The sequence below is a fragment of the Alnus glutinosa genome, chromosome 5, assembly GCF_958979055.1.
Source record: "Alnus glutinosa chromosome 5, dhAlnGlut1.1, whole genome shotgun sequence".
Lineage (NCBI taxonomy): Eukaryota > Viridiplantae > Streptophyta > Magnoliopsida > Fagales > Betulaceae > Alnus > Alnus glutinosa.
In genome coordinates, this window is record NC_084890.1 from 9,406,396 (window position 1) to 9,478,484 (window position 72,089).

The following is a 72,089-nucleotide window of genomic DNA, read 5'->3' on the forward strand; positions in this document are numbered from 1 at the left end:
TTTTTGCATACATTGATGACTGAATGTCTTATTCTATATATGGACAACAAGAGTAAAATGGAAAGGTCCGAATTTTATGTTTGTATTACATCAGTACGGTGAGATAGTAGTGTAATAGAGTAATGTTATATATCACCTCACTATCCCCATCCCCCATCCGAGATCCAGGATAATGTAAGTGATGCATAGCATTATTCAAAATTCTCCAAATGCCGCTCCCATAATTTGTTGCATACTAAAATGTCGTAAAAAAAGATGAGTATGGGCCTCTATAGGTATGGCCAAAAAATGGCATTCATTGCAGCTTGGAAGGTGGATGGTGTGTTGCATTGCGCGAAGGGCATCACTGGATACTAGTAGTGGCCACTATGCATGCGAACGGCGGTTTTATAGACAACATCCAGATGTACTCTAATTTGATGATATCCCGCTCTCAAATCCAACTTGGAGAAAACCTTGGCTCCATGTAGTTCGTCCAACATACTATCTACCGTGGATATTGGAAACCTATCATTGATGATGGCTTTGTTAAGAGCACGATAATCCATGCAAAATCTCCCATGTTCCATCCATTTTAACAAGAAGTACCCGATGAAAATGGACTTCGGCTTGCCCTAATGATGCCTCATTCCATCGTCTGTCACATTTATCTCAATTTCAATTTTTTTTTGGAAGTAAACATATCTATATGGTCGAAAATTGATTGGCATTGTTCCTAGCTAACTTTCAAAGGAATTCTATGAACAAAATCCCTCTCAGGTGGCAGACCGGCCTTGGGGCTCCTTTAAAACATCTCCAAACTTCTGTAGCAATCTGGTCAAGTCTTTGGGTAGGTCAGTAAATTAAAATTTGCTTCCTTTCCTTCAGATCCTTCTTCTTTCACATAGACAAAAAAGATCTAATTTCCTCCATACAGTTCCTTTATCGTGTAATGCACTTCCACCGCTTGAGCTGGAGCTGTCGTATGCCCCATAATCAAACACCCTTATTTCATTCCAGATGATCAACTCCATTGTTTGTTTCTTCCAATCACACAAGACGGGGCTCAACAATTCTAATATTGCTAGACGCCAATTTCCACGAAGACCTTATTCGTATCATTCCTTATACAATAGCTTTTCATCGTCTGGTTTCCATACCTCAAACTCCTCATATTTAGCTATTGGAAGTCGAAGCCTCTTGGCAATGGATTTATTGATAAAATTGTGGGTAGACCCACATTTAATAGAGCCATCACCCATTGCCTTCCTATTCGTGCCACCACTCTCAGTGTTCAAGTTCCCCAAGCATCTCACAAGACTAGAGCATGCAGCGATATCTCTAGGCTTTCTTGTTCTCCCATCACTCTTTCATTTTCCTCCGTGTGCCAATAGCCACCTCCACTATACCTTTAGATTCCCAGGATGGTGGTCCTTCAATGCCTTCAACTTCGCATGATCAAGATAAATCACAAAGATTCGATGTGTAATAGTCTTCGCAAATGGAATGCACAATTTCATTACCGACTGCAAACTATCCATAAGTTTAAAACTACAAGGATTATGAAATAAGATCTTATGTGATAACTCTTTATTCACACTATAGACCATATTCAATATAATCAAAGAGCATTTTATATACAAAATATACATAGAACAATATTAAGCATGTAAAATAACATATGCCATATACTCAAAAATAGATAAGTGAATAACAACTTTATTCATAATAAACTTATGTGTCAACAATACATTGAGATTTAGGGCATAAACCCTAACATCAGTGTCCTCGCTGATGACTCTCGTGGGATCACCCCATTCTTGGCGTTCTAGCGAGTGCTCACTAACGATCCTCATAGGCTTGTATATACTCCCCCATGTCAAACTGAGCAATGACGCTGATACCATTTGTAACAACCCACTCCCAACGATACAATATTTTTAGCTTTTGGCTCTCTTGAACCAGATTTTCCAGGAGGTTACCCATCCTATTACTTTTCCAGCATAAGCATGCTTAACTATGAAATTTTGATAGATTTATGGTCATCACAGCTTTAAAACGCGTTATGTTAAGAAGGGTGCGAATATACATATAAACACATATGATTCCCATACTCCGGCGATATGAGATGTCACCCCAATGACCTAATATTGTTCGCTTTTGGTTTTCTTGAACCATACTTCTCAGAAAGTCACAATCCTGATAGTACTCTTGCATAAACACGCTTAACTGCGGAGTTTTGATAAGTTTCAAGAGCATCACTGCTTTGAAATGTATTTGATAAAATATGTTAGATAGTGCTTTTTCCTTTTTGATTGTGATGTAATATAAAAGAGAAAGTTGTGAGTGTTATATTTTGAGTTATATGTTAATGTTTTTATTTTTTTTAGCTAAAAAGAAAAGAAACTATCCTAAAAAGCGCTTGCCAAACAATTAAGTACAATGCACTACAATACAAAACTTTTTCACTTTTTCATACAAATTCTTTTTACTTTATATCACATCTATCACTTTTTCCTATTATCTTAAAAAAAATTTTAACTCACACTCACTTGCCAAACATACCCGTAGTCACACACACGGTGGAGAGAGAGCGAGAGATAAAGACAGCACTTGTGGATAATGATCACGTGAAGCCAAAACTCGGCAACAGATCATGGAGAACAACTTGACAAAGTCCAAACCCTAATCCATACGTTAAAGTTTTAAATTCCTAAAGCTTAATGCCTAAGCTTTGTGTTGCGTGGCTTCTCTGAGAAGCTCAATGACGACATGTCGGCTGGAACAAGAAAGATATATGGGGACGTCTTGTCTACATTCATGTTCTTTTTAACACTTGCAACTGCCAGCTTTCCAACAATACGGGTAGGACATCTCACAAATATATATATAGCCTGAATCTAGGCGATGCAAGCTAAGAATGACAAAAAAAATAAAAAAAAAATGCTTTTAAGAAAAATATACATATTCCTTCCAACCATCATTTAACTATCAACGTCCCTCTAAACTATAAAATGTGTCAATATCCCCATGAAACTATCAAAAAATGTCAATATCTCCTTAAAGGCCAATAAAAAGACAAAAATGACTCCATTTTTTTTTTTTTTTTTTTTTTTTAAAAAAAAAAAGAAGATAAAAATGTCTTTATGAATTCGAAAAAAAACTAAAAACTAAAACTAAAAAAAATTAAAACATAAAAACTAAAAAAAAAATATTTTTAAAAAACAAAGAAAAAATTAAAGTAAAATCGAAAAAAAAAAGTTAAAAAAGAAAATTAATAAAAATATTTTTTTAAAAAAAAAAACTGAAAATTATAAAATAAAAATTATAAAAGCAAACGAAAAAAAATCAAAATTAGTTTTTATTTTTTGTATAAATTTTGTTATTTTATATTTTGTTAATTTTAATAATTTTATGAAGGGTATTTTTGTCATTAGGGAGAACATTGACATTTTTTTTTTTTTTTTTTTTTTTTTGTAGTTTAAATGAGGACATTGACATAATTAGTAATTTGAGAAAGACATTAACAATTGAATGATAGTTTAAGAAAAGAATAATGATTCAATACCACCTAAATATACAATTTTTCACCACCTTACCTATGTGGCAAGGTGGGCCCCCACTACTTTTTGAGTTTTTTTTATTTTTTAAAAATAAATTAAAGTGGGGGACCACCTTGCCACATAAACAAGGTGGTGGAAAGTTGTATATTTAGGTGGTAGTGAATCATTACTCTTAAGAAAAATATGTATATTTAAGGCTAATGCTTAGGAGAAGTATTTCTTCCGGATTTCATCCGGAAAAAATGCTTTTCCATGGCATTATTGTAATTAAAAGTGGCATTACTGTAATATTTTAATTACAATAATGCCATGGAGAACCATTTTTCCCGGATGAAATCCGGAAAAAATGCTTCTCCTAAGCATTGCTCTATATTTAATTTTCGGTTTGGCTCAGTCCAATCTCATTTGAAACTCATAACTAGAATTAGATCCGTAGGATTTGGCCCTATTAAATCCTTTATTTTCTTGCCGTGATTTGAATAGTGTCATGCGATTCTTGCTCAACAAGGCTTATACTTCTTTATCAAGAAAAGAAAACTAGGATTTCAAAGTGCCACGTTAATTCACAAATTTACTCTTTGAGAACGCCCAGACGATAATTCTTCCAACTATATTAATTTGGATAGCAAGTTCGCTTAATTAAGGAATGTTTGGGACATTTACTTAAAACTAATAAAAAAAAGAAAAAAGAAAATGTATGGGACATTTTATATTTTGTTATAAAATTAGTAAAAACTAAACAACGTTTGATATTGTCACTCATCCTCATGGATTTAATATCTGGGAATTAAATTTGATATCATCATAAATTAATATTTGCCGAAAAAAGAAAAAGACAATAGAGAAGATATCATCATAAATAGCGAAGACTAGCCGACCCCTTAAAAATGAGTTTCTAACTCCGTCCCTAATCTTTAACATCATTTGTTTAGTATTCATGCTGCTCGGCTAAATGGAACATGACTATACCATTATCTTTAAATAGATAAAATTATTGTCTAAAACTTTTTGAAGAAAGCTTTTTGCTTTTTAGTTGTGATATGTGATATAAAGATAAAAGTAGTTTGTGAGTAATTTATGTTTTAAATTGTTTGTTAATGTTTTCGATATATATATATATATATATTTTTTTCCTAATTAGATGACATGAAAGTGTTGTCCTAGACATTCAATATTAACATTTAAAGAGATCACAAAAAATATGCAACAATCGGAATATATTTCACATATTTAAAATTTTAAATGGCGTGATATCATGTATATGGTTAGATGCAATAAAATAAAATTCTAACTAAAAAAATAAATTCTCCTTATTTTAAGTGAAATTGAGAGGATCTTGATCCACAATAAGCAATATAATGCATTAATTATGTAATAATTTTAATTAAGATTTTATTATTGTTGTGTTCATCAAGATTTTCAAACCAATAGAAATATTTGATGATGTGTTTTGAGTGTTGGTGCGTGCATGACATAAGATGTGAAAAATGGAGGAGTATTCGTGGGATTAGGTCCTCTTGTCTATCATAAATAATGCCATGGAAATTATCATCAGTCAAAAAGTTGAAGTGTCGTAAGTACACGGCAAATTTCACTGTAAACTCCAGCCAAAAACACGAGCACTGATCTGGGAGAGAGAGAGAGAGAGATGATTCCTTGCTTGGCATGAGAAGTCTACGTGAAGAAAGGGATTCTCAAGAATATATATATATATACATGGGTTGTTGTAATATTGCCTTGCTATTTTCATATTCGTTTGTTCGTATGTACATGTCTGAATTTTACAACAGCTTTAAAGGTACTCTAGGTTGACGCTGCAGCCGAAGACCCCAACAATCTCTCTATCTCTATCTCTCTCAAGAGGTGAAACGTCGTCACCCGAAGAATCAGGTTGCCTCATCTCCACTCTAACTAGCCTCTTGCACAATGGTAGGTTTAACTTTAATAGTTAATTAAGCTTTTTAAATAGGCGTAACATTCTTTAGACACGTGGTAAAAACAACAGAAAAGTAAAAAAGGAGAAAGAAAACGAACCAACACTGCATTTATTCTCTTCTGTACAAGCGTATATACGCAAGGATACCCAATTAAACTTGACGTTCAAGCAACCTTTAACTATTTCTAGATATCTTATTCTTTTTTCCCTTCTTCTTTTATAGCCTTTGCTATATCTTCTTGCTAGCTCTCTCTCTCTCTCTCTCTCTCTCGATCTCCCCCGCAGAGGAAGCCTCCCAAGAGCTAAGAAGAACACAGATCAATCATTGAAAGAGCGAAGAAAAAAAGCGTGGAAGAACTAGATTCCTTCTCTAACATCAAAAACAAGAAGGTGGTTTAAGGAAAACGTGCTTAAAAAGTGACAACCCCCTTGCTTAGCTTGCTTTAGTACTTCATGTTCTTAATTGTTCGATCTTTCTTTCTTTTTATTTTTTATTTTTTCTGGGTGTTTAATTTTCTCCATATTTATTAATTAAATTTCCTATGTGGATATACATGTTGGTAGTTTTCTCTATGTTTTGGAGAAGTGGAGGGAACAATAGGGCAAATCCAGTTTTGGGATGGGCATGAGAGCAAAACCAAAGAAATGACATGGTGCAATGACTCAGACGACGAGAGGGGCCTTCACATAATCACTCCCACTCCTAAAGAAAATAGTGATCTGATCGCTGCGAGAACCGATGAAATTCGGACCATAACATGCCCATCATGTGGCCATAACATAGAATTCCAAGATCAGGCAAGTATTTATTTTATAATATATTATATGTTTAAAATTTTGAGATTCTAAATATTTAATTTGTTTATTTTTTAACGTTTGTTGTGAATAATTAGGCGGGAATTCATGACTTGCCGGGGCTACCAGCCGGAGTGAAGTTTGATCCAACGGACAACGAAATTCTTGAACATTTAGAGGCAAAGGTAGTGTCTGACGAGCGTAAGCTTCATCCTCTTATTGATGAATTCATCCCGACGCTTGAAGGAGAGAATGGGATTTGCTATACTCACCCTGAAAAGCTGCCAGGTGATTCTTTAATTTTGGTACCCTACCTATTAATTACCATGTACATGCTTCTTTCATCTCTTAAATCACAATCAATAGTTATTAAGAATTGGTTCTAGCAATGAGAAGAGGCTAATAGTGAAATGAATTAATTAGGAGGAAAGTTACGTACGTAGTACTTGAGAGTGATTGCCATGATTTTTTTAATTTTTTTTTTTTTTTGCAAGAAGATTGCCAATATATCTTTTAGTATATATCATAGGAGAACAATTTAGGCACATAAATTCAAATAAAAATATAAAATATTTATGGATGCGTCTGTCTCCATTCATAGATGTCGTTTTTAGAGAAACGCAAAAACATGCACATATCTTAACGAAGACATTTATGTATGTTATAAGTAAATACCTTAAGTTGGCTATGATTGCTGACACGATCACTTGTCCTTAGAGAGTCCGTTTCTCATTTAATACCTAATTAAGAAGCGAGAGAAATCCATGTTACTTTCATGTACTTTTCACCACCACCTATACAACTATATTTTACTTCAATTCATTGGATCCGTGAGCATTTTATTCGCTAGATCTACAACTATTTTACAACTCTTTGAGGCAGCAGTGCGACATGACACTAGCTACCAACGTCAGCTCAAAAAAAATTGTCCAACCTCTCTTAAGGGGCAGTTGGCCACCCTGATTAAACCTCAAGAGAAATATTGTTCCCCTGAAGCTCTTTGGGGTGATTGTGACCACTAGATCGGATGGTCCAAGTGTCCAACCACCCCCATGTGGTGATTGGGGGTGGCACCGACTAGAAAGAGGGTGGCACAAAATTGTTTTCCCCTAACGGGGCATTGAGTTGTAAAACAGTTGTAAGTGTAGCATGATAAAACTACATACAGACCAAGGAGATCGAGCCATGGCCTTCCTTAGGTTTTCAAGTTTCTTTTAAAAAAAAATTATTAAGTTATATATATATAATATATGAATTTTTAGGATTAAAAATTAAGCTTGTCCCTTATCAAAATTAAATTTGATCTATCATTTACATTTTAGCCCATCTGAATGAAAAATCTTGGTTCTGTCCCTCAATAGAATTACTCTTCATTCTAATCTTCCAATTTTTCAATTGAAAAGTAATACTGATGCTTGTTGTTGTGACTGGTAACAAATACCTCAAACAATAACAAATAGAACCCCAAAATAATCCCCTAAAAAGAAGAAGGCCTAATAGGAAGCCAACACCAGCAACAAATAATATTCCTTGTAAGGAATTCACTTTCTTCCTTACCAATATATATACATTATCTTAGAAACTGTTAAATTATTTCAGGAAAATAAGTTTTGCCTTCTATTTTCAATTTTCAATTTTCAATTTTCTCTTCATTTATATGTCTTTCAGCTTAATTAATTATCTCACATTAAAAAGCAAAAAAGATCAACTACTTTTACCGTTTTATAAAGAATTGTCTTTCAATTCACTAAGTCTAAATTAGCTTTAAACCAGGTTGCATACACTAAATAAAATCCTCCCATTTTCTACGAACCCCGAAAACTACTGCATGTATCCCACAAACTGGTAAATAATATCAATAACATGATTTCTGTTGCTTCATCGACAGCATTAAAAGAATTTTTTTTTTTTTTTTTAGAAAAAAAATGCTAGCTTGCATTGATGACACCAAATAACACTTTCACGACAGGCTTTCAACATCTAACCACAAACATTTATTCTTTAATATACAGAAAGACTAATCATGGCATTATCTAAAAGAAAACAGTTCACACATAACAAAGAGAGGATGACTTAAAAGATCTCATTCGCATGCTCTAACGTCAACGATGCAGAGCTGCAACTATTGTGCAGTGAAAAATGTTAGAAGTACTAAATTTTTTACTAAAAGATGGATATTAAGATGATGTGGAGCTTATTCATTGGTACCCGTAGCATTTCTTTTTATTAATTGTTTTGATTATCTCCAATGAATAAGCTTCATATCATCTTAGTATCTATCTCTTAGTAAAAGATTTAATCCCTCTAGCATTTCTCTTGTGTAGTTATCTCTATTGGGGGAGATAAACGGTTAGAGAGTTTTTACCTTCAGTACATTAATATACATGTTTGGACATTTTGTTGCCCAAAAGCCTAAGCTAATGGGTTTGGGTCCACCTAATTACGTATATTAATTACTTGTTTTTTTTTGTCATACTTTCTTAATGTGGGACTCAACACTCTCACAAATGTACTAACAATAATTTTCCTCTCACTTGTATGTCACTTCTATATTAACCAAATTTCACCTTACTTGTGAGTCTTTTTACATTTTCAAGAGTATTACGCGCACAATAGTTGCACCAGAGGGCCACAAAATGCAAATCCAAACCAGACGCATCCAAACACTTGTCCTAAGAAGCTAATCATGGCTCTGATACCAATTGTTGAGAAGATTTTACCTTGAATACATTAATATATATACATGCTTGGACACCACTCTAGCCCAAACAATTAAGCTAATGGGTTTTGGTCCACTTAGGTATATTAACTATTTTTTTTAATAAATAATTTTTTAATGTGAGACTTAACACTCACAAATTCACTCATAACTATCTCTGCAGTTTTACATGTATGCTTTCAAAATGACTAATTCTACATGTCATATAAACGTCCATCAAGTATTTATCAAATAATGAGGCGACTTTTAAAATCGTCATTAGGCATGTGATTGATCAAATGATGAATATGATCAAATGGTTTAAAAGCCACCTCATAAGTTGAAGGATACACGATAGATATTTATATGAAATGTAAAATTATTCTTTCAAGACTCAACTATGGTGCCAAACTTTTTCCTTTAAGCAAGCACAGCCATATTATCATGCATCATTCTCCTTTAACCTGTTGCTGTCCCCATTTTTCTCTTTATATAAAATTCTCGATTTGGTCAGTGGTCGCCTGTACTATGGTGTCTTTCTTTTCTGTAATTCTAAGTTATTCTAGATGCTGATTACTAACTCTCTTATCAAGTAACTTGAATCACAAGTATAACCCGTTTTCTACGCACATTTGCTGATGCAGGAGTTAGCAAAGACGGCCAAATCCGCCACTTCTTTCACCGGCCTTCAAAGGCATACACGACAGGAACCAGGAAACGAAGGAAGGTCCACACCGATGAAGATGGGAGCGAGACCAGATGGCACAAAACAGGCAAGACTAGGCCTGTCTTTGCCGGCGGGGCAGTGAAGGGGTTCAAAAAGATCTTGGTTCTCTACACCAACTATGGCAGGCAAAGAAAACCCGAGAAAACGAATTGGGTGATGCACCAATACCATCTTGGCGACAATGAAGAAGAGAAAGATGGAGAATTAGTGGTTTCAAAGGTTTTCTTCCAAACACAGCCTAGACAATGCGGTTCGAGTATTAAGGATTCGTTTGACAAACAATTGATGGAGAACCAAAGCACGCATGATCATAATAATATTGCTATGCCTAAGAACGCAGCTCTTGTGGAGTATTACAATCCTTCTTTCATCAACAACTATGACCAGGGGGGGCATAATAGGGAAATCTCACCACAGCTAATTCCTAATTTGGTTGTTCAGGGTGATGGGTCGTCTTTCATTCGGTTAGCTTCAGATGCAAGCAAAGGAAAGTTCGAGAGAAAACAGTGATGGGGGAGCTGATCTGGTGGTTGCATTGTTATCGTTGCTGTGTAATAGTCAAAATAAGTTATATTGGATTGAGATTTTAATGAGGACAAGAGGGAAAAGGGAATATATAAGATGATAATACGGCTTAACTTTCCAAATTGGGTTTGGAAAAATTAGCCATAATTTAACACTGTTCTTGAAGTTTGTTTTTGTGCAGGCAAGGAGTATGTTGGGAAAGTGACGTTATATTTTAGGAGACTGTACAGAGGAGATTCCTACAAACATCCGTACGTTAGTATGATAGGCTTTAGTTTCATCATTATTATTTTGTTCCTCTCAGGAACTTTTGACTGGATTGATACCGCTATTATTCTACCTCTGCCAATTATACAATTGGCACTCCATGATTACACCTTTTTATAAGATGTGTATGGATTTTCGTTGTAGATTTCCTATAAAGATGATTCTTACTTAACTTTCTTGTTTGTTTGTAAGCTTTTGGTTTCAATTAATGATTTACTATGAGATTATTCTTATCATCTTAATTTCTTGTTTATGGGAAGGCTTTTTCTTGCATCATTAATAAATTAATTAAATATATAAGAAATGTTGAATCCAATCATTTAAATAAATAGTTTAACCATCTTTCTTATACGTAGGATCAAACTCTTCATCAATAAGTAAGGTCTAACGCGTGAAATATTCAATTGAAACGAGAGATCGATAAATTAAGAAAATTAGATTCAAACTCAAGATTTAATTATTATTTATACAAAATATTTAAGCTAATAAAAAATAAAAAAATTAATCATTTAATTAATATTATAATAATAACAATTAGGACAAAAAGTATACGACAAGTTGAAGAAAGAAGTATAAAAAACACAAATGGATTGAGATGGCCTAAATTCTGAATAACTTTACACTTAATATTCTTCTAACAAACTCTGCAATATTAATGCTTCGTTTGTTTTGACGTAAAATGTTTTCCGTCGTAAAATAATTTCAACGAAATCATTTTTTTAAAAAAATGATTTTATTGAAAATATTTTTCGATGTTTAGCTCGTACAAAAAAATCATTAACGGTGTAAAATAGAATCCGGCGATGTCCAGCCACTATCGCCGGATTCCGGTGAACCAAATTCAAGCTAGTTTTGCCGGAATTCGGCAAAATTTCCAAATTTCGGCCAAACTGAACGGAATCCGGCTGTAATGGCTGGATTCTGGCCGTACTAGTCAGATTCTAACATAAATTTCTAGATTTCGGCCAAACTGGCAGGAATCCGTACAATACGGCTAGAATCCAACTATACTGGCCAGATTCAAGTCGTACTAGTCAGATTCCGACGACCATCCCTGGAATCCGGCCAATGCCGCCGGATTCCGGCAATCAAATATCAAAATTCAGGGATTTTCGACGGTAGGGTTGAGCTGCCAACAAACTCCAATGTCTGGCGGTGGCAAATTCCCACAAACGTGCGTACAAGAATGAAAAGTTTAAATCCAGAAAACGATTTACAGTTTTCAAAACCTTAAATCGTTTTTCAAAAATTGAAGAGATTTTTACGGTCAAGCTGAAAATAATTTTCATTGACCATTATTTTTGCCCCCACCAAATGTCGAAAAATGCCAAACATTTTTCAGAAAACATTTTACGTCGAAACAAACGAAGCATAAAAGAAATTGAAGGTGTCAAACCCTGCACCCATTTCGACTCATCACATTCACACACCTTTCCACCGTCTTAGAATATTCACATGCAGCAGTTTTCTTAAGTTTAAATTTAATTTAATTTCTTAATTAAATTAAAAAAATTAAGTTACTATTTGCTTTTCTACTAAAATACATGCGCTACACAATAACTCTTCTTATTTTTTTCTGTATCATTTAAATATTAGGAAAAACTTCATTTAATTCCCTGAATTGCCGCCGCTTTTTGCAATTACCTCATAAACTTCAAAAACTCTCAATTTAATATATCCACCATTCAATTTTCAATTTTTTTTTTTTCAATTTCACCCATCCGTTAGGATTTTCCGTAAAATCCTATAAAAATTTCCAAAATACTTCTAGTTTTTTTTTTTTTTTTTTAAAAAAAATATTTATAAAAAAGTATCAAAAATTCAGGCGTGGGTATTTTTGCAAATTCCATTAAATCCTTACCAACGCCTAAACCCTTACAATGTTTTTTCCTTTTAAAAAAATGAGTATTTTGAAAATTTTAACACCCCTCTATTAGGATTTAACAAAAAATCCTAACGAATTGGTGAAATTAATATATATATATATATATATATATATAAATTGATACATTAAATTGATAGTTTTTAAAATTTAGGGGAATAATTATAAATATGATGAAAGTTTCTCCTATATATTATGTTTTTTATTCGATGGTAGAACACAGACTTGGACATTAGTTCTTTGTCTGTGTGTATTTGAGTCCCAAGTGTCGTTCTCTTGCGAAGCGGAGCGTGTGGTGGTGTTGGGGGTGCATGCACTAGGCATGGAAGAAGTGCAACTACGTACATTGGCTCCGACGACAATGCCATGTGGCCCTTGGCCATGCCCAATGAATTGGACGTGGTCCCATCTCCCACGTGTTTGTTGGCTAACACCTAAAACACAAATTTTTTTTCTTAATTCCTCTTCTTCTCTCATACTCACAGAGAGAGACAAACAAGAAGCATGGCTGGTCATCCATGGCAATTGAGACCATAAGCAAAGAGCAGCCTCGGAGCACCTCTACACCTCGCTTAGGTGAGGCCATTCACGCCCAAAACGCCCTTCAACAAGCTCTTGACCCTAGGATTTGATGTTGAGCCAAATCGATCTCCAAGCACATCCTCTTTTGTCAACTATCCGCCGCAAGGTGAAGCGGTTCGAAAAGAACCCATAAGAGATCTTGAAGATCAAGAAGATTCTAGAGGTTGAAAAGAAGGAACCAGAGGGTGGAAAGAGTGTTGTCGAAGAGGAAAGTAAGGATGGTAGTTGCAGACTTGGGAGTGGAAGAGAAAAGAAGATGAAGAGGGAAAATGTTGAATAAAAAATAGAAAGACAAGGGAGAGAGAAAGAAAACTCGTTGCCCTACATCTTCAAACGCAACATCACCATTTATCAAGATGTCAAAAACTCGTTGCCCTACATCAGTGACTGAAGAAACAATCTTCGCAAAATGTAATCAAATTGAGTAGTTTTTATATAGATCCATATCCATTGTATACGTTAAATAAAAGCTAAGTATTGCTACAAGTAAGTTCTAACTCATAAAGAGCTTCTGGATAAAAGTTTGGTAAAACTAAAGCATGCTTAATGATACTTTAACCAAACGTTGGTTTTGGCTCATTAGTTATAATGTTTTAACCACTTATCATACTATTGATTCTAACATTGGTGTTTAAACTTATGAAATCTTTATTTTATTTTTTTCTTCATTACAACACCATTTGACATGCGCATAAGTTATGGAGCTCGTGAAAATGTTTATACACCGTCAACCAATACACTTTGGTATAAGTATTTTGTATAAATAGGAGGAGTTCTTACAAACGCAACACATGTAAGCTACATAATTCCTCCTCTTAAAACACTTTTCCTTATCTAAACATCCTGAAAATTGCTACAACATTAATAATGTGTCAAAGGGACACTATTTTGTTAGGGTACTCTTTCGACTGGTTGCACAACCTAATTTTGACAACGAACCTCAATCTATTTGATGTTTTTACCGAAGACACTCAAATATATATGTTCTTTGTAGTTAGGTTGGACAGCCAAGATGACCATTTGCCATGCCAAAGGGACACTATTTTGTCAAGGTTTTCTTTGGGCTGGTTGCACAAACTAATTTTGTCAATGAACCTCTATTTGATGTTTTTGTCGAAGGCACTCAAATACATTTTTTACAGGCAGGTTGGAGTGACGAAGATGACCAAGCATTTGCTGAAGCCCTTGTTTTTCTTCCAAATCACACTGCCTCTATCTGTTTACATAGTACTGATCTTGGAGATCCAACAATTCTCTCCATTGATATTCCTCAAGTCGACGATAAGACATACTATTCTGGTACAATGTGGAGTCAAGGAACAACCCTTAGAATAACCAAAAGATTGAGTTTTGGTACAAGGAAGTCCAAGTTCGATGTAGAGTATAGTAGTAATCGCTGGGGTGGAGACAGATTTTTTGAAGCAATACAATTTTTCGATCAGAATTCAGCCACACCAAGATCTACTGAAAGTAGCATTAAGCAGGCTTCAGTTTCACCAAAATTTTATCCAAATGCTCTTTACAAGTCAATATTTATGAGTATCGATATTTGCTGAATTTAGCTTATACAATGGATGTAGAGACCAGTAGAAACTACTCAATTTGGTTACACTCTGCCGAGATTGTTTCTTCAGTCACTAATGCAGGAATCTAACATTAGTGGTTAAACTTGTGGAATCTTTTCTAAAACTACAGCGCCATTTGTCATGCCAATAAACTGTGGAGCTCATGAAAATGTTCATACACCGGCAACCAATAGACATTGTTAAAAAGATTTTGAATATATATAAGGAGTTCCTGCTAATGCAATAGTTACAATCTACATCACTCTTCTTAAAACACTTCGTTACTTTCTCCTATGTAGAGGTCCTAAAAATTCTACAATATTAGGAATGCGCCAAAGGGACACTATTTTGTCAAGGTTTTCTTTGGGGTAGTTGGACAGTCTAATTTTGTCAACGAATTTCTATTTGATGTTTCTGTCGAAGTGACTCAAACACGTTCTTTGCAGGCAGGTTGGAGTGGCGAAGATGACCAAGCATTTGCATAAGCCCTTGATTTTCTTCAAAATCATACTTCCTCTATCTGCTTAGATAGTGCTGATTATGGAGATCCAACAATTCTCTCCATTGAAATTCTTCAACTCGACGATAAGGCATAATATTCCGGTCCAATGTGGAGTCAAGGAACAACCCTTAGAACAACCAAAAGATTGAGTTTTCGCACAAAGGAAGTCCAAGATCGATGTAGAGTATAGTCATGATTGCTGGGGCAGAGATAGATTTTGGAAAGCCATACAATTTTTCGATCAGAATTCAGACACCCCAAGATCTACTGAAAGTAGCATTAAGCAGGCTTTAGTTTCGCCATACTTTTATAAATAAGCTCTTGACCAAGTCAGTGCTTTTGACGACCGATATTCAGCTGAATTTAACTTATACAATGGATATGGAGACGAATAAAAACTATTCAATTTGGTTACACTCTGCTGAGATTGTTTCTTCAGTCACTAATGCAGGAATCTAATATTGGTGTTTAAACTTGTGAAATCTTTTCTCAAACTACAACACCATTTGCCATGCCAATAAGCTGTGGAGCTCATGAAAATGTTCATACACCAGCAACCAATAGATATTGGTATAAGGATTTTGGATTTTGAATTTTGGATTTTGGATATACATAAAGAGTTCCTGCTAATGTAGTAGTTACAAGCTAAATCGCTCATCTCAAAAAACTTCGTTAATTTCCCCTATCTGGAGGTTCTGAAATTGCTACAACATTAACAATGTGTTAAAGGGACGTTATTTTGTCAAGGTTTTCTTTGAGCTGGTTGCACAGCCAAATTTTATCAACGAACCTCTATTTGATGTTTCTGTCGAAGGCACTCAAATACGTTCTTTGCAAACAGGTTGAAGTGGTGGATGACCAAGCATTTGGGGAAGCCCTTGTTTTTCTTCTAAATCACACTGCTTCTATTTGCTTACATAGTACTAATCTTGGAGATCCAACAATTCTCTCCATTGATATTTCTCAAGTTGACGATAAGGCATACTATTCTGGTACTATGTGGAGTCAAGGAACAACCCTTAGAACAACCAAAAGATTGAGTTTTGGTACAAGGAAGTCCAAGTTCAATGTAGAGTATAGTAGTGATCGCTAGGGTGGAGATAGATTTTTTGATGCAATACAATTTTTTGATCAAAATACAGCCACACCAAGATCTACTGAAACTAGCATTAAGCAGGCTTCAATTTCACCAAAATTTTATCCAAAAGCTCTTTACAAGTCTGTTTTTACGAGTAGCGATATTCTGCTGAATTTAACTTATACAATGGATGTAGAGACCAATAAAAACTACTCAATTTGGTTACACTCTACTAAGATTGTTTCTTCAGTCTCTGATGTAGGTATCTAACATTAGTGGTTAAACATGTAGAATCTTTTCTCAAACTACAACGCCATTTGTGAGGCGCACAAGCTGTGGAGCTCTTGAAAATATTCATACACCAGCAACCAATAGACATTTGTAAAAGGATTTTGGATATATATATATAAGGAGTTCCTGCTAATGCAATAGTTACAATCTACTTCACTCCTCTTAAAACACATCGTTACTTTCCCCTATGTGGAGGTCATGAAAATTGCTACAACATTCGGAATGTGCCAAAAGGACCCTATTTTGTCAAATTTTTTTTAGGGGCAGTTGCATAGCCTAATTTTGTAAATGAACCTCTATTTGATGTTTTTGTCAAAGTGACTCAAATACGTTCTTTGCAGGCAGGTTGGAGTGGCGAAGATGACCAAGCATTTGCTGAAGCCCCTGTTTTTCTTCAAAATCACACTTCCTCTACCTGCTTAGATGGTACTGATCAAGGAGATCCAACAATTCTCTCCATTGAAATTCTTCAAGTCGAAGACAAGGCATATTATTCCAGTACAATGTGGAGTCCAGGAACAACCCTTAGAACAACGAAAAGATTGAGTTTTGGTACAAGGAAGTCCAAGGTCGATATAGAGTATAGTAGTGATTGATGGGGTGGAGATAGATTTTGGGAAGCCATACAATTTTTCTATTATAATTCAGCCACACCAAGATCTACTGAAACTAGCATTAAGTAGGCTTTAGTTTTACCAAACTTTTGTCCAGAAGCTCTTTACAAGTCAGAACTTACAAGTACCGATATTCAGCTGAATTTAACTTATACAAGGGATGTGGAGACCAATAGAAACTACTCAAATTGGTTACACTCTGCTGACATTGTTTCTTCAGTCATTGATGTATGAATCTAACATTAGTGTTTAAACTTGTGGAATCTTTTCTCAAAGCGCCATTTACAATGTGCATAAGCTATAGAGCTCACGAAAATGTTCATACACCAGCAAGCAATAGATATTGGTATAAGGATTTTGGATATACATAAGGAGTTTTTGCAAATGCAGTTGTTACAAGCTACATCACTCCTCTTAAAACACCTCGTTACTTTCCCTTATCTGGAGGTCCTGAAAATTGCTACAACATTAGGAATGTGCCAAAGGGACGCTGTTTTGTCAAGGTTCTCTTTGGGCTGGTTGCACAGCCTGATTTTGTCAACGAACCTCTATTTGATGTTTTTGTCGAAGGCACTCAAATATGTTCTTTACATGCTGGTTGGAGTGACGAAGATGACCAAGCATTTGTTGAAGCCCTTGTTTTTCTTCCAAATCACATTGCCTCTATCTGCTTACATAGTACTGATAATTGATACCCAACAATTCTATCCATTGAAATTCTTAAAGTCGGTGAATAAGGCATATTATTCCGGTCTAATGTGGAGTCAAGGAACAACCCTTAGAACAACCAAAAGATTGAGTTTTCATACAAGGAAGTCCAAGTTCAATGTGGAGTATATTGGTGATTGCTGGGGTGTAGATAGATTTTGGAAAGCCATACAATTTTTCGATCATAATTCAGTCACACCAAGATATACTGAAAGTAGCATTAAGCAGGCTTCAATTTCACCATACTTTTATCCATAAGCTCTTCACACGTCAGTACTTTCGAGGACCGATATTCAACTGAATTTAACTTATACATGGGATATGGAGACCAATAGAAACTACTCAATTTGGTTACACTCTGCTGAGATTGTTTCTTCAATCACTGATGCAGGAATCTAACATTAATGTTTAAACATATGGAATCTTTTCTCAAACTACAGTGCCATTTGCCATGCCAATAAGCTGTGGAGATCATGAAAATGTCCATACACCGGCAACCAATAGACATTGGTAAAAAGATTTTGGATATATATAAGGATTTCCTTCTAATGCAATGATTACAATCTACATCACTCTTCTTAAAACACTTCGTTACTTTCCCATATGTGAATGTCCTGAAAATTGCTACAACATTAGAAATGTGCCAAAGGGACACTATTTTGTCAACGAACCTCTATTTGATGTTTCTATCGAAGTGACTCAAATACGTTTTTTGCAGGCAGGTTGGAGTGGCGAAGATGACCAAGCATTTGCTTAAGCGCTTAATTTTCTTCCAAATCACACTTCCTCTATCTTTTTAGATAGAACTGATCATGGAGATCCAACAATTCTCTCTATTGAAATTCTTCAAGTCGAGGATAAGGCATACTATTCTGGTACAATGTGGAGTCAAGGAACAACCCTTAGAACAACAAAAAGATTGAGTTTAATTTGGTACAAGGAAGTCCAAATTCGATGTAGAGTATAGTAGTGATAGCTGGGGTGGATATAGATTTTGGGAAGCCATAAAATTTTTTGATTAGAATTCAGGCACACTAAGATCTATTGAAAGTAGCATTAAGCAGGCTTCAGTTTCACCAAACTTTTATCCAGAAGCTCACAAGTCAATACTTACGAGTATCGATATTTAGCTGAATTTAACTTATACAATCGATGTGGAGACCAATAGAAACTACTCAATTTGGTTACACTCTGTTGAGATTGTTTCTTCAGTCACTAATGTAGGAATCTAACATTAGTATTTAAACTTGTAGAATATTTTCTCAAACTACAGCGCCATTTGCCATGTGTATAAGCTGTGGAGTTCATGAACATGTTCATACACCGGCAACCAATAGACATTGGTATAAGGATTTTGGATATACGTAAGGAGTTCCCGCTAATACAATAATTACAAGCTACATCACTCCTCTTAAAACACTTCGTTACTTTCCCTTATCTAGAGGTCCTGAAAATTGTTACAACTTCAAGAATGTGCCAAAGGGACGTTATTTTGTCAAGGTTTTCTTTGGGTTAGTTGCACAGCCTGATTTTGTCAACGAACCTCTATTTGATGTTTCAGTCGAAGGCACTCAAATACATTTTTTGTAGGCCGGTTGGAGTGGCAAAGATAACCAAGCATTTGCTGAAACCCTTTTTTTTTTCAAATCACACTGCCTCTATTTGCTTATATAGTACTGATCATGGAGATCCAACAATTCTCTCTATTGAAATTCTTCAAGTCGACAATAAGGCATACTATTTCAGTACAATGTGGAGTCAAGGAACAACCCTTAGAACAACCAAAAGATTGAGTTTTGGTACATGGAAGTCCAAGTTCGGTGTAGAGTATAGTGGCGATCGCTGGGGTAGAGATAGATTTTGGGAAGCCATACAATTTTGCATTCAAAATTCAGCCACACCAAGATCTACTGAAAGTAACATTAAGCAGACTTCAGTTTCACCAAACTTTTATTCAGAAGCTCTTTACAAGTCGGTAATTACGAGTACCGATATTTAGCTAAATTGAACTTATACAATAGATGTGGAGACCAATGGGAACTACTCAATTTGGTTACACTCTGCTAAGATTGTTTCTTCAGTCACTGATGTAGAATTCTAACATTAGTGTTTAAACTTGTTGAATCTTTTCTCAAACTACTGTGCCATTTGCCATGCGCATAAGCTGTGGAGCTCATGAAAATGTTCATACACCAGCAACTAATAGACATTTGTGTAAGGATTTTGGAGATACATAAGGAGTTCCTGTTAATGCAATAGTTACAAGCTACATCACTCCTCTTAAAACACTTTGTTACTTTCCCCTCTCTAGAGGTCTTGAAAATTGCTGCAACATTAGAAATGTGCCCAAGGACGCTATTTTGTCAAGGTCTAGAGAATGTAGAGAAAAGCTGTTGGAAGAAAATTTTGAAGAATCTTATCTAAATTTTAAAAAAGCAAATAGGATTTAAAGAAGTTACTGGAGTTGTCTTACGGTCATACTCAAGGAAGGAACTTGTCTAAAATTATGGAATGCCCGACATTTGGGATAGCATGGTCAAATGATAGCACGGAATGTTCTAGTGACATTTGGGATAGCATGGTCAAAGACGTGGGCTTCATGCACCACTGGATAATGCAATTAAAAATGAGGAATGAAATTCTTAAATGTTAGTTTGTAGTATATCTTGTAAATTTGAAAATAGATCGATCTATACCACAAAAATCATAAATTTAATCCAATTAAATTTTTATACAAATCTATTTCTCTGTTTAATATAAAATTTTAAAATAATTAAAATGATTGGAATGTTCCATTAAATATAAATGTAATTACGTCAAAAATTGCATATCAAACTCTTTTGTTATCTTTTTGTACCTTGTCCTCCAATTTTTTCCTACTGCACCAAAAATGAAAAAAAAAAAAAAAAAACCAACGGCCAATGGCATTGTAAGAGCATTTCAAGGACAAGCTCCTCTTTCAAGAGTTCAACTGAAGAAATTCGAGCATGTCAATGGAGTTAGGTGAGTTCAACTGCAGAAATTCGAGCATGTCAATAGAGTTTGGTGAGTTCAACTGAAGAAATTCGAGCATGTCAATAGAGTTAGGTGATTAAAAAGGTTCATCGCCAAAAACTTCGGAACGGAATGGAGTTCAACATTTTTTATTTTTTTTATTCGTACGTTAATATAATGTTTTGTGTAGCAGAATTTCTCGTTACCGAACCAGAAACACCCGTTATAGCTAATGGAACAGAATGGCTACTTGGAAACAATTAAAAATAAAAATAGCCACACTAAAAATTAAATCGAAGTTTAGTTAAACGATGCTGGCCCAACATCACTAGACCAACAAATGATACAAGAGGTATTATACCCATATCACCCATTTGGCACTTCCACCACACATCAGACTGACAAATATAAGTTCAATGGCAAGACCGTCATCACAAGCAAAGTCAAAAGACATGCATGCCCACGCTTAAAAAAGCACCCAAAAAAAAAGAGCATAAATTAGATCGACAAAGAACTAACTAACATATATCTAGCCTAAAAAATTTTGCACAAGTCGGGGCCCGATGATATTAAAGAAAAAAGCAACCTACCTAGTTATCCTAGATAAGCACGCTGAAAAGATTTGAGGACAACTTAACACCACTATGCCCTATTCTAATCTATCGAGTCAACTTCCTGTAGATTACATGCATCAACCCTTTACAATTCCTTTAGAATAGTCTGTCATGACTTCTGGAGGACACATTTCTCATAGAGAGCAAGGATGTCTTTCTTGTTGGGATTCCTCAACTGCAGCAGTTCAGCACCGAAGTTATGCTTTGTTAGTTCTTGCTTAAGTTTCTGGACAGTGAACTTTGTATAATCCTCCGGATTGCTATGCTGGCTATTGTTATCCTCATTGCCCCTGAACACCGAACCGCCATCCTCAGAGGGCATGGTCTTCAGTGGGCTAGTAGTGCTCTTGGTCTTCTTGTTTGCTCTCATGATCTTGTCAGTTGTGTCCATGTCTTGAACAGATTCCACACCCATTTCAAAGTCATCCACCCTTGGCCGTTTCCCATGGGAAGCAGTCTTAAGCTTACTATCCAATGCTGTTTCATTTAGTCGAACTTTGGTAAACTCTTGCTGAAGAATATCAATTTTTGCTTGTGCAGCTTGTAGCTGAAGAGATAGGGCGTCTGCCCTGTTATTAGCCTCCACATGTGCCGCACGTTCAGAGTCCAGAAGGCTCTGAAGGGCTTGTACAGTACTGGCCCTTTGTTCATTGTTCGATGCCAGTAGTGACTCTATTTCTTTCTCCCTTTCTTCAACTCTAGCTTCTAATAGAGCAACTTTCGAAAGGGCATCCATCTCTGATACACGTATTCTCTCCACTTCATTTGCTAAGTCATTCTTCTGTCTCTCCAAATTTTCAATTTGCCTCTCAGCTCTCTCAATTTGGGCAAATCTTTCCATTGCCAACCTCTGCATCTCACCCTTCTCCTTTTGAGCAATGCCTGATTCAGCCCGAGCTTTATCAGCTACTTCAGTTGCTCTCTTGGCTTCTCTTTCGGCAATTTTGCACCTTTCCTGTACTTCGTCAAACCGTTTGAACTCAGATACATACTTCTGCTCCAAATGGATTTTCTCCTGTTCCAGTATCCTTGCTTCTCTCTCAAATGATTTGGCCTTATCATTTACACTATCTAACTTCTCATTCAACTCTTTGATTTCAAGCCTCACTGACGATAATTCCGCATCATAACTCCTCACTTTTGACTCTGCAACCTGCAAAGGAATTGTCAGTCAAGCACGACCATTAATGTTATACATACACACAAATGTAGTAAGTTTCCTTTGCTTAATGAAAAAGATCAAAGACACTCACCTTCAACTCTAATTTTAGAGTACTCAAACACTGCTCAGCATACTCGAGCTTTGCTGCCTTGTCCTTCATTTCCTCTTCCTGCATATTTATTGATAAAGAAAATATAATCTATTATTCTCAGGCACAACATTAACAAATTGAAGTAAAAACATATTAAACATGTGTGCATGGACATGTGGTGTGTCGGTAGATGTCTGGGTGTGTGTGTGTGTGTGTGTGTGCAAGTGAGTGAGAGAGAGAGATTCACCTTTTCAGCCAAAGTGCAAGAGAATTCTTCCCTCAAAACATCTTCCCTCTGTTGTGTATGCTTAGTTGTGCGCTCTTGCACAACTGCTGCCTTCTCTAGGGCAGCTTTTGCTTCTCTCACGGCTATATCATATTTCCTTTTCCATTCCTCTGCCTCCTCTTGAGCAGACTGAGCTTGTTCCTGAGCAGCTGCAAGCCTTGCTTCAGCAGCACTGCTTCGAGATTTGAGAACTCCAATTTCTGAACTAGCTTGATCTTCCTCAGCTTTCTGCTTTGATAAGACCTGTTCATATTTTCTTTTCGTGTCTGAGGATTCTTGCTTGGTAGAATCCAAAGCTTTCAATAAGCTTGAACACCTTTCCTCCAGTGAACTGCAATTACCCTGTAAATTAGTTATGCGACTCATATATTCATCAGCAAGCTTCTTCTTGTCCTTGATAGCATCTTCATAACGCTTCAGATATTCAGACTTATACTTCTCACTAGCTTCCAGCTGCTTGTTAAGCAACCCCATCCTATCTTCAATGGAGCGGCATTTAAGCACGAGGGAACTCTTCTCTGTCCTGACTTGCTCAATTAACTTCTTGGCGAGATCGAGTACTTGACCTTCCAAACTGGGAAGTTTGATAGCATTAGATAGACACATGTCCAAGCAGAGAACCATATAACACCCCCAAGAAAGAAAGAAACAAAAAAAAAAAAAAAAAAAAAAGGAACACTAATACAAACCTCTGTTGCAAAAACACAGCCAGTTTCTGCCATTTTCCTGGACCGTGGGATGATGCCTCATACTCAGATAGAAGAGCATCAAGAACCTGCATGACATATTTACGACCAAATTCAACGGGAAAGGAATTTCCAGGAGAAATTTAATGCCATAAACCATTTATTCAGGTAATAAAGACAGCATGTAGAATGCAAAGGACAAGTGTTATTAGCTCTAGACCCTCCTGGACAAACTAATGGCCCGATTAAAAGAAAGGATGACAAATTAAGCAGTTAATGCAAAGAAGGTAAATATAAGGGAATCTCAAATAACTATCACATTCACAAACCAAAGAAAGTAAAGCTCAAAGTTCTAACCTGTAACAATAAATGCTTTATGTAGAGACAACTAGAGATGTTAACAGTCCTTACCCCAAAATTGGAAGATTTGTGCTAGTTTGTCTTCACATAAAAGAAACTAATTGTTTCAAATATATGCCTGCCATACAAATATGGCAATACTATAAATCAAAAAGGCATGCATTCCCTTAGACCAACCAAGCTGCTCATGACAATTCGAAATGAGGTTGGTCGAAAACCTATCAGATAAATTGCAAGCAGTCACAAAGATCTCCATGACCACCATCGATAGCCTTGAGAGGTTGTCAAGTTTCTCAGATCTTTAACGTTCACATCCAAGCAGACATGAAAGTTTCTCAAATTTGAGCCACCATCTACGTCCACAGACCAGAGTCTCAAACCTCGCATTTCCCTATAAATTAAAATAATATTTCTTACCTTTTAATTTCTTTCTTCTTCTTTTTTTACTTCATTCCAGAAGCATATTTTATTTTCTCTCAATTTCTCTCTCGTCAACGTCCCTGTTTTTGTCCCTTCCAACACCCCCTTCTTCATCTTCTTCTTCAACACAACACTGGCAACCCCTCTCCCATTTGTTTCACACTGGATCACGACCAAGATAGGAAGAAAGAGACGAAGGTTCAGAGAGAAATCGAGAGAGAGAGAGAGACGATGTTGGAGTGAGAATACCCCCTTCTTCATCTTCTTCTTCAACACAACACTGGCAACCCCTCTCCCATTTGTTTCACACTGGATCATGACCAAGATAGGAAGAAAGAGACGAAGGTTCAGAGAGAAATTGAGAGAGAGAGAGAGAGAGAGAGAGAGAGACGATGTTGGAGTGAGAATAGAGAGAGAGAGAGAGAGAGAGAGAGAGAGTTTGGCTCTGTGGTAGTTGAAGGGCGTGGCACCAGTCTAGAAATGGCGGTGATGTTGTGCAGTAGTCGAGCAACTGCAAACCCCCAACTACCTCCTCCCTGATCGCACAGCTCCCAACCATAATCCATTGGGTAGCTACAGTGCTAGCTAAGGGTTTAGGGAATCTAATGTGGGTGGTTTTTTATATTTGGGTGGTCGGCCAACCACACATGGCTTTTTTTTTTAAGTTTCCCTATATTTAGGGAAGTGAACCACCTATAGGGTATCTGTTGCTAGTACTCTTAGTAGCAACACCCTTAACTTGTGTTTGATAACAAAAGGATAGAATAGAAAACCCCTGCAAGAAAGAAAGTCTAGCAGGAAATCTCAATTACTCCGTTAGCTTCAGTTGTTTTGATTTTTATGTGAGCTTTCTTTTTTCTTTTTCTTTTTTTTTTTTTTTTTTTTTGGGGGGGGGGGGGGGGGGGGGTGTATAAAATCGTATAAAGGTCACTCATAATACATGTGAGTGGGGCTTTTTGCAAAGTTTATATAACATGCTTGTAACTTTTAACTATTCCCTATGAGATCTAGAAAATGGATGCTTACCTTCACAACATTATCTATGCTTGCATCAGAAGCATAGCAAGCTGCTCTCAGCCTCTTTTCCATGCTTTGTATAGCATTTGAAATTTGCAAGTCTGCCTCCATATATGCATTCCTTCTATAATCCTGCATGAATGACCCAATTTGCTTTAATAAAACCAGGAGCAAACATTGCCTTGTAGATGCATATGCACATTAATAACATCTGTACACATATAGATAAGCAATTAAGGGAGAAATTTTTACAAAACAAAATAACAAAAAAAAAAACAAAAACAAAAAAAAAGAAGTGACATTGTTAGGTTGGTCTCTTATCAGGTCTGGTCTCTCTTTTAACATGAAATGACCTATAACCAAGACCAAATAAGTACAAAAGTGAAATACAATATTTTTTTTTTATAAGTATATTTCAAAAATGGCAGAGGGACACAACCCATAGTATACAAGATGTATACATGATACCCCTAATTCAAAGAGAAAAGAGAGCACATACCTAGAAAATCAGAATAAGAACACTAAGACATAGATTGTATCTTCATTCTCCACATAAACAAGATTTGTATCACCAACTTCTTCAAGTTAATCAAACCAGTCTCACAATATGAAGAAATTAAAATTTTGGGTTTAAATTACCCTCCATACTGTTTCTTTCTCCTATTCTTTTGTCACCTCTTTTCTCTCTTTTCCAAACTATCTTATCCACAAATTCAGAAGAAAAGGAGAGGCCATAAGAACATCTTAAATAAATGGCATAAAATGCATTGGAATTGTTGGACATACAGACGAGGTCTAGGTCATAAACTAGTTAGATTAAGCATAGAGCAAATACATAAGATTCCAACCAATTTGGTCAGCCTGCAGTCAGTACCAATCACATAGTCAAAGATTCAACACTAATAGGGCCTTCGAACAATTTCATTGCCCTCCATGTACCTGACCTTTTTGGAAGTGGTAGGTTAATAAAATATTTATAATATTAAACCAAATCAGAAGTAAATTTAATTTCCTAGTTAATTAAAACCAGCATTCTTAAGACCAAATAGTTGGGCGGGAAAGGGGGTGGGGGGGAAGCTCTCCGTTCCTAGTTCTCCAGCTGCCACACATGAGATCCTGGTCGTTTTCCTCCCAGTGTTGTTGGCTGCTGGGGGAAGGAAAGTGGGCCTTCCTTCCAGGACCGGATAAGGTCAAACTCTGAGCGGACTTTTTTGTTTGTTTTACAATTCAAACGGACAGGGGCTGATCAATGCTGTGCTATTGTTAAGTGCTTTTAATTCATCCTGAAGTGTAATTTGCCCTGTTCTTATTCCTGCTGGGAGGATTTGTTTCTAGATGTCACCAACATATTTAAAGGTAAGGTCAGAAGAGCAGTCTATGTGCTGCTCCAAATACAAAACACTAATGAGACACTACCAGATATTTTCCAACATTGGAGATATTCTATCTAGATAGTTTCAAATCAAATAATGATAAACCATGAGAACTTAAGCTTATAATTCAAAGCTTACAACATAGACCTTTGTGTGCCCTGTGATATGACCCAGGCCTTTGTATTTGAAATCATTGTTTTAAGTCCTTTATAAGTGATTTCCCAAGTTTTCCACCAACAGGTTGCAAGCTAAAAAGAAAAGAAAAAAAACCCTAGCAATATAATGAGACAATTAAAAGAAAACATTAAAACACATATATATGAAAGATAAACACGTGTCTGAGCACATCTGCATGCATGCATTTGTAAATTTAGACATTTTTAATTCTAGAAACTTATGCTAAGCTACTCTACTGAGGTCCATATAATTGTCAAATCAAGTTTAATCGAAGTATTTTATAATGGCATTTTTTTAGCAAAAGGTTACCTCGAATTCTTTTCTGAAAAATTTCTGGAGAAGCCCCTCATATTTCTTCCTTGTGGAACCTACACCGACAGCACCAGCATCAAACGCAACCAGGGATTTTCGAACAGCTTCATCATGTGCTTCCCTTAATGCAACCTAAAACACTGGAATTAGAAAATAATGGAAATATCCAAGAACTAAGACATAAAACATCACTTACTTCCTCAGGCGGCCTTGAACGGTCAAAAGAAGACTTATAAACCTCAGTAGCAGAATCAAATGCTCTTCTACACTCGGTGTCTTCAACACTCTGTAAAACAATAATGTCAAAACTATATAAGAAAAAATTTTGTGTCATTTAATCATCTGACACTTTGGATTAATTTCTTTCAGAAGTTCTTTGAGGTTTACTTTAAGATTTACAAAAAGAAAAACCACACTTGAATTTTCAATGCTATATAACAGAATGAAAACATGTAAAATAAGTATTTTATATCACTTGAACTGCACTAAGGGAGAAAACTTTACATAGTTAAAAGCAAAATAGCTTTCTGGAAAAGAAAAAAGAAAAGAAAGAAAAGAGAACATTACATGAGTAAAGGCCACAGAGTGAAGAGGGCATTTTGAATTTCACATGTTGGTTTGCTTTAATGAAGGCATGGCTTATGGTCTAAATCCTCAGTTTTGAGAAAAATTTCAGTATTTCTTCAATGAATGAGATAGCAAAAGCACATCATCAAACATTTTCTAGTTTTGTTTTCTTCATAAATATTTGATACGATTTACTACATTTGACCTGCATGTGGTTTGCCTCAAGTTTGAGCTGCCGATTTATAGTTTAAAAAATTGCCCTTTACCCATCGCAGGTCGCACCTTTTAATTTTTTTCAGCTCCTAATTGTTAAATTTGAATGGATAATTATGCGCCTTGAAAAAAAAATAATTAGAAAACACATAAGAAACCTTATTACAATTTGAATACATTAAACCCATGAATCAAAAGCAAATATAACTTAATCTCAAGAGGGTAAAATGCAACTTCTTTAACCATAGGTTGAGAATTCAATCTCAACCTAAATCATTGGTGGATAGAGTGTAATTATACCAATTTGACACTGAAGTGTCGAGAGAGCTTATGCGTCCATTACATCATATATGGACAGATAAGCTGTTTAAATACAATGGCAACTTTTTATTTTTTGACAAGTAAAGCAAATAAATGCAATGGCAACTTTTTTGGTCCGAAAGAAATGATAATAAGCAATCCTTAAAAACGGGCTTGCTAACCCAGCTAGCCTAATCAGTGTCCGGTATGGATAAGTTGTTGGAGCTGGATGCAACTCTTTAAACATGGAAGAGAGACAATATCTTTCTTTGGCTCAAAGTGCTTATTTATAACTTGATAGCAAAGCATAATTTAAGATGACCCTCATGCAATAGTCAAAAGTTTTTTCTTCTCCGTAATATTGGAGTCTAGTCATGCCAAAGAAGCCCTTATCATAAATAGTCATCTTAATGACCATTTGAAAGTACCCATATGAGCAGTAAGTTCTACCATTCCTCATCTACTCCTGTCTCCAAAATTACTCACTTCCAATGATGCTGCAATGAAAAGGCTCCACCATTTTGTTTGTAATGGTTTTCTGGTTATGTAAACATAAACATGCACCTCTTTCAAAGGCTACATTCCGAATCTCATATTGTACAGGTTAATGACATTTAATGTAAGCCACATGCCTCTCTAATACCGTAATTGTTACCACCTCATATGATTGAAAACTTTACTCCAATCATTGTGAGAGTTTCATTTCTTTGAACTGCTATGAGGAATGTAAATTTTCTTACGACGCATGCAAATAAACAATTTGGAAAACATACCCAATACTTTTTTAAAAACTAAACAATTATAAAGCTTACAAGAGAATTTCAGAAATAATACTTACCTGCCATGAGGAGGATATTGTAGGCACTGCACCATTATTGAGAGCCTCTAGATAAGATTCTGTAATACCAACCAGTATGGGACCCGTCATTACAGTTGCACCGACTTGCTTTGGCCTTGTTCTCTCAAAAACAAACTTTGTGAATGCATCCAATCCGGATTTAAATTCAGGCCTTAGTTTGTCCAACTGCATGCAAAACAAAGTACTTAATTAAAAAATAATAATATACAAGAAAGAAAAGATAGCAAAGTTAGCATTAGACAAGAAGAAGAACAGGATATGTGAGAACCAAAAGGTACTAACCGAAATCTGGTCAAGTCTCTGCAGATCATTTTCATTGTTCAAAGGTCGCACAAGGGTGAAGCATTCTCTATCTGGAAAAAGAGCTCGGATGGAGTCTCGAATCTATGAACAACACAGTTACAAAATTAAAAAAAAATTAAATATGATTCAAAATCCACCACTCACCCACACAATTATTTGGAAGAGCCTATGATAGGTAATACTAAAACCATATATCGGAACAAATTACACCCAAAAACAAGATGAGCAAGAAATGGACAGTCCCAGTACATAAAATTCTTGAAAAGTTGGAGCAGCAAGGATGATACCTCTGATTCAAACAACTGCCATATCCTGGCACAGAATACCTCTGATTCAAAATAATTTATTTTCACTGGGTCCCATATTTTAAGTGTCTTCTGTGGGGTCCACAGAAGAAAATTATCTGGTAAACTTTTTTAGTGTTTATTGTTTTCAAAAAATTAAATACTAAAATGTTTATTTTGAAAAAACACTTTTTTCTTCAAGTGTGCAGGCGGAGGAGAGGGGTGGCCGCACGGCCACTTCCAATCTAGTTGGGGTAGGGTTGTACATGTGGACAGGTATTAACCGCAACTATTCGCTATTCGCGTAAGAGGAAGGTGATAGTAATTGAGTGGTGTTGTTTATGTAAGAAGAGTGGGGAGTCTATTGATCACTTGTTGCTTCACTGCGAGGTCGCCCAGGCTCTTTGGAGCTACGTCCTTATTTTATTTGGGGTTGAGTGGGTTATGTCACGTACGGTGTTGGAGTTGTTAAATAGTTGGGGGGCGGCGATTGGGGGTGGTCATGCTATAGAGGCTTGGCGGTTAGCTCCTTTGTGCTTGCTGTGGTGTATTTGAAGGGAGCGGAATGCTCGACTATTTGAAGATGTAGAGACATCCATGGTGGAGCTACAGAAGCGGTTGCTCAATACTTTATATTTTTGGATAGCGCCCCATCATAGTTTTAGTGCTTTTACTTATGTAGACTTTTTAAATTTATTCTCTGTTCGTCCCTTTTAGGGGTTCTTTTTTATACTTCCCGTGTATAAGGGTTGCGCCCCTTTGCGCTTTTTATATAATAATTGCAATTACTTATCAAAAAAAAAAAACTATCCGCTATTCGCATATGCAGATGCGGTTAGCAAAAACTATTATATGCATATGCTGACAGCAGATAGCAGTTATTAACCACATCTGCATACCATTTATATATATGTTTAATAAATTGACCAAAATGATGTCACTTTGATGTTTAATAACAAAATAACGCTGTTTTGAATTTGTCATATTGCTTTTTTTATGTTTGCTGGATTGGTAATCTTATTGGATTTACATTTGAACCACACTTTGTAATTTATATGTTTGTAATATTTTTTGGATAAACCCATCATGAGTGTTGGTATTTTCTTTGTTATTTTCAAGTTGAAATGTGAAATCAAGATATGGATTTCATCTAAAACACTATGGCTTAAAAATAAAACACTAAAACAGGCCCAAAAAAACTAAAATAGGCCCAAACTATTTTCAAAATCGTTTAACTAAATTGGGGTGGCCGCATGCCCACTCCCCCCCCCCCCCCTCCGTTGGGGGTGACCGTGCAGCTACCTCTCTATTTTTGAAAAAAAATAATAATAAGTCAACCTCCACACCTAAAAAAAAATATACACGTGTGTGTTGTCAAAATGCTCCGATAAAAAGGCTTAAGAAGTTTTCTAAAAAATCCTTTTTTTAAAGCGTTTTGTGTTTTGTTTTTTGAAAAGTAATTCGCTTGGCTACTTTCTCAAAAGTGTGTTTTGTGGTTGAGAAGAGCAAGTGTTTTCAAGATCATTAGCAAGTAATCTTACTAAAATATCCTTTACTTCATATTAGAGGGGACAAACTTCTAACAAGAATCTTGCTTGTTTTTCTGTAAAAAAAAATTATGGATAACACAGGGCAATTGCAGAAAGGAGAACTTCCACTCTAGAAAGTGAACATGTATTTTGGAACGTGTCATAAAAGAAAGCAATGCACTTAAATTGGGACAAAGGGAATACTTTATTTCTATGGTTAAACAAATTTAAACCTTGCTGCATTTACTTTGTGCACTGCACATTGCACAATTCAAAACTAAAAGGATTGATTTAAATATGGTCATGTCCATGCATATTTTGAAAAAAATGGAGTATTGGTTTTTTTTTTTTTGATAAGTAAAAAAAAAAAAAAATGGAGTATTGGTACTCAGCATAGATCCATCAACAAAAAAAAAACAATCTTTTTGCAAGAGTGTCCATGTTTTGTAGTTAAAAGCAGAGCATCCCTCAAGATATACCATTCCAAGAATTAACAAATAACAAGAACAAAATTTCTCTCATATAATTCCCCAGCAATGTTATTAGAATAACTAAAACAAGAACCAGAAATTACCTCATTTTTGGCAGCAATATCTTTTCCACTACCTGGAACTGGCCTTAAAGCAAGCTCCAAGTAGTCACGGGGTGTTATTCTTCTATTATCCTCTACTAAATCCAAATAGAAGTCCTGCAAAATATTACCAGAAATAGCAATTTAATCTTCTTAAGAGAAGGAAGCAATATATATGCCTCCATGTTTACACACACACACACTACATGCATATATGGTAGAGTAAAAATAATTAATCACATAACAAATTACCCTTAGAAGCCAAATAAAGATTGGGGAGAATTGGCCAAGTTCAGAAGCTGTAGTCCTTCCTCCAGAGGCTCTAACACGAATATGCTTTGTCATTTGAGTGACAAGAGAGAGACGATCAATTGCAGTCTCATCTATACCGCCCATCTAATTAGCAAGAAGAAATTAAATAGGCAGACGCAGCAATAAATCCAGAGAGAAAATGATATCCCACAAAGGAATTAAAAATAAATAAATAAATAATTGAAGAACTCTTTCGACAATATAATTTAACTCGAGTCAAAAGTGTATCTAATCAGAAATTAATCAATTAATTAGAAGAGAATTAAGACATTCTTAATTATATTCTGTAAGTGATGTTGCCCAGAAGAATCAAGGTCTTAGCATAAGTTGCCTCAACCTGGTTGTAGATAAACATGCTAGATAACAGGACAGCCAAGGAGAATATCTGGGTGCTGTATGTTCCCTGTTGAACAAGCAACGTAATTATTATTAGTTTATCAACCATAAAAATGAGCAATAGACAAAATCATCATTAACTCATGCGCGTAAGGAATGAAAGCTGACCGTTTGATCATAAGCGTCTATTCCTTCACTATCTAATAGTAAAAGATTATACTCAGTTCCGTCTAGAGCAGTTCTCTTCAAGGGTGCACTCCACAACCAAAGCCCCTTTGTGCACGGCCGATGAGTTGATGCCACTTGAAATCCACTACTCCTCCCAAGAAGCTATAACACAAAAAGTGAAACGTAAGACTCAGTTAAATTGTGATTCATGACATTTGAATAATGATTATGGTAATACGAACTTAAATAGTTATAAGAAGAAAAAACTAAGAGAACAGGATCTCAGTACTTCAAATTCAAATGATGGTAAGGGTTCCATATAGATTTTCAGCAAGCAGTATAATAGAAACAACAACGAAAACAAGGACATTACATTTCAAGAAAATGTTCAAATCTAATGTTTTACTACCAAAAATAGCTTCAGTCTTCTTTCAAGCAGATAAAGAAAATGGCCAAAATATATGAACAGATTTTATCTGCCTCCATCTCAATGTCTTTGAAATAATCACATCCCAATCTAACTACGAAGATCATGGCCATTTACTGAACAATATGGAAAGAATTTCTTGAGCTACATTTTCTTTTCCTTTTCCTTTATAAGTAATTACACACACACCTGGTGGATCTCAACCCCATGGTCTGCATTCTATAACTGTGTTTAACCAAACAAATATAAGCGAATAATGGCAAGAATACACTCTTGTCCATTCCAACCAAAACATTCAAGACTGAATACAATAATGCCCAAAAAGCGCTTATCGTATACATGTACAAGCAAATATTTTTCCTCCCTTCACAGATAATTTCAAACTCTCAACTTCATTTGAAAAAGGCGTGCTTAAACCAGTCAAGCACAAAATACGGTAGCAGCACCTAGTTTGAAAGGAAGACTAGAAAAAAGAGGCAGAAACAGGTAAGTAATCAATAATAATTATTGTGAGTTTCTAACACTTTTCCCATTGGGACCAAATGAACAGAGATGCAAAAATCATGGATTAGCCACTGGAATTTGCAAATGTGTGTTATTATGGCCTATAAATTAGGTGCTTTGTTTATGAGATTTAGTTTGTCTATGCATCTAAAGAATCAAAATAAGCATACGCAGTGCCAGAATTGTATGGAACCTTGTCTGTCTTCTGAACTGTAGACAGCACAGAATGAAAGAGGTAGAGAAATCGTTTATGAGGTGGATTGGCTTTAAAAAGGCAGAGAAAAAGCTAAGAACAATACTTCAGTCTTCCAACACCTATGAGTATTATATAACTATTTTATGCCAATTTTTGGACACATAACACATTAGCCAGTTTTGCTATCTTAACTCCCTTGACTAAGATGAGTTGCTGCAGTAATGCTGCTTCTTTTATCTATACTTCATGCCATACTACTCTCCACAAGTAGCAAGAAGAATCTATCACAAAGAGTATGTTCAATTTTAAGTTTAACCGAAACAATTCACATGAGGTACTAAAAAAATAGTACATTTTTCTTTTGTTGGGAAGTTAAATTTTCAGTTGGTGTGTTAAGGCTCCGGCAAGGGTGGCTTTCTTTGTATGGACAGCAACTTTAGGTAAAATTTTGATGCATGACAATCTGTGAAAGAGGAGTGTTGTGGTGATTAAGTGGTGCTATATGTGTTAAAAAAGTGGGGAGTCAATTGAACATCTGCTACTTCATTGTGAAGTTGCCAGCAATCTATGGAGTTACATTCTTACTTTATTTGGGGTTATGCCACAAAGGGTGCTGGAATTGTTGACTAGGTGGGGCGCGTCATTTGGATATAGTCCAGCTAAGGAAGTTTGGCAATTAGTTTTGTTGTGTTTAATGTGGTGTATTTGGAGGGAGAGGAATGCACGGCAATTTGAAGATGTAGAGAGATCAATGGTGGAGCTACGAAAGCGTCTGCTTAACACGTTATATATTTGGATAGCGGCTCATCATAGCTTGAGTGTTTTTACTTATGCAGATTTTTTAAATTTATTTTATGTGCGTTCTTATTAGGGGTACTCTTGCATATTTCATGCATATTAGGATTGCGCCCCTCTGCGCTTTATTAATGAATTGGCATTACTTATCAAAAAAAAAAATCAGTTGGTTTTAAAGCCACAACCTCACTCTCCATGTTATTCTTATAAAGGGAGAGCGTGCCATTTGAGAGCTAATGCTTATTAGCCTCCAAATTATAAGACTAGGTTAAAATTATCCTTCATAAGAGCATACGGCCTGCCTATATAGGAATTCTTTTATTTTGTTCCCATAAAGTAACAAAATTAAATTCCAAAATAAAAATGCTCAAACCACTCCAAGGAAAAAGGATGGCATCAACCGCTGATAATGCCATCTCATTTACTTATGGCTCTAAATACAGCTAATGGTCAAGCACACGACCAATGGCTAACCTGAAAAAGTCAGGATAAAGGCCTTATTGATTCAAGCTCAATATAAATATTATCCCTCTTATCTAATTTCCAAGACTACTGAGGCATAAGAATCCATTAATCCTTCTTCTCTTCACATATTGGATTTTTTTTCTGCAAAACCTCTTTGACAGTTTGAGCCCTTGCTTTAGCTTGTACCTCAAAATAACTCATGATCATAACTACTGCCTAAGCAAGCGACCCCAAATGTCTTCTCTCTGAGCATTCACCAATGTAGGCAACAGGACAATTTGCAACCCACCACTTCCATCAGTCACCCACTGCACATGCTGCCTGCTCCTCCCTTTTCATGGTTTACGGCACTAAGCTCCACCACCACACACAACCACTCTTCTCTAGTTTACTTTCGTTGGTTCAGGCTCCATAGCAAACTCCTTTCAGGTGCTGCAAGATTCGGGCAGCAGGGCACAACAAGTCGCAATGTCTTGGCCTCTGAAAATGATTTGCATGGCATGGTAGTACTCAACTTTACAAGTTCACCTTAAGAGACAGAGCAGCCTTATCATCTTCTCCTAAGATTTCACATCCACGAGGCAGTGACACTTCAAAATTTCTGTTGAAAGTTACTTTACCAGCAATGATATTTTAAGTAGTATTGCTAATGTCCACAGCATTCCGTGAAATCAGAAATGCATTCTCAAATTAGCACACTGGAACGTACCTAGAGAAACAATAATCATTCAAATGCTTACGAGGTTACTTTTTCAGCAACCATACCTAATACGAGTACTGAAGCTCTCCTAAATTGCTCAAGTCACAAAGCCACTATCCAATTAACACACTGCAACAATTCTCTATCTTTAAAACCCTAAAAGACCACCTCAATTCACAAAACCAACTAAAGGAAATCACTAATCAAGTTACAGAAATATCCACAAACCCTAAATTCCACACACACAAAAGACTAACCTGGTTAAGAATAAAGCTCTTGCCCTGGCGAGCACGGCCGCAGACGGAGACAACCCCGACGGGTCCCTTGACGAGCTGGAGGGCAGCCACGGCCTCCGGATCCATCCGGAACCTCCCCTTCTCGTCGCAGTACACGAGCCGGATCGGCCTCGCCGGTCCGGTCACCGGCGACGCCTGCGAGGCAGAGGGATAGAAGGACTGGGGTGAGGTGTTGGAGGAGGAGGAATTGTCCTTCCCTCTGAAAAGCTTCATCATCGTTGTTGTCCCTTGGATTCTTCTCTGATCTGTCTCTGCTTTCGATTTTCGTTCTTCGTTGCCTTTGATTTCTCTTTTAACCTTTCTTTGCTCTTCTTTTTCGGGTCTTTATAGAGAGAGGGGTTTAAAATTGGGGAGGGAAATGTGGAGACTAGAGAGAGAGTTTGGCCTTTTGGACTTTCATATATACTAGCCCGGAGAAGGAGTATCAAATTACGACTATGTACCTAAATTGTTAGGGCAGTAGTTCATGTAACGAAAGGGTGTTTCGGTCACTAGCGGGCTATGGCTCTTTTAAGTCGGAACGACAGCGTGGATATAAAGCTAGCGCAGCCTGATAACACGCGATTGCTTTTCCCTTTCTTTTCTTTGTTTTTTTTCTTCTGGGACATGATTTAAAATAGACCTGTTTTTTAAAAAAATAAAAAATAAAATAAAACCTACTAGTCCAACCCCAAAGCCCATAGGCCCCCAAACCCTCTATTTGACACACTCTATATTAAAATTATTGGCTTGCAAAGAGTTGAAAATGGGTCAAACCTAATCTAAAATATTATTGGCTTGCAAGCCAAGAAAAAGGTTGCCATGATCGATGATTTCGCAGTGAAAGCTGGACAAACGACATCTTTAATTGAGGTACGGGAGGTGGAATTCACGACCGCAAAGTGGAGCTTTAGCGCGCACCGCAGCAAGGATTGTGGTACTTGTTACAAGTAGGCTATGGTCATCGAAGGATATAGTATATATCCATGGTGATTTCTGGATATGGTGGTACCTGACAATTGACGCATGAGAGACATTGTTGCTTGAGGCATCCATTGACAAATAGGAAGCACTTGCTGAAAGAGGCTAGGGGTCAAGATTTACCACTACTCTCTAAGGTTGGGGAGGGTAAGCTTTTGGAGCTCACGCAAAGATGGAGGGACACATGGGCTACACGACGGAGGTGGAGTTGAAGTTTAACAGGGCATGCAGTTGTGGGGCATGTGGCGGATGGCGGTAGCTGGATGTAGGGATATACATTAATAATCGCCAACCGTTAATAATCGTAAATAATTGTGATCGGATAATCTCTTAGATTGGTTACGGTTAACGATTTTAGATGTTGACAAACATGGATATAGTTGCCTTTATTAGTACGCCTTTATAAGTATGTTATGAAAATGGTTAGAACATAATTTCAGATACAAGGCACATAAAACATTTTAATGCAATAAATCATGCTAATGAAGTGTACACAGTAATATATTCATTTATAACTCATAACCGCCCTCTGTATAATCTATTTGAGTCATGAACCCCTTCTCGATAGGGTTTGCGCATCCCGATTGACTTCTAGTATAACACCGGTGTCTCGATGAAGCAAAAGCCACTACTAGAGGCCTAAATTGTGTTTGACCCCCAATGTTCTACACCACTAACAATGTTACAAGGCATGACCATAACCCGTACATAGTTGCACCTGGCAGTTACAACTATTAAATCCAAAGCCATGCAACATTTATACATGTTGTGACACATTATATAGTTCATTTGAGAATATAAATCACATTATAGATAATCAAAATGTATTTGAAATTGTATAATTATCATTACCCTACCGCACCATCCATCAAGAAAATAATAATAATAAAATCCACTAATACTTGGATGAATAAATATTAGTAAAATTGATTACTTAGCCTACTTTACTATTGGTGGATTGTAGTTAAATTTTTGAATAAGCAAAATATATATAATGTCATAATGAATTATTTAAAATAAGCTCAAAAGAGAAGCCCAATGAAGTCTCAAAACACCAATCAATACGCCCAAAAGCCCAAATATTAAAAGTGATTATCAATAGCCGATTATATGTTTTAATAACCGTTAATCGCCTAAGCATAACGGTTGCAATTAGAGGTACCAATAACTGCCAACCATAATCGTTTGTACATGTCTAATAAAAACTCCTATAACCCAATTCTTAGTAAATTTCATTCCCAAAATAAAAATGTGCAGCCATGAAAGAAAGGCCTTGCCAATAAGCCACACTTGTCAAGAAAGTGTCTATATATATATATACTAACTATTCAATATAATTATATTGTTATATACTAACCATTAATAACTTAATATGTTAGTTTAACATACTAAATACCGTTATCAAAGTATTATATATATATATAGACCATAGTTAACTACTATATATAATATACATAGAAATATCGAGTAACATATAGTTAATTATGTTTACTTGGTATATTAATTAACTAGACAATATGTTAGTTGATGAACTAACTAATTAATATGTTAACTAATATACACAAATATAAATATTAAGTTACATATATTACTTAATTACTAATATATATATATATATATAGACACATAAAAATTATAAACGAGCTAACGAGCCAGGTAAGCGATCCGATCGAGCTTTAAATGATCTGAACTCGGGAGTTTCTATCAAGTTTTGTCGAACGAGTTGAATATGTATCACTTATTAATCGAGCGAATTATCAAACAAACCGACTAGGTACCGACACTTGTAGTATGTAGACCATCCATGTTGGATTCACCATTTACCGACACTTATAGTATGTAGACCATCCATATTGGATTCACCATTAATTTAGTCATAGGTTGTGATGTGTGGCAGCCCACCTCCCATCATATCGCCTTTATTAGGCCAATTCATGAAAGGAGAAAAATGCCGTAAACGGAAGGGACTCATTTCTTTGCAATCATATGATCAGAATTACAAGCCGACAAGAAATAAGCAAGAGGTGGATATATAATAATGGTTAGTGGATCAAAAATTCGTTATTAATTTTTGATTTTTTTTTCGAACGGATAAGCATGTGCTACCCATAGATAAAACAGCCCGAAGGCGTACATGATGAGAAATGAGGGACAGACCCCTCACACTATAAGCCAGAAGGATCTGGCTTAAAAACAGCTGCCTAGCAGAATCTCAAATTTCACTAAAATTACATAAAGCCCCCCAACTAAAATATTCTAGTAAAACTTGAGCCACATAAAGGCAAACTGTACATAGAAACAAGAGAAAATACAACACAAAGGCAAAAAACCCTAAAAAAGTCACCGGCAGTAGAGTATGGAGGCTGCTTCACCGGAGTGACGGCGCGTGTAGAACACGAGCCGCATCCAGACGCACCCGGCCGAAGAACCGACACCGGAGACCCCAGACGCCATCAAGTACGGCCAGAAAGTGCGGAGCGTGGCCTACACGCGCAGATAGAAAACAAAGACGCCCTGGCGCATGAGGGCCACGCGCCGAGCTCCGGGGACCTGCACGACCGCAGCTTCCAGCACCCAGAGCGGAACACGGCAGGGACCTCGGCTGGATAGCGCGTGTCCACCAGAAGTCGACGGACATGAGTAGATCTAGCTTCAAAAATTAGAGAAAAAACCAAGAAAATCTGGCCAGAACACGCCATCGACGACACCAAAACCAGCCTCACTCCACCTTAGACTTCTTAAGAAGAGTCATCCTGCCAGAAACAAAAAGAAAAACAAGAACAAAATAAAACCACCATAGCCAAAAGAGCTAGGGGCAAGACAACCACCACCGGTTTAACTGGGGGGAACCAAACTCTATAGTCCTAAAAACTGAGAGGAACAAAAAAACAGCCGGGAGGGGGAAGGGAGGCCGCCTCCCTCCCCAGCAAAACGGTTCTGCAACGGGGAGGCTCTCTGGGTTTTTCTTGATTATATTAGCATCTTATGTGTTTAAGAAAAAAAAATCAAATAAATAAAATTGAGCTTACAAAAAGATTTTAACTCATAAAAAACAAAGAAAAGAGATTCATATCTCTTTCTGGGGAAAGGCCTAAGTGCTTAGATTGTATTGTAGTAGCCCTTACATTAGTGGCAGCGGAAAAGTTTGAAAAAAAAAATTAGAATGACTTTACAAAAAAGTATCGAATTATTAGGGGTGTAAATCCGAACCGGATATAACCGGCCGGGAAACCGGATCCGGGCATTAACCGGCTCCAGGAAACCGGGGAAATCCGGTTGGAATCCGGGTACCCGGAGCCGGAGCCGGGTATTTATTTCAAAAAATCCCGATTATACCCGGGTACCCGGCTCCGGGTAGGTTAATTAATTAAAAAAAAAAAATTACCCCTTGCCCTTTTATCATGCATAGGAAGAGGGGGAGGACTGGAGGAGCATTTCGTCATTCCCCTGTTGACTGTTGCCCTAGGCCATCATCAAATCAAAAGCCTTCAATTGCTCACTGCCGCCGCTCCATTTCACTTCACCTTCAGACAGAAATTTCAAATCATCTCATCTCATCTCTTTCTCCATTTCATTCACGGCATCACGGCACGTCGGCATCACTGATTCTGAATCAGTGAATCACCGCATCACGTTGTTCAGCCGTAGAGCCGCTCGCCACTCCTCGCCGACTGCTCGCCAACTCCTCGCCGACTCCCCGACTCGCCGCCTACCAGGTAACCAGACGTCTTTGCTTAGTTTTTTTTGTGCATTGATATGGTTGATAGATGGGGCCAAAGCATGGTCGTTGGAGATATCCATTTAATTATAGTCATGATCTTGTTGTTTAAGGTTCTTTTTCCAGAGGTTGGAAAATTGAAAGTGAATTAATGAAAATTACTAGGATTAATATCAGGGATTTCACCCACCTTTTACGGGAATTGAAAAAATTTGCTACGTACTTAATGAAAATGTTGTGACCCGGAAAGAAAGAAAGAAAAAAATGCAGTTACAATGAGATTTTAGACAGAGCAAGTAGCTGATACAACCAAAATGCTTTATATGCATTTTGGATATTTTCCATGGAAATCCTTCTCTTTGTCTCTTTTCCATTGATGATACTGTCTAAAAACCACCATAAGATTAAAACGTGCACTAAAGACAGGAAACAACTTATCAACTCAGTGTTAGGGACATTCTATATGATATTTTTCTGGAATCAACTAAATGAAGTTGAAAGAAAATTTTGGGTTTGCAGTCTCTAATTGTTGTTAGATATATTTATTTTGCCTCCACAAGATTAACAATTTAATAATATCCTTCTTTGGTGATTATGTCAAATCATCATACTGTCCGCTGTTTTCTTCTAAATAGTAAATAGTTGGATTTTTTTTTTGAAATTAGAATTCAATTCTTATTCATAGACAACTCTATATAGCTCTATCCATCAACTCTTATTCAAGATACTTATGCAAGAGCTTTATTAGTAAACTGATATCCATCAAAAGCTCAACACTGATATGGTAAGATCATGTGCACTTCATTTGTTTTCTCATCTATGCACTGATTGCACTCTCAAGTAAGTGCTATTGAATTTAAACTTTACTCGGTCTCTTTCCTCTTTTCCTTTGTCACGTTTTTTTTATTTCTCCCTTAACCTTAATAGCAACAACTACAATTTCATGCCAATGCTCACATAATCCATGTCACTACTCACTTAATAGCAACAAAGATTGTGTACAATGAATGAGACATACTTTGATAATATTGGTGCTAAAATGAAATAGGTGTTTTTCATATTATCAATGAATATGACTGCAATAAACTTTGTATTATTATGTTGTTAATGTTGTTTTATATTATTATGGATCTTTATTGGATGGTCAGTACTATTAAGTGTAATATTGTTTTTATGCTCCAACTAGGCCTATTATGGAAAATGTCAATGACAATAAGTCACATGACAAGCCTCCAACTACACATGATGAAACCCCTTCGCCTTCCTTGCAAACTGAATTGGATCCCTCCAAAAACAAATCACAAGCTATGAATCGGTCAAAAGTATGGTTGCACTTTACAAAAGTGACACCAATTGACAAGGAAAAGCTTAAGGCAGCATGCAATCATTGCCATAAGATGTTAGGGTGTCACTGGAGACATGGCACTACTACTTTGAAGAACCACCTTACCTATAACTGTCCAACCTCTCCACTTAGAGATTTGGAAAAATCCAGTGTACCCAAAGGTCAAACTCTCTTGCAACAGTCATTTAAAAAAATGTCAAAGAGCGGTAGTTGCCATACCACTACCACCCAACTAGGATTTGTGAAGTACGATCCGATTAAAATAAGGAAGTTGGTTGTTCAATATTTCATCATGGAGGAATTACCTTTTAGGCATGTGGAGAGTTATGGGTTTAGAGAATTGATAAATGGAATTGAACCAAGGTTCAATTTACCATGTCGCATTACTCTACAAAAAGATTGCATGAAACTTTATGAGGAAGAAAAACTTAAATTGAAGGCTTCTTTGAGGGGTAAAAGAATTTGCATCACTACTGATACATGGACATCTCTTCAAAATTTGAACTACATGGTTGTCACCGCTAGCTACATAGATTCTAGTTGGAGAATGCATAAAAAAATAATCAAGTTTAACTTGATTTCAAGTCATAGGGGTGAAAATATTGGAAGAATGTTGGAAAATACATTGATAGAATGGGAGATTGAATCCGTGTTCACTGTTACAGCTGATAATGCGACAGTCAATGATGTGGCGATTGATTATATGAAAAGGAAGTTGAAGGACAAGAAAGGTTCTATTTTGGGAGGTGAATTCATTCACATGAGGTGTGCCGCTCATATATTAAATCTTATTGTAAATGAAGGCTTGAAAGGATTGGGTGATTGTGTTTCTAATATTAGGAACGCAGTGAAATTTGTGAGGTCTTCACCGCAGAGAATGGCAAGGTTTAAAGAATGCAAAAAGTGTGAAAAAAATTCAAAGTACGAAGACAGTGTGTCTAGATGTTCAAACAAGATGGAATTCTACGTACTTAATGTTGAATGTGGCTGAGAAGTACGAAAAAGCTTTTACTCGACTTGGGGAGGAAGATGGTAATCCTTTTGTTGTTCCTAGCTATGATGAGTGGAAAAATGCTAGGAAATTTGTGAAGTTTTTGAAACCTTTTTATGAAGCCACATTGAAGTTTTCTAGTTCAACTCATGTCACCTCCAACTCATATTTCATTCAACTTTGTATTATTATAAAGACATTGGCCGATGGGTGTATGAGTTGTAATTCTATCATTAGTGTAGTGAGTTGGGATATGAAAAAAAAAATATGAAAAGTATTGGGGGACTATGGAAAGGATTAACTTATTGTTGTATATTGCTCATGTTCTTGACCCGCGTACCAAGTTGAAGGCGTCAAAATATTATTTGGAAAAATGTAGTGGCTCTGATTGGGCGAAACAAATCGAGACAAATGTGAAAGACCTCTTGAACCGTTTGTGGGAGCAATATGATAAGTTATATGGGAGGCATTTGTCTAACCTTGATGCGGGTGTGGAAAGTTCAAGTGTTGCTTCTATAGATGTTAGTGTTGTTGATGATGATGATGATGATGCACTTACAGAGACGAAATATATGAAGTTTTTCATGAAACACCTTGAGGAAGAGAGCAACTCGAAGTGTATGTCGGAGGTGGATCGTTATTTTTTGGATGGGTGTGAAGCATCAACAAATGAATTTGACATCTTACTTTGGTGGAAGGTTAATGCACCTAAATATCCTATCCTCGCAGAGATAGCCCGTGATATATTGGCCATTCCTATTTCTACAGTTGCATCTGAGTCTGCATTCAGCAATGGAGGACGCATATTGGATCCCTTTAAGAGTTCTTTATCTCCATTGACAGTTGAGGCCTTGGTTTGCACACAAGATTGGTTAAAGAGCAATGAAGGCTTGGAATATGAGAATTTTATTGAAATGTTTGATGAGCATGGTAAATGTTTATAAATTCATTTTAGTTTTCATTATTATTAATTCATTTAACTAATTCTCTTCTCTTCTTTTTTTTTTTTTTTTTTACCTTCTATTGTAGTTGTAGATGATTGAGAGCAAAGGCAAAGCTACAAAAAGCCAGAAACCGGACCATGCTGGGAACTTTTGGTTATGAACTTTTTTAATATGTTTATGGACTTTTAGTTATGGACTTTTGGTTATGAATTTTTTTAATATGTTTATGGACTTTTGGTTATAAACTTTTTTAATATGTTTATGGACTTTTGGGTTTAAACTTTTTTAATATGTTTATGGACTTTTGGTTATAAACTTTTTTAATATGTTTATGGACTTTTAGTTATGAACTTTTTTAATATGTTTATGGACTTTTGGGTTTGAAGTTTGAACTTTTTTAATATGTAATATGTTTATGAGAATTAATGCATTATGGTAAATTGCATCTTTTCTCTCTGTACACATTCAGGGGTGGTTCAATTCATTTATTTTATATCAGTAATATAATGCCTATTGCATTGTTCTTTTTCCCTCTTCAATGACATTATGAGATTTCTGTAAATCAGATAAGTTAGATAACAATCTTAATTCTGGGCATTACTACTAAGTTCTTGGCTAAGAAAACATCAAGGATAATGGGACTTTATTACTCTATTGGCTACTGATCTAGTTAGACAATTACAAGGGTTCGGTTGAAATTATTTACAGCATTCAGTTTCAAAAAATTGGGCAAATTTTTTTTTTTTTTTTAATATATAACCCGGACCGGATACCCGGTTTTACCCGGGTACCCGGACACCCCGGATACCCGAGATACCCGAATCCGGGCCCGGGTGTTAAAAGCCTAAAATCCGGGGACCCGGAGCCGGTTCCCGGGTTTCACCCAATACCCGGGAACCCTCTCCGGATTTACACCCCTACGAATTATCAGTCGTTTTGAAAGAAGGGTACTGAACTTCTAAATGTTTCAAATTAGAATATTCAAGTTTTCAAATGTTTCAATAAAGAGTAATCCGTTATGAATTGCTGATAAATTCAGTAAAAATTCTCAAAATACCCCTGCTTTTTTTTAGGAAAAAATATAACAAAAATTGATAAGATTTAGGTGTTAATTGGTTAGAATTTAACGGAATTCGCAAAAATACACATGTCTAAATATTTAAAAATTTATATAATTTTTTTTAAAAAAATAAATACAGTGGTATTTTGAAAATTTTGACAGGATTTAATAGCAAATCCTAACGGATTGCCCTTTATTAAGACGTTAGAAAACTTGAATATCCTAGTTTAAGACATTTGAAAATTCAATACTTTTTCTTCAAAACGGCCAATAGTTCAATATCATTTTATAAAGTTATTCCAAAAAAAATAATTAGCCGTGTGTATATACCAAATTTTCATGCATATATGTGTGGATTTGGATCTCTCCATATTTGAACTGGCCGGAGAGTATCCCTTCGCATTACACCAACGGAATTCTTTCGATTCAAATCCTTGTCCTGTATATGTGATTGTAGCACTATCTGAAATACAATAAATGAAAATATAAAAAGAGACATTGGCTTGTTTGCGAAGCCACTAAATCTAATCAAATCCTGTTTCTTTTTTTCTTTTTTCTTTTAGATTCATGTTTGGGTAAATGAACTCTATTTTTTTTTTTTTTTTTTTTTTCTGGCAATCCAATCCAATTCACTTTAACCGAATTAGTTTAAAAAAATGAGTTCACACGTGAAAACCAAGTAGAGAATACATACACCTGAAATAATTTTTCCTTTTTTGTGGTGGCAGAAATAAAAGAAAAAAGTATTGCTATTGAAGTTGAGTCATTGACTTTTGTACAATTGTATAATTTGTATTCTCCGGAACGAGTTAACTCTTAACGTGGGGTGTCAAAATTTTTAAAATATTCTGATTTGTTTTATGAGAAAAAAAAATAAAAAATAAAAAACTTCAGAGATTAAAGTGTTGGTCATGATTTAACGGTATTTACAAAAATAATTATGCCACAATCTTTGCAAAAAATAAATATATATATATATATATATATATATATATATATATATATATATATATATATATATATATATATATATATATGTATAGGATATTTTGAGAATTTTTATGAGATTTAACAAAAACACTGCATGACGTGACATTGACGGAGACGCCGAAGGTTTAAGGGGGAGAGTTTATAATACCTCGGTCTTATATTGGGAAAAGATAAATAACTCACTTAGAGTGAGTGGTTTATAAGAGATAAATGAGTGATAAGTCTTACTTTGCCTAGCTACTAGGTGAAACTGGACTTTATAAGTAATTCTAAGGAAAGCTTCAAATCGTTTAGTCCTTTTGAGATGATAGCGCAGATCTGATTAGCGCTTTTTCTCGGGTCGCTACATATATAGTATCCACATATAGAAAAATAGATCCAATAGATAGTTTAAAAATATATATATATATATATATATATATATATATTAGAATTATACAAAAGTTGTGTCAAAAATTCACAACAATCATTTCTCAAATTTTTCAATGAAGCAAAACCCAGCAGTTGATTTGTCATTACCATATGATCCGCCACCTCATTAGATTCCCTTGATTTTCGTGAAAACAAACTAATGAAAATCACACATCTAAACGTAAATTCTAAAACAAATCATGAAAATCCCACATGGGCCTTGCTCACTGCTTTCTGCATATCATCATAGAGCTGGCCATGCACAAACCCACCCCTGTCGAAGCCCATTGCATACCCAATAATACTTCAAGGTGAGAGAGCTTACAGCACTATTAGCTTCCCTTAATTTTTTTTCAATTTAAAAAATTAAACAATTTCTTGTTTATCTAATTAAATATATTCTACAATAGTTTCTTTTATCATTTTTCTATGCCATTTAATATTATTTAAATTAAATATTCAGAGAAATAGAGATGAAAGATAAACCATTTAAATATTGTTTCAAATAAATAATAGAGGAATGAAAGAGAAAAGATAAAGTTTTTTATATTAAAATAATACTAAGGAAATCATTTTTGCTTCCTTATATGTACAATACAACTTTTGATATCTTTTGTTTTTTCTTAGTTTAAGGAACAACCAAAGAATATGATTCAAGTGATTTTTTAGGAGTTTTTTCTACATGTAGAAAAGAAATAAAATTAGAGAAACTGCCGTTAATACACTCATGTCGATGCTAACTAGAAGCTGGCGTATCACTTGGAAGGAAATTTTATGGCATTTGGCTCTCTCAACAATACTCGGTGTTTTGTGCTGGTTGGAGGAGATCGAAGGCCACCAATTGCAGCAAAAGTTTACACAAGGAGGATGACGGCCTTTCATGGAAGACAATTATGATATTCTTCCTATGTTCTCCAAAGACCAAAACTATGGTATTCAGTTTTTTTTTTTTTAATCATTTAAGTTTATAATATTGTTTGTAGTTAAAAGAATATGGATGATTGTGAAGTGGCTTTTCTTTCTTCTTTTTTATTTTTTATTTTTCCATTCTTTCTTTCTTTAATTGTGAATTGGCAAAACATGTATGTTTTATTCAAAAAAATGTATGTTTTATGACTAATTCCAAACATATTTAGGCCAAATTAGCGCACTTTGAATCGTAATCTTGGAGCGGAGTTTATTCCGGCCACCAATATGAGGATGACCCCAAGAACATAATGGACTAGCTAGCTCCCGAAATTGCGCTCAGAAAAATAATTACAAAATAACATGTATATTATTTGAGAGAAAACCCAATGTCCCAAGAATATTTACAAAATATCAAGAATATATATATATATATATACTGAATCCAAGGTCACGCAATGGCACGCCAAAAAATACACGCTTAAGGCCCCGTTTAATAACCCTCTTCCCCTCCCCTCCCCTTCCCTAATGGGGGGAATTTTTTTGTTAAGTGAAAGTAAAAAGTGATTGGTGTGATATAAAGTAGAAATAATTTATATAAAAAAAAGTGAAGAAAAAAAATTTGTATTGTAGTGGGTTTTTTTATTTAAATAATAATAAAAAATTGTTGATGTGATCTAAAAAGTAAAAAAAATTAAGAATGTTTTGAAGTTAATGTTTTTTAAGAAAGATGAAAATAAGGAAAGGGGAGGGGAGGGAGGTTATTAAACGGTCCTAAGTATCTCACTAAAAGAACTAAACTTGTTTCAGCTAAAGAACAAAACTTGTTTATAACCTGGCCGGAGAAGTATGTCAGGAGAAAAATCTGCTTGTTGCAAATTGCACGGTGGCACGACAAGATTGGTGGTGTCTGTCGAGATGTTGAAAAAGTGTTGTGTTTTATCTATCTTCAACAAAAATGTTTTGTTTTCCTCCATCGAAGTTTCGAGAGATAAGCTTAAGGGCATTTACAACTTTCACTCAATTAGATCGGGGAAGGCTACAACAAGTAGTTTTGGGTTAAATATGCGCTTGCAGCACACACGTGAAACACCCTCAATTAGGATTTAATTGAAAATCTTAACAGAGGTGGTGAAATTAAAAGGAGCTAGAAAATTGAATGCTCACATTGTAACTTTTGATAATTCGGAGGTGACGTTACAAAACACGTGACACATTTGGGAGTAAATGAAGTTCCCCCCTAAAAAAACACAAATTATCAATGACAATTAGGATAGTTGTCGTTGATATATACATTATAAAGGATAAACAGGATAGTTGTTGTTGATATATATATATAGAGGGTTTTGATTCTTGCACTACACCATCACAATAACTGCACAACAACCCCTCACATGAGGGTGGATCCCAGTGTGTGGGGCTCACCCTCATGTGAAGGTTTGTTGTGCAGTTGTTGTATTAGTGTTGTAAATCTAACATTTTTCATATATATATATATATATATATATAAACGACGACTATGACTCATGTAAATCTAAAGTGTTGTGAGATGTTTAAAAAATGCGGGTCCCTGCCCCGCCCCGCCCCGCCCCGCACAGAGGAGAAAAAAAAAAAGAAAAAAAAAGAAATCATGTTTCTTAGAATTTTATTTTATAATTAATATGGCTTTTAGTTTAGTTTACAAGGCTAATTCCATGGAAAATGTTCTTGTATAGAAATAAGAACGATTGAAATATATGTGTCAACATGTTGAAGGACTAAATTTAAGGAGCTTTGAAATTATAATTTTTTTTCTTTAATGAAACAGAGTGAATTCCTTAAAAATCTGACTTTGCATTCAAAAGATTATGTGAAAAAATAATATGAATTTAATTTTTTTTATTAAAAAAACCAGTATTTTTTCAAATTTTTATTTTTTACAAAGTAAAATCAAAATTACGCAAATGCCACTCAAAATACCAGCCCCGCCCCGCAATCCCCGCCCTGCGCAAACCCGCCCCGCAGTGATCTGTCCTGCACGGGTTGTCTTTATTAAGTGCGGTTTGCGGGTTGGAAATTTCCAACCCGCATAGGTGCGGGGCGGGACCAAAAAAGGTGAAAAACTGCCCCGCCCCGCCCCATGCACACCCCTAACTATGAGTAGTCATCACTGATATATACGTTATCAACGATGACTATCCCTATTTCACTACCCCAAAAAAAAAAAAAAAAAAAAAAAAAAAAAAAAAAAAGCTTTTTGAGCCACTTTAAGGCCTAAAAAGGGCTCAAAATGGTTTGAATCGTTTTTTTTTAGCCATTTTCAAATCGGCTCAACATATCCAATATTAAAGAGTTAACTTGAGCCGTTTTCGACTAAAACGGACCTAATTAGAGCCGTTTTTATTAAAATGGCTCAAACAGGTTGGAGCTATTTATCCAAAATGGCACAAAATAATAATAATTTTTTTTTAAAAAAAAAAAAAACCATTATTTTCTGTTTGGAGTCATTTTAGGGCCCCTAAAACGGTTCTAAATAATTTATTTTTTAAAATAAAATAAATTTAATTTCCTAAAAGACCCAATTCAAAAATCACTCAATTCATTGCAATTTAGCCAAATTTATTTACAAAAAAATATACCCATATGACCCGATCCACCACAAATTTTTGAGAACTAGAAACTCCAAAATCCAAATCACAATATCCACTGCAAATTCAAAACCCATTCCAAACTACACAATCTATCAATAATAAGGATAGAAATTAATGGATTCCACATATTCAACTCAAGCAATTTAGAAACCAGTCAATAAGAAAATGATTCTCAGCTCAAAAGAATACAAATAAACAAATCCGATTCACAAAAAGCAATTAACTTGGATCATATTTCTGCTTTGAGTTAATAAAACCCGGCCAAGAACCGATAGGCCACAGCACAAGAACACCACAAACTGCCAACAGCCAAACCTTCAAAAAAATTGCCTAGAACCAGATTTGACCAACAGCATCGACTCGCACAACCTCCGAACCAAAGATCCCACCAAATTCAGCCAACAGCCGAAAAGAACCGCCCTACGGTTTGTTCCAAAAGTTCTTCAAAAAATCAAGATTACAAGAATCAGAAATTCACAAACAAGATTAACCAGTATCACAAGAAATTCCAGAAATTATCCCTTCAATTATGAGATGGTTTCTGGTTGAGTTATGGTTATCTATTGAAATGCGTGCATGCTATAATAGATTAAATGAGATTGCTTTTGTAAATTTATGTTATGTTTTTCTTACAGTTCAGTAATTCTGCATAAGAAGCCATCTATGAAGAGGATTACGCAGAGGACATTGATGATGTTGAACTGCTTGATGTCGAAGAGGAGTTGCATAAGCCCAATTCCCAAAATGTAAAGGGACGGGCCGAAAGCAGAGCATTGACGTGGTATATGTAGTGGTGTACTTATGAAATGGTTTAACATTATGCTGGTGCAAAAAGCAGAGCATTGACATTTTGGACATGTTGATGGATAATTTTTCCTTTGCTCGGATATGTTGGTTGATTCTAAATTTTGGTTGGATTGCATGTAGTCAGGCTCTGTTGTATTAGTTGGATTCTAAAAATGAGATTAGTCTATCTCTAGCTCTTTTACTTCCATATCCTTAATTATAGCAAACTTTAATACCAATAATTACATTTTGTATAATTATTACAATTGTTTTTTAATGATATGGGGTGAAAATATTGTATAATGTAGGAGTTTAATGTTAAGTTTGAAAGGTGATTATATATATTGGTATCCAAAAATATATATATTTTTTAATTTTTTATAGTATTAGCGGCGATATAAGCTGCCGCTAATGACTATATTTTTTTTTGCCACTATTGATCAATTGTGGCAGGATGTGGCCACTAATTGCTCGTTGCAGATAATTACACCCAAATGACTTAGCGGCTAAATGTTGGGGTCACCGCTTAGCCGCCAATGTGGCCGCTAATTACTTGACCATTAGCGGCTACCTAGGGTCGCCGCTATTTGTCACGTATTAGTAGCTACTCTTAGCTTCGGTTAAATAATTTTTGTGGCGCGCAAAAATATTATTTGCAACCATATATCTCGCCGCTATTAAACCGATTATTAGCGGCGAGTAAAAAATGTGGCCGTTAATAGTCTTTTACGTCTGACTATCGCCAACGAGCAATTAGCGGCCATGTCCCGTCGCTATTGACCAATCGGCCAAAAAATGGTCAATAGCGGCCCTTTTTTCTTGCCGCTAATGACCAAATTTCTTGTAGTTTAAATTAAAAAAAAAAAAAAAAAAAAAAAAAAAAAAAAAGAACTATTCATGGTGTTTTCATTAAACACCAAAAATATACCTAAGAATTCCTAGTGTTTATGTTAAAACGCCATAACCCTAGAATTCCTATTGCCAAAACCAATTTCCGACACAGTTTTCAACCCTTCTAATATTCTAATATGCCAAAAAATAAACTCAAAGATTTTTGTTTTTTTTGGTATTTATGATTCACGGCGTTTAAAAAATACCAGGAAACACAGTTTCTTTTCTTAAAAAGAAAAAAAAGAAAAAAAAAAAAAAGAAGAAAAAGACAAAATTAAACGAATATATGCCAGATTCTGTCTTGATCAAGTCCTAATTCAAAATAATTCATAGAGCTTAATTAATATAAAACCTTATTCCAATTACTCATAAAAACGAAATACCCATTCTATTAGCAAAAAGCATAAGCGAGTAAGTAATTAATTAATTAATCAGCCCTCGCAACCAATTAATACATGCAATTTTCAAGCTAGTGATCATATTTGATCATATTCTAGAAGCTGCAATATTGCTGGAAAGGCCATATTGCAACAGTAGAAGTAGGCAAATTCTACAATATAAAAAGCAAATGAGAAAATTAGCTAGAGAGGTAGGCAAATATATTGACTGACCCCGGCCGATAATTGAGTCAACCCCTGCCAGTTGGGAGAACTATATATAATTAAATAATTAAATAATATGAAAATATGTTCATTCCTCTATATTCAAATCCTACTTTTTTTTTTTTAAAAAAAAAAAAGCAACTAGAATTATAATTTCATTTTGCCCTCTTGTGAAAATAGAGCGACAACTGATGATGAAGAACATCTGTCGTCATTGCCACAAGTCCGCACCGCATCTTACGAATATTTGGTATTTCTTTAACTGTCCATGCGAAGAGCATGGTCAAAATCCACTAAAATATGTCGTTCAATGCAAAGAAGGCCAATCTGTCGTCCAGCGCGTTTTGAGTTTCTTAATCGAGGGCGGCCCTTGGCACGATTGGACCAAAAAAATATCTCCTTTCACAACAACATATGATCCGATTACGATCGACGCCGACGGCAACGATACATGATTCGAATTAATTAGGATAAAGATTGAGATTGTCATAAGAAATAAATAAAAACTATCTTTTACAATTCCAAAGCGACAAGTTAAGAACAAAAAAAAGAAAAGAAAAAAAAGAAAAATTTCATGCAGTCCTCCCCCCAAGAATTATTGAGAAGGAACCCAGCATAATTAAACACAAATTAAGAGAGAGTACACAATATGATCAAAACAACCCAATTTTGGTCAAAGCCACAAAGCCCCGGCTTGCTTCAAGATGGGGACCAATTCACCAGAAATATGGGTGGCCATGACTCTCTCCAACCCGCCGAACAACCTGCCGCCGACGAAAACCGCCGGAAACTGCACCGGACCGTCGTCCAGATGTCCTTCCTCGAGACCGATCATTCTCGACAACTCCTTGGTCACGGCAGCCTCGTCCTTCTCATCGACCTCGGAAACCGTGGGGTTCACCCCCAGGCCTTGTAGCAACCGGCGCACCACATGGCACATGCAGCACCCACGTCTCCCGAACACTATCACCGCATTCTCGGACACCATTTTTCCTACATTTGCTGCGTCGTTGGCTTCACTCTCACGTGCCTCACGTGACAGCCCGGTGCTGGTCGGAGGATATGTCCGGTGACTGTAAGGAATCGCTTGATACATGGTACAAAGATTGTGTGTGTGAGAGAGAGAGAGAGAGAGAAGGTGGGTTTTTGTTGAGGAAAGGCGTTGGGGGAAGGATTGGTTATAATGTTTGTGTGTGTAGGGCGGTTTTAGTGTGGGGGCTGAAATAAAGGAGGAGAGACTCTAACGTCAACGGCAGTTACGCACACTGGTACGTCACCAGCACTGCGGTGACATGGCATTACGTCACTGCTTTGGCGACACATTCCATGTAGCTACGTCCCACCAATGACGACTTCCCCATTTGTGCTTTTTTACTCGGTCACCGACAATTGAACGAGGAATTCTAAAGGGTGGGGTTTTGTGGGGGAAGCTTTCTGAATCGGTAAAGCTATAGATAAACTTCATATTTAAAGTAAATAACGTGCTTATCTAGGATTAAATCCTTCATTTTTATAAATTTAATGGTGTAAATATTGATATATAATAAATATATTGTCATGTCATTTAAAATTTTAAATAATATAATATTATATATTTATTTATTAAATATAACAAAATAAAATTTTGACTATAATATAATTTCACTTTATTTTGTTTGAATTTGAAACGGAGGGGATTCAATTCCCTTTGTCCAGCGTACCAGGAAAGGATTACGTTAATTGAATATAATTTATTATTCAATATGTAAACTGATTTATTTAAGGTATTTTAAAATGCATGCGATCAAAAATTCAAAATATCTAGAAATAACTTATAAATACAATAATTTTAATCTCTGATATTTATTACAAGTGATGTCATATATAACTTCGGCAGATATTTCGTTAAAAATCATATTTCACATCCCAAATAAATAGGAGCAGAGCCACGTGGAGATTGGTGAGCCAAGCCCCTACAAAATTTCAAAGAAATGGGAAAAAAAAAATAAAAAAATTCAGTCCTTAAATTTTTATGAGAATTTAATTTAGTCATTTACGGTTTTCCAATTTTTACAATTAGGTTCATAGGTTTTTGTCAAATTTTAAATAGGTCTCTCTTTTAACTTATAATTAATTATCGGTATGTCATATCGGACCAATCAATTATATTACGTAACTGTCTTTTGACACGTCATGTGACAGGCTGTTAGTTGTATAAAAAGCTAAATATTATCCTTACATTTTAATTCGACTCCCTTAAAAATGAGTTTTTTAACTCCACCCATGCAAATCAAATTGGAATATCTTTTCTTCTTTAATTTTTTTTTTCTCCTAATTGAGTAGGAAAAAAAAGTTATATGGGAGAATTTTTTCACTCTTAATTTGGATGGAAGAGAGAATAAAAAAAAATTATAGGAATACTTACAAATATAAGATGTCATTAAGCTAACGATAATTGAAATACCCATTGGATAAGGTTTTTTATTTTCTATTTTCTTTGTTGTCCAGAACAATAACTTTATAACGTGCCAAACAAGTAAAACCTTCTGTCGTTTACAATAATTTTTGGAAGTCGTCCAAGTATAAACAAGATGAAATTAGGAGATCTATTACAAAAAATAGAAGTAGAGTGTCACGGGAAAACGATACTTTTCCTCATGACTTGAAAGAAAAACCCAAAACTTTTATTGAAAAGAAAAAAGGCATGGCTGCCCCTTCGATCAAAGCTTTCTCCAATGGCGCACAATCACATATTTAGCTTCTTCTTCATTTCCTGGTAATTTAATCGAAGGCGTACACAACTCTCAAATCCCAGTGACTACCTACCGAATATTTCCATAATTACCACACACAAACACGAAGGGAATAATCTCCTGCATGCACACGGCCTAAGCTCAAAACAAATTTCACAGAGAACACGTAACCGGCCAAAACGACAACTTCGCCATGACGCCATACCTCACTCGATCCGGCCCACTCGTCCCGGTTGCTTACTACATCCGCCACGTGGCGGAGATCGGAACAATAATCAGCCTTGGCATCCCATGGATAGTTATCCTATCGAACCCGTCGTTTTCAGCCACGTATGTAATAGCCTTGGCCCTGTCTTCCTGCTGACGTTGACATGACCTGTATAGGGACATGCAGCGTGTGGTCGTTGGTTCATTCTATCCCCCACACGTTAATCAAGGGGCAGTGAGTCAAAGACTCAAAGGTGGGGAATTGCTGTTACGGTGCACGACGTCACGGCCTATGGATGCAATTAGAGGACAAACTGCAAATACTTAAAATATCTTATATCTTATGATTCAATGTGATTCATCAACTACACATGTCATTTGATCATGTGGGGCCATTTTTTCCTGATCTTCCACTTACTCATTGTGTGGGACAGGGACTCGCAATATTATGTGGAGTACGTTTCTCATGTACACAGAGTTGTACGTGTTTCCCTCGCTTGTCAAACAATCTCATATTTTAATATTTATTTATTTATTCATTTTGAATAATTTTATATATTATATAAATGTCCATCAAATAATAAGATGACTTTTAAAATTACTATTTGATCAATTACATGTTCAATAATAATTTTAAAAGTCACTTTATTATTTGATGGACACTTAATAGACATTTATATGACATGTTGAATTACTCATTTGTTTTACATTATCTTTCTAATTTTATTTTAATTTGAAACCGGAAACCTGCTAAAGGTATTTTAGAAAAAATTAAGAAAAAAGAATCTTTAACTTTGAATAAGGACAAATGTCTGAAAAGAAAACTTGTATTTTTATGTTAATGGAAGAAGTATAATGCTAGAAGTTAGGAAAACGTCATCTGTGATGCTTTTAATGCATGTTTTGATTTTTTTTTTGATTTTTTTTTTTCTTTCTAATCTCTCTTTTTTTTTTTTTAATATAAGATAATTTGATGCGAGAATGAGGTTTTGTTTTCTTTTTGTTGAAAGAAAGACAAATTAGGTTTGAAAGGGTGTGAGTTTACTTTGAATTTGGAACAAATTGAAAGACTAAATAGATAATGACGAAATAAATAAGAAGAAGATGAGAAGACAGCAATTGCCGAGCAGGGTTTACTTTGAAAAAACTAAAAGGATAGTCGGTCGGTCCACTCTACGTGGAACGAGGTAATGAATTGGTCATCTCCTATCAAAAGCGCACCCAAAAAAGAAGGTTCACGAATCACATGCGATTATCGCGCGTATTTTGAGGAGGAAACTGACTAGTAATAGGAGAGTAACAAGCCCACGTAAAGTTGAAGACCAGTCTAAAGTAGCCGCTATTTCATGTCATGTTACACGACTTCTGAGTCCTGGGCCCCCTTTGGCAATCTCGATAACTTTTTTTTTTCTTTTTTTCTTTTTTTCTTTTTTAGTGGTAGTAAAAAAAATATTAATTTGATATAAAGTAAAAAACAAATTATATATATAAAAAAATTGTATTCTAGTAAATTTTTTTATTTAAATAATAATAAAATTTATTGATAAGATATAAAAAGTAAAACAAATTAAGAATATTTTGAAGATGATTTTTTTTTTTTTTTAGAGAAATAAAAATAAAAGAAGGAAAAGAGAGGAAGTTGTGAAACAGAGCCTTGGACCCCACCCGCCCCACGCAGAGAAAGAGAAAGAAGAGAGTCACCTAGAATAATTAGGTTCCGACATAAATTTGTACAAGTATCAAGAATAGCTCCATATTCAATTGATTCCTCATGTTAAGCTTTTGGATTTTTTTCTTTTTCTTTTCTTAGGTTGATTTTTTTTTGGCTTAAAATATTTTTTATTTTTATTTTATTGGAAATTATTTTCAGTTGAAAATATTTTGTAAAAAATGTTGTTATTTTTCTTAATTCATTTATTCGCAACCTTGGAAATGATTCGAAAAACATTTTTTGGCATTTGGCTTGTATGAAAAATCGCCAAGTATCTCTTATATTTTCATAAAATAAAATCTAAGAAGCTGTGAGGAAGAGAGAAAGACAATAAAAATGAGCTGCAGAGAAAAAGTATTGTACAGTACAAGAATAGGTTTTTAGGATGAGATTGAGATCCGGTGCAATTGCTTTAATTACTTGCATTTTGGGAAGACAATTGTGAGAGAGTCCTTGAAGCCCACCCTTGGGCAGGTGTTCAGGCAGCTCAATACCTGTTCGGGCAGATATGGGTCATCTTACAAAATAATCAATCCAGGAATGTGAAAGAGCGGCGAAAAATAGTTTACGCATATGATAAACATAAACCATTTTATACCTTGTAAATATTATTTTTGTAGATAAACTAAAAATATTTTTGAGTTGACAAATATTTTATGTCACGCTAAATACTAAAAAAATAAATATTTTACACCGAACCAAATGATACCTTAATTTGTCTTTTGTTTTTTATTTTGTTTTTAGTAAGTCCTTAATTTATTGTTAAACAGTCATCATCTGCCTTCAGACTCCACCCAGCAAGGCAATTATAAATTAAAGGTCTATGCTTTCTAGTTTCTAGCCCCCCATCCTTTCATATTTCTTCAATAAATATATATATATATTTTGGTAGGTTCTTCAATCATTTTCAGCCACGGAATCACAACAACTCGGGCTATATATCTAGGCTGTTTTCCTTTCTTCACCTTGCATCTCTTCTATCAACCATCAATGATTCCCCCAATTGCCTTTACAGCCTGGAAATTAAAGACAAATGAATTGAACAAATTAAAGCTTCTTCTTCTTTACCGCTTAGCTTTTGTGCTTACCGTGAAGACTGAAGACGGCCAATAATCGTACTACTTTTTGAATATCTCTTTGGATCTAATCGGCACGCACAGCTGTCCTCAATTAGTGTATCCAGACAAAGTCTTCAACATGTCCTTCACATGTGTTTCTAATTAACGTGGTTTAACCAGACTTAATGACGTACTTTAATGTGGATACCTTTCTCCCCGTACATGTTAGATTAGATTACTTGGAAGGCAGGATAAGCATCAAAATTTAACAAATTTCACTAATCTTGTTGATTAATGATGGGAAATAAAGTTGAAAGAGACGATTCTGGGCCTCCATTTGTGAAAGTCCTTCAACTTTATAAAGTGATTTTAAGTATAATTTTGATTATTATTATTATTATTTTTAAAATATAGCGTAAATATGATTATCGCTTTTATAAATCACGATAAATGTTATAAAAATATCTTTAGTAACATCCACGTGGCATTGGAGTACAGTAGGACGATTTGACGGAAATATCAAAAACTTTAAAATTCTAAACAAAAAAAACTCTTATTTGATCGGAGAATCAAACTAAAATTTTAGCCATGCATGATCAAAGAAAAAACAAGGAACAAGCAAAAAGGAAAGACCTAATTTCAAATTGGCTTAACAATTTTAGATGCATCAATCCAAATATTTCTTAGCCCTCAAGCCTCTCATTTGGCCAAACTTGGTCATTTCCACTAGCCTATTAGATACTAATTAAACGTTAATTGTATTTTGCCCAACCATTATTACTGTACTATTTTACTGTACTTGCCATACCTACAATTAACGTCTGTACGTACTGTACTATTTTACTGTATTTGCCATACCTACAACGTCTGTACTTGTACTTGTACTTGAATGATGTATCATTGTATTACAATATATTTCCGATATAAGCATTGTTTGAAAATATAATATTACTAATATAAAAATTAACAATTAAATAAATAATTGGTTGAAAATATTATTGTTGATATTATACCATATTAATCTAAAATAACAAAAAAATAAATATAGTACAAGAGATTAAAATTAAAGTAAAAAAATATCTCACAATGCTATAGAATCACGCATGAGCGTTGTTTTTAAAGGTTGTTTCATGCATCTCAGAGTATATAATTTGGTGTGATCGGATCTCTTGACATGCAACCTTTCAAAATTAAACTATAACGTCTATCTTCATTAAGAACACACTTCAAAGAACGAAGATCAAATAAAACAACTATTCGATTAAAGTTGATGGGGGACTTTGAAAAATATTTTTTTTTGTAAAAAAATTAATAATATAAAATATGACCTCATGCCTTGAAGCAAGCATTTTACAACAATGTATATATATAGTGTTCTATTTTCTTTTTGGTAAGCTACATGTAAATATATATAGCATCTCTTGTAACATAAAATATATCAAGTCCATAACACATTAATTCCTTGAATTTTATAGCTCGTAGATGTAGCTGTCTCTAAGGTTTGTCCCTTTGACAAGCTCTCTAGGAATTAAAACATGACTTTGTACACCTTATTGGGTAATCTTAATTATGTGACAAATTACTGGCTGCACTGAACTTTCATTTGAAATTTTGATGAAAACTGTCGATTTGTCCCATTATCACCAATAAAAAATAGACCAGTGTCATGTTTGATGAGTCGACTGGATTTGACACATCATTTTTTACTGTCACACAGACTCTACGTCATCCATATATTTCCATGTCACCAAAGTTAAAATCCAAAAAAAACTTACCCAAATCTCCCTGAGCGATGCTTGACTCCAAGCTCAAATCCTCCATATCTAGGGGTGTAAACCGTACACTATGGCTAGATAATAGCCTTATTCTGAATTAACGCTATGTGGAAGGCGAATTTTAATAACCACCTGCCTGTCTAGGGCGGGCAGTTTTTTGTACTACTCACCAACATTACAAAAAAACTTTGTATTTAATAGGGTGTTTACAGTAATGTATTTTTTTGATATCTCACTAATAAGGTGCATGTCAAAAAGTAACACCTCACTAAAATAATTAGTGGCGTGTTGGATTGATACGCCACTAAATTTAAATTACTGATTCTTTGATTACTGACCTTCTAGAAAGGCCACTAATCAAAGATCATTATTGTTTAGTGACCTTTCGGACGTCCTGAAAGGCCACTAAAATTTTATCACAAAACTCATGTATTTTTGTAGTGCCATGACATTAATTTTATTTATTTATTTGCTCTTTTTTTAGCTTCTTTTGTTTTTGATTTGTTTTTTATTTTTTACAAAAAAAAACTATAGACCTAATTTATATGACCATTGTTTTAAAAAGCTTTTTAGGAGATTTTTTTTAGATTGGCTTAATCCAATTTTTAAACTAAATACTCCTGTAAATTGTAATATGAAAATACATAGAGCGCTCTAGAGAGAGAGAAAGGGAGGGAGACACTGAGAATGTGAGTGTCAGAGAAAGAGAAAGGGATAAGGGGGAGCTGGGGCTGTAAAGAGGGGGGTGAAAGAAATTTAGACATTAGGGTTTTGTTTTCTAAATAAAACAGCGTCGTTTCGGAATTAAATTCCAAAAAGAATTTTTTTAAGAGAATATATGTATTGGTAAGCGGAAGCATGCATATTTGCAGATAACATATATGGTATTTGTTGAGATTGATATCCAAAACTCCAATTGCATTGATGTTGATTTTCTATAATTATATTTGACACACACACACACACACACACACACACACACACACACACACACACACACACACACACACACACACACACACACACACACACACACACACACACACACACACACACACACACACACATATATATATATATATATATATATATATATATATATATATATATATATATATATATATAATATTGCTTTACATGTACATATATGTTCGAATATTTTCCTATGATATACATGTAAGGTCCCTAAGTTACATTGCATTTGGCGGTGTGAATAATGAGATTATCACATAGAATATCATAATTGTAGGTTCTTGCAATTTATAAAAGATTGTTCGTAATCAGAAATGAAACTGGGAAATCCATCTATACTATAACATATTAACTTTAACTATCTATCTTGAGTAGGAGAAGCATGAAGGGCTTCAGGTTGATATATTAGTCTAAGTGCAAGGTAGTGTCATGCACCGAACCGGCTACGTGAGTAATTGTTCTTTCAATACTGTGATAAGAATGATGTACATGCACAACGACTTATAATAGTTACTCTAAATCTTGAGAAAATTGTGAACTCAGATGTAAAGTATAGGTCACTTTGATGTACGAGAATGAGATCAAATCGCTGATTAACACTTTTGTGCGTTGGGTGATTGCATGTTGCATTGTGGGAACATATTCTTCAAGAATGAATTTAAATCTTTTGTCATGGAATAAAACGATAAGAAATATTTCCTTTATGTAGATTTAATGAGAATAATTATCCTAAAGCTCGAACCTGAGTGTTTCAATGGTATTTACTGAAACTTTGTTTTGTACAAAGTGAGATGAAATCTCACAAGGTATAAAACTGATATCATATAATTAAATCAGAAATATTAAGGAAAATAGGCAGTGAACTAAGTAACAGTGTATTGACTTTGGTTCCTGGTTCGAATACAAAATGATTCTATAGAGGGGTAATATGTAATAAATAATTACTTTGCGGGGATTGATTCATTAATTTGAAAATACATATTAGAGTGCAATCACATTTGTTTAGTGGAATTATTGTGATTAAATTGGATCGTATGATATTGTCATAAACCTATTTAAAGCTCATTGTATTTTTCTCTTTAGGTTCCTTTTTGTGTCGATGTAAATTGACCATATGCTATGAGCCTCGATTATACATTTATTTATTTGGATTGTTTTATTTGATAAAACATTGGCCAAAATAATATAATTCCTAAGTGGCTCATTAGTTAGAGATGATTGGGCCTATGAATTAATTTTCTAAAAGAGGAATTAAAAAGCTTTTGGCCTTTGAAATTAATATCCTATGGGCTTAAGCAATTAAAGAGATATGAGCTCTTAGAATTAATTCCAAAAGGCTTAAGTATAGATAAATGAGCACTGGACTTAAGTAATAAAACCCAAGCTCATGCTGAAAAGTTTGTAGCAATGGACTATGGTTAAAACCCTAGCCCTAGACGCATGAGAGATAATTATCTCCCCATGGATGTGTGGTGCATGGCCAATGGGAGGAGTGTTTCACTCCTCTTGGTTGTGCTCCCTATAGTGTAGGGACTGGAGTTATACTCCTATGAATTCAGTCCTATCTATGCTACATCTTTATTTTATCTTCTAACCCTATCATAACTATAAATTCAAGTTTATGAATAGAGGGCTATAGTGGAGTATTATTAACTAATTCACTGTTTCAAGTTGTGAGTCCATACTCATGGTCATATTCAATCATCAAGGAGAAGATCTGGAGGTTGAATCAAGAACACGAAAAACGTTTTCTTCATCATTCGACAAGCGATGAGTAACTCAACCAAAATCAAATGGCCCTAAAAGCCTAGAAGAAGTCGAATTCGATTGTAAATACACTGAACATGTTTATTTAATTTATTTAGCACTACAAAAAATCACCATTTCTGGACGGTTTCAAACCGTCCATAAATGGTAAAAAAAACCGTCTGGAATGAAGTCCAGACAATTTTTTGTGGACGGTTTAAAACTGTTCAGGATTTTTCGTCCAAAATTCGGATTCTGGACGGTTTTAACCGTCTAGAATTAATAATTATTATTTTTTATATTATTTTCATTAATAATATAATGATATTATTTTCATTTTAGTCCATAATTAATAATTAATTCTATAAAATTTAATTGATGTAGTGTTCTTTTTTATTTGCTCTGTTTCATGTTGGTTTCATGTTCACATAACTTCAACCACGTTCAGGTGAATCCATCACAAGCACAAGCCTCCAATCATTGTCTACTCTTTGAATAATGTTCTTCTTCCAGACAGATTGATATGCGCAAATAATCCTACAAAGTAGATCATCCTGAAACCAAATTAGAAGAAACAAAGCAGATCTACACACAACATTTAGAACAACAGCAACAAAGCATATCTACACAAAACATTCAGAACAACAGCAGATATACACACAACATTCAGAACAACAACAGACCTACGCTGGCACATGCAATAAACAAAGACTACTAAGAACAACATCAAATAGAGCAGATTTACAACAATATACACCGAACGGCGGCAGAGAAAGAGAGAGGAAGAGATAACCGGCTGGACACTACAAAAATCAGTTCGATTTGCCACGCGCAGTTTGACATGTGTACAGTGTCGTACACGTGTCAAACTGTTTGACACGTTCATTTTGACACGCGTGAGACGCGTGTTAAATGTGCAAGTCATTAACTGCACATTTTGACACGTGTATTCCAATACTTGTGTCAAACCGTTTTGACACGTGTATTAGAATACATGTGCCAAATCGATTTTTTTTTTAAATAAAATTTTAATTTAATTATTTAATTGTATTTTTAAATTAAATTAAAAATACAATTAAATAATTAAATAAAAAACTCAATTTGGAATTTTTTTTCAATTTAATTTTGTTATTGTTTTTTAAAATTTATTTGGGTTAATTAATTTTTTTTTTTCAAGTTTTATTATTTCCGACCACAAATAACGCAATATTTATTTTACCCAAAAACAGCACAAAATCATATTACACAAACCAATAGTTAATAACATATTCGTTAACTACGCAAATATTTACGAACAAAAAATAATTACACAAAATATCTACAAATTTGAAGGGCGTCCCTGCGAATCACAAGGTACCGTCCCAGGCGTGTTTTCGCCAACCGGCGATTGCTGCACAAGGAATAGTGTAGCGGGCGAAGGTGTAGCGATAGTGGAGTGCTGGCTCAGCTGTCGTCCAACAGGCGACAACGTACCAACCGTTGTCGAATTACCTGCAAATAATATAGATAATTAAAGTATATAATATTACTTGCAAAATTAAAGGGGTAAATGAAAACAAATTGAAATTAATTTTGTCCAATACACAATATAAATTATACCTGCAGATGCACTACTAACAAACGACGTACTACCTACATGTGCAGGTGAAGACTGAGTACCAAGACATGGTGCTGATACTCCCATGGAAGACATGAAGACCTCAAACTGTCGCATACGCTGCTCCATGGCGTCGAATTGTTGCACGCGCTGCTCCATGGTGTCGAACTGTTGCACGCGCTGCTCCAACTGGTCATTCCTCACTCGCTCAGCCTGTAGCTCCGCTTGGATCTCTTCCATCTTCCGAGCGTGTTCGGCCCAATCCCGAGACGTGCCCTGAGATGGTCCCCCCTGTGACCGAGGCCTATATGAGAAACATGTCCCCCGAACAGGTGTGACATTCGGCCCAACCTGTCGAACCCTCCCTGCATACTCAGGCCTCCCAACCGCCTATTCGTAAGCGTCGTTCGATGCCCAACGCACCGTGTCTGCAGAGACGCTTTGCGTGGCGGTTGGATCACTGGATAAACTCTGCGTTATCCTCTCCTGTACGTCGTCAACATGAAAAACTCATATATTGAATAATGACGTATCACACATAATTTAAAAATATTAGTAAATTAAATCAGTAGCATACGCATAGGACCCGTGTACGTTCGTTCACGTAAGTGCCGTCCTTCCTTGTGTGGGTCTTCACGAATGACGCGGCGCGAGTAAGGGGCGTGCCAGATCTACATGTCTGTCGTCATGCAGTTGACATATATAACAAACAAATAGCGATAAAAATAGTATAAAGAAAAAGAAAAACAATTAGCAACAAATATTAAAAACGTAAATATATATTTTTTCATACCTCCTCGTGATTAAATCTGGCATAACTTTTAGATCCCGTACAATGGGGAAGGTCATTCTGCTCCCGCAGCCTCTTCATTCGTTCAGAGGTTGCCTACGCATTGAACATGAAAATAAAAATGTAAGCATTGACACACTTAAATTAAAACTAAAATTAAATGAACTGTTATTAAAAAACCACAACATTTTTTTGGCCTACATACCCTTTTATGCTCAGTGCACCAATCTCTCAGCAGGAACTCTATATCTGCTGCGTCATACTGCGCAAAAAAATTGTCCAGCATTCTCGCACGGATACTCTCGAGCGTGTCATCGTCTCCAATACATAGTTTGGTTTTGAACCTCGACTTCCACGAGCGGTGCTTACGGCCAATATCATTCCACGCCTCCTGTTGTGCCTTGCGCTCGTCTACTGATACAGGTAGATAGAACTCCTCCTGCACATTCAATCAAAGCATTATAGGTTTAAAAACTTCAAGAAAAACATTAATCTCAAGTTTAATTCAAATAAATAATTAAATTATATATTCATAAACATACCATCAGCGCGTCCCACATTGCCTGCTTAATCTGCTTATTTACCCTCGCCCATTCGTCCCGTATGTGTATGTAGGACCCACTCCTGATCAGCTTGCCCTCAGCCCCCCGAAAACGATTGCAGGCTCGTCCTACAGGTTGTATAGCAGCATTGTACTGAAATACAACCTTCTTCTCCCTCGGGAGCACCCAATTTCTCTTTGGGTCCTTAATCACCTCATAATATATGGTTCCGTCTGGGTTGTACCCTAATGAAAAAAATATTCAACATTTAATTGGTTAACACTAAAAAACATATATATATATATATATAAACAAATTGTAATCAAATAGTTATTTTTTTTTCCAAACAAAAAAAAAAATTTGGTAACATAATATGAGTTTTAAGGATGTCTAAATATGTACTTACCCATCAACCGAATCTGCTCAATCTTTGTGTGCTGGGTCGCTGGGTCGCCTGCAACCTCCTCGCCAACCCCTCCGGCTGGTGGAGGCTGCTGATCATCATCTGAATCCATATCCTAGGGGCTACCGGGGGCCAACTGATCGGTACCCAACATCGCAACGTCCTCCTCATGGGTACTCTGGCTCCCCCCCACATCTGGCATCTGACTCTCACCGGAAAGTGGCACCTGGCTCTCACCAGATAAATGCATCTGGCTCTCTACATGCCCCGGGCCCTGACTCGCTCCCAATGCTGGCATCTGTCTCGCCCCCAAAATCTGGTCCTGTATCGCCGCCTGTGCCGATATCTGTCCCAACCCCACAGCCGGCATCTGCATCTCCCCGGTCTGTGACAGTGGAAATCTACCATCCTGCGTCTCACTATCAGGGTTACACATCGACGGTACACTATACGTATACGGAAAGTACGGCGCATAACCCTATGGCCCCATCCCCTCTCGCACCCACCATCGATAGGCGTTATCCGGTTGGGTGAACCCCATCTGAGATAATTTCGGCAGCTCCGACAATGGAGAGCTGCAAGGTCCAGCTGTGCTGGTCTGCCCGTGATCTGACGTGGGCACGGCCACCGTACCCGGCAACAATGGTCTATAAGCCCCATCTGGGTGGTGTGGCCACGCCGCAGTATATAATGCCGTCGAATCAGTGGGCGTGGTCATGGGGGGCGCGGGTGGGCGAGGTGCCCGATATGCATAAGGAAGGGTTCTTTGGTCCATCAATACCTGCGAACAAATGTAGACAAATTAATTAGAATATGTTTTTTTTATATATTTTTAATGAATATGCAAATTATACAACAAAATTTATGCAAATAATAAAAATTTGTATTGAGTTCAAGCGAATTGTACAAACAATATATATATCAGTCAAGTGTATTGAGTTCAAGCTAATTATACTCACAACAAATACATTAATCATTGTATCACGGGAGCTTCAATCGGATCAATGTCGGGCCTGTCGTACTCGAATTCATCATTCGTATCGGGTAGGTCATCAGTGGCTAGTACGAGCGGTACGCACTCATGGTAGGTTGTACCATTCGTAGGGTATTTTTTTTAGAAAGTGTAGGATATTTTTTTTTTTTAGGGTTTAGGGTTTAGGGTTTAACGTTTAGGGTTATGGTTTTTTTTTAGAAAGTGTAGGATTTTTTTTTTTTAGGGTTTAGGGTTAGGGTATTTTTTTTAGAAAGTGTAAGATATTTTTTTTTAGGGTTTAGGGTTTAGGGTTTAGGGTTTAAGGTTTAGGGTTAGGGTATTTTTTTTAGAAAGTGTAGGATATTTTTTTTTTTAGGGTTTAGGGTTTAGGGTTTAAGGTTTAGGGTTAGGGTTTTTTTTTTAGAAAGTGTAGGATTTTTTTTTTTTAGGGTTTAGGGTTTAGGATTTAGGGTTTAAGGTTTAGGGTTAGGGTTTTTTTTTTAGAAAGTGTAGGATTTTTTTTTTAGGGTTTAGGGTTAGGGTATTTTTTTTAGAAAGTGTAGGATATTTTTTTTTTAGGGTTTAGGGTTTAAGGTTTAAGGTTTAAGGTTAGGGTTTTTTTTTAGAAAGTGTAGGATTTTTTTTTTAAGGTTTAGGGTTTAGGGTAAGGGTTTTTTTTTAGAAAGTGTAGGATTCAGAGTTTATTTAAGGGTTTATAATTGTGTTGGTTTTATGATTATGATTTTAGGATATAAAGTTTAGGGTTGGAGTTTAGGTATTTCTTAAAAAGTAGACGGTCAATTTTAATTTTTTCCTTTTTTATTCAAACCCATTTTATTTTATTTTTTTCATTTATTATTTTAAAAAGTGTCATCGTTGGTTTATAACACTAAACTAATATCGGACATTGTTTGATTTTGTTTCACTAACAAGAAAACTCTGTAATCCATACTAACACATTCAAATATATATATATAAAACCTCTCAAATAAAAAATTAGGACAAAAGAAATTAAAAACAATAAAAACACAACATGGTAAAAAAGTACATGGCTTCCAAAAAAATAAATATATATAAAACCTCTCAAATCAACAATTAAAACAAAAAAAAATTAAAAACAATAAAAACACAACAACATAGTGTAAAAGTACAAGGCTTCATAAAAAAAAAAATTAAATAAATAAAAGCCTAAATGACACAAAAAATACAAAGGTGTACACTAAAATTTCATCAAAAATGTACTAACCAAATACATGCAGCATTGTTAAAATATATATATATATATTAAAAAAAAACACCAAAACCGAAATGCAGGAGTCCATTAAAAAAAAAGCAAAAACCAAATTATATGTATAAAAATTCAGTAACATTGCAATAAAAAAAATAGAACAAATAAAAAATCATGAGAAGAAAAAATCATGCAGAACATGTAGAAAACATCACTCGGCCGAATATACATGTAGAAGAAAAAAATAAATACGAACAATGAGGGAAATTATACTCACTGCCAAATTGGGTCTATGGACAAAATATGCAGGTATATATCTGCATATTTGGAGGAACAAATTATACCAAAAATATCGAAGTTAGCAAAATATACCAAAATGATATATGTAGAAACTGGTAAACAGAGAGAGAAAATGAAAGTGTACCGGAGCAAATTCACGCACGGCCGGAGAAGGAGCTGCCGGAGAGTAGTCCCAGTAGAGAGAGAGAGAGGTGCTCGTGCGCCGACGGCCACGACGCCGGCCGGCTGAGCTCGACGTACGGGGAGAGTGAGAGAGATCATAAGAGAAATGGGTAGCTTCCTCTCTATATACATATAAAATAATATAATAATTAAAAAAATCAAAAATTTGAAAAAATCGGAATTCGTTTGGCCAGGTGGCGCGCGGGAGAAGTCCCACGCGGGAGACCTGGCCAAACAATTGGACACGTGTATTTCAATACACGTATCTAATTGTAGTTTTTTTTTAATAAAAAAATATATTATAATTATATATAAAATAATATATGAATATATATATATATATATAAAATTTATTCAAGTAAATACAAATACAAATAATTGGACACGTGTATTTAATTTACACGTGTCCAATTGGACGCGTGTATTTTTACACACGTCCAAATAGAAAATACACACTCGTCCAAATAGACACGTGTATTATTACACGTGTCCATTTGGACACGAGTATTAAATACACGTGTCCATTTGGATGCGTGTATTAAATACACTCGTCCAATTGTGAAGATGGTACAATTTGACACGTGTCTCATAAGACACGTGTCAAATTGGACGCGTGTCTACAATAACTGGTACTATAGACACGCATCCAATTGTGAGTATTTTTGTAGTGGGAATACTGGATATCTCTTTGTATCCGGCCAGAGAGAGAGGCCGAGCGTGGGTTTCAACTGAATTCGGCCGAAAACCCCAACGACCTCGCCAAATTCGACTGGAAACCCACCCACACCGGCGTGTGTTTGACAGATCCGACACTCTCTCCCATCGTCCCAATCCTGCCGTTCCGTCCAGATCCCCGTTGGTGAATCTCTCTCTCGCTCTTGGTCTCTCTATCATCTCCCTCTCTCTCTCTCTCTCTCTCTCTCTTGGTGTTTCAGTCGAAAAAAGAAAGAAGAGAAAAGAACGAAGAAGAAGGAAAGACAAGAAAAGATGAGAGAAAAACACCCCCGCGGTTTTGATTGTTATTAGTATGGTTCTCGACCTGTTGCAAATGATCTCGGGGGTGACGACCAACAAATTCACTCATAAAAATGAAGCGATCATGCAAGATAAAGGATGTGAATGTTACGGTACATATGATCAATTCGTTTGTAATCAGACTTGATGGTAATCAAATCGCATTGATTTTATTACCATACTTATTTAAAATTCTCTCATAAATAGGAGTCTCATGTATTGTAAAAAATATCAATTGAATAAGAGCAAAATGTAATCTTTGGACTTTATTTTATAAACGTAAGTTATATACCGAACCACATAAAATTTGTGCCTATTTTATTCTTTCGCACTATGTTTTGTTTCAGTTATCATGATGGAGAGGTATAGGCCTAAAGTTCAATTTCTGTAGGGTTTAAAACACAAGCTACTTCTGCATCAAATCCGTGCACTTTGCATGTTAAGCACACTGCAGTGTCTATATATCATGTCTCAATTGTGCCAAACAAATTAAAGCAGAGAAATAAATGTCCTGGAAAGCAGTTAATTATCACTGTGAACACCACACCTGAATGCTTAAGAAAGCACAACCGGCATTAAAGCAGGAAATAACAACAAAATACAGAGAAATAACAGAAAAAAACAACAAAATACAGACAAATAACAGAAAAAAACAACAAAAGTCCCCAAAATAATAGCATCCACAGAGGAGGGCGGCAGTGAGATGAAGCGTGGGCACTACCTGAAGGAGCGTGGGGGTCAGACGGTGGGGCGGGGCGGAGCAATGCGACGTGACTCGACGGGGAGCTGAGATGCCAGGTAAGATAGTGGTGAGGCACATTGGTGGTCAAAACTGACGAAATGTGACAAATCGGGCTTTGAAAGAAAGCCCAATTTGCAAAGAAAAAAACCTAATGGGCGAGTCCAAGTTATTTGCTAGTACGTAGTTCATTCTCTAGTGAGCCCATGACCCACTTAGCGTTCAATATTTCTCATGCATTACTAACAATATAAATCAATGACATAAATTAGTAGAAATCTATTCATAGAAAAATAGAAAAAATATATATACATATATATATATTACAAGGTGAAGACAAGGCACAAAAATGTGTCAGTCGGACTTAAGAAGCATCCAAAACGGCATCGTCTTCTCCCTATTATATATATATCATAAAACACTAAAACAGCTACCTAGCTGTGAATTGTAATAACTGTACAGCCTATTTTCCTCGGTTTGAATATCACGAAGTATTGCTCAAGTCAAAACCATGAAACGAGCCCATCTTTTGCTTCTCCTCTGGTTGTGATCTTCCTCTTACATTTTCTTCATCCTCTACTCCAACTGCCACGTATTGATCAACATCTGATGGGCGACCAGATTCTACTGAGACGACTGTTCCTTCAAGAGTACTGAAAGAAGGTTCATGGGAGGCGTCCAGCTGTGAGGGGCTTGCCGAGTAATTTGTGTTCCTCAAAGCAACTTTTTTCTTGGCTTTAATCCGCCATCTTTTCAGACCACGAACCACATCCTCGGTGAAAACATCGCTCCTCATTGACGTACCCATCTGTCGCATATTGCATGTTTGACAGGGTGACATAATTTAAAGGAAAATGTTTAAGTAATATAATACAGCTTTTATTACAAATTGATCAAGTGGTGTTAGGGTAACTATGGCTTTTATTAGAAACTTGACAATATATAATGAGAAATGCTACATATATCTACCAGGGGCAGAGTCAGCTTTTAGACTTTGGAAGGGTTAAATTGAAAAAAAATAATGATTTGGAGGGGCAAAAACTTCGAAAAAAAAAAGAAGAAAAAGGCATAAAACTTATTTAATTTTTTTTAGATTTTTTTTGGGAAAACCTTTGGCTTGTGGGGCTCCATCCCTATTGTACTCTTGAATATACTTTCGGACGTGGCTCGGTGGCGGTGGAAATCAACATTGGGTTTTGGATTAATGGTAATTTTGACTGCAGAATATGCACTTGAGAATGCATGTAGCATTTCTCATACATACATAGTTGATGAAATGATTAAGCAAAAAAGTAACTTGTCAATTTAATTAATTAGTGGTTGACTCATCAAGTGTCAACCATATACTCTTAATGTCACAATATCATTTTGTACAAAAATTGTAGTAAAAACTATAATACCTCAAATATTTTCTTATAAATTCACATGACATTTAGCGTTTTACGGAAATGATCAGTAATACGTAGACTACCTCTACATTTTAGTGACTAACGTAATAATTAGTATTATCATGTAGACTATTAGATCAATTTATAAAAAATTTACACTAAGAATTATAGTAACCCTCCTAGTAGCACTATGCATGATTTAAAAGAGGTAAAGTCTTGATACTATTATTAAGAAGAAAAAATTATTTGTTAATTTATCCTGCTGACATCTTGTCTGAATTTTAACAGATGCAAATAATTAAATGTGATAAATAATATAAATGAAAGATTTGCATAGAAGATAGCGGCATAGAAGATGTGCCGATAAGATTATTGGAAAATTTCATTTATAATTTCTTGATCTTTCATCATTTTTGTTATTAAAAGCTCAAATTAAAAAGTTTCAATTTAGAGTATTCATTTTTCAATTTTTTTTTTTAATTTTAACCG

The 72,089-nt window shown here is 35.5% G+C and overlaps 5 protein-coding genes across 7 annotated transcripts in view; 2 read left to right on the top strand and 3 right to left on the bottom strand.

Moving 5' to 3' along the window:
- Nucleotides 1-5,707: 5,707 nt before the first annotated feature.
- On the top strand, nucleotides 5,708-10,375 carry LOC133869864 (NAC domain-containing protein 73-like). 2 transcript variants are annotated; one of them, XM_062306962.1, is made up of 4 exons: nucleotides 5,708-5,895; nucleotides 6,043-6,276; nucleotides 6,372-6,561; nucleotides 9,616-10,375. In XM_062306962.1, exons 2-4 carry the CDS (start codon nucleotides 6,124-6,126, stop codon nucleotides 10,206-10,208), a joined length of 936 nt encoding a protein of 311 aa, XP_062162946.1. In that variant the 5' UTR covers nucleotides 5,708-5,895; nucleotides 6,043-6,123; the 3' UTR covers nucleotides 10,209-10,375. The 2 variants fall into 2 exon arrangements, with proteins under 2 accessions (XP_062162946.1, XP_062162945.1); XM_062306961.1 differs by having other exon boundaries at nucleotides 5,709-5,868.
- A 3,604-nt stretch (nucleotides 10,376-13,979) lies between these two features.
- LOC133868930 (receptor-like protein 4) lies at nucleotides 13,980-16,986 on the top strand. Its single transcript, XM_062305925.1, has 5 exons — nucleotides 13,980-14,493; nucleotides 15,048-15,109; nucleotides 15,863-16,013; nucleotides 16,164-16,357; nucleotides 16,732-16,986. Exons 1-5 carry the CDS (start codon nucleotides 13,980-13,982, stop codon nucleotides 16,984-16,986), a joined length of 1,176 nt encoding a protein of 391 aa, XP_062161909.1.
- A 3,980-nt stretch (nucleotides 16,987-20,966) lies between these two features.
- On the bottom strand, nucleotides 20,967-36,415 carry LOC133868068 (uncharacterized). The gene is made up of 14 exons (XM_062304871.1): nucleotides 35,991-36,415; nucleotides 32,647-32,808; nucleotides 32,480-32,545; nucleotides 32,083-32,226; nucleotides 31,834-31,947; nucleotides 29,426-29,527; nucleotides 29,123-29,308; nucleotides 27,401-27,490; nucleotides 27,202-27,336; nucleotides 25,352-25,474; nucleotides 23,549-23,634; nucleotides 22,821-23,433; nucleotides 22,574-22,651; nucleotides 20,967-22,473 (listed from the first exon to the last, which is right to left on the bottom strand). Exons 1-14 carry the CDS (start codon nucleotides 36,243-36,245, stop codon nucleotides 21,430-21,432), a joined length of 3,198 nt encoding a protein of 1,065 aa, XP_062160855.1. The 5' UTR covers nucleotides 36,246-36,415; the 3' UTR covers nucleotides 20,967-21,429.
- Nucleotides 36,416-52,663: 16,248 nt separating this feature from the next.
- LOC133867584 (glutaredoxin-C9-like) lies at nucleotides 52,664-53,455 on the bottom strand. The gene has a single exon (XM_062304326.1). It carries the CDS (start codon nucleotides 53,357-53,359, stop codon nucleotides 52,937-52,939), a length of 423 nt encoding a protein of 140 aa, XP_062160310.1. The 5' UTR covers nucleotides 53,360-53,455; the 3' UTR covers nucleotides 52,664-52,936.
- A 16,996-nt stretch (nucleotides 53,456-70,451) lies between these two features.
- Nucleotides 70,452-72,089, bottom strand: part of LOC133868668 (MLO-like protein 12) — a 6,956-nt gene continuing 5,318 nt past the window's right edge. For both annotated transcript variants that reach the window (XM_062305610.1, XM_062305609.1), the window contains one exon: nucleotides 70,452-71,020. In XM_062305610.1, coding sequence (XP_062161594.1) covers nucleotides 70,697-71,020 — 324 coding nt within the window. In that variant the 3' untranslated portion in view covers nucleotides 70,452-70,696. The remainder of the gene's footprint in view (nucleotides 71,021-72,089) is intronic.

Excerpts from the sequence above, each read along its gene's own strand:
- LOC133869864 (XM_062306962.1), top strand. The coding sequence starts at position 6,124 with ATGACATGGTGCAATGACTCAGACGACGAGAGGGGCCTTCACATAATC. Across the intron at positions 6,277-6,371 it reads ACATAGAATTCCAAGATCAG|GCGGGAATTCATGACTTGCC; the intron begins GCAAGTATTTAT and ends GTGAATAATTAG. Across the intron at positions 6,562-9,615 it reads TCACCCTGAAAAGCTGCCAG|GAGTTAGCAAAGACGGCCAA; the intron begins GTGATTCTTTAA and ends TTGCTGATGCAG.
- LOC133868068 (XM_062304871.1), bottom strand. The coding sequence starts at position 36,245 with ATGATGAAGCTTTTCAGAGGGAAGGACAATTCCTCCTCCTCCAACACC. Across the intron at positions 29,309-29,425 it reads AGAGACTTGACCAGATTTCG|TTGGACAAACTAAGGCCTGA; the intron begins GTTAGTACCTTT and ends TTTTGCATGCAG. Across the intron at positions 27,337-27,400 it reads GTTCAAGGCCGCCTGAGGAA|GTTGCATTAAGGGAAGCACA; the intron begins GTAAGTGATGTT and ends CCAGTGTTTTAG.
- LOC133867584 (XM_062304326.1), bottom strand. The coding sequence starts at position 53,359 with ATGTATCAAGCGATTCCTTACAGTCACCGGACATATCCTCCGACCAGC.
- LOC133868930 (XM_062305925.1), top strand. The coding sequence starts at position 13,980 with ATGCCAAAGGGACACTATTTTGTCAAGGTTTTCTTTGGGCTGGTTGCA. Across the intron at positions 15,110-15,862 it reads TTCTTCAACTCGACGATAAG|GTTGAAGTGGTGGATGACCA; the intron begins GCATAATATTCC and ends CTTTGCAAACAG. Across the intron at positions 16,358-16,731 it reads TTGTTTCTTCAGTCTCTGAT|GCAGGTTGGAGTGGCGAAGA; the intron begins GTAGGTATCTAA and ends CGTTCTTTGCAG.